The sequence below is a fragment of the Cyclopterus lumpus genome, chromosome 6, assembly GCF_009769545.1.
Source record: "Cyclopterus lumpus isolate fCycLum1 chromosome 6, fCycLum1.pri, whole genome shotgun sequence".
Lineage (NCBI taxonomy): Eukaryota > Metazoa > Chordata > Actinopteri > Perciformes > Cyclopteridae > Cyclopterus > Cyclopterus lumpus.
The window spans coordinates 20,326,950-20,387,936 of NC_046971.1; the positions used below are offsets into that span (position 1 = coordinate 20,326,950).

The following is a 60,987-nucleotide window of genomic DNA, read 5'->3' on the forward strand; positions in this document are numbered from 1 at the left end:
ACAACCACAATCACTCTGAATGTCAGTAAATATGGATTCTGGATGTAAGAAAGATACATTTTGGTCTGAAATATTAAATGTGTGCGCACCATTGTAACTGCCACATATTAATGGGTAGACCTGTTATGTCCAACCATAAATAGGTTAAGCCTCCCTAGACTTCAGTCGGGGTACGTAACACTCTGATATCTGGAAGTTTCAATGGTGCAGATTTCCCTTCTTGTTGCCCCGCCTCCACTATAACTCATATCATGTACCTCAAATGTCTGTTGCACAACCTCTGTTCAATAAAGTTCTGCTTTAAAGGGTGTGACACCACATCAGCTCACTATTTCCCACGCCTGTGCTCCTTTTAAGCGGTGTGTTTACTTGTTTCAGAATACATAGTCTAGTTTGCATGTGAGTCAGCAACGATGCAGCAGAGCAAGGTTCAGCTGCACCTAATCATGAGAAAAATACACAAAGCAGTGATGACGAACGTGGGACAATATGACTTACCCTCGCCAGAGTATAAGGACAACCAGCTATAAACACTCCCTGCAAAATGTGTACACACAAGAAAAATGTGATTTTACAGCTGAGTCCAATAGATCTGCCTACCACCAAAAGTTAAGGAAATGTACTGGTAAGAAAAAGGGCAACAGCGTTCTACCGTTCCCGATAACAACTTAGAACTACATAATAGTAATAATAAGTGCAAAAAACAGGCAGGCTGTTGGCTTCCTGCTGCACCCCTCATTCATTGGGGCACATTATAACTGAATGCATGGTTTTGGTATAGTAGCACATGCACTACCGGATGTAGCAGTGACATTGAAGGATGGTTAGTCACCAAGTCGTCTTGACCAGATAAAGAAATGTCACAAATGAAGCCGGAAGGCTTCTGTTATTTATTCCCTCCAGTGGTGGCATTGCTGGAAAAGAAAGAAAGTAGGTGTTAAATATAGTGGAATTGATGTAGGCCAAACTTCTGACAGCCAAGACATTAAGACTAGAATTTGTGTTATTTTATTTGAGTTGGTCTTCTGTAGGCAGGTTACCAGCAGTGTGAGGGTTGTATTATATATGTTAATTGTTTACAGGGTTATGCTTGGATTTAGTTCAAATTTGCACACATTTTCACTTGAGATCTGCCTTATGGATAATTATGTATTTGCCATAGTTTTTTAATACAAAGTTGTCATCAGCGGACATTTCACACAGACCTTTTTAAAAGAAAGGTATTTCTATTTACATTACAGAAGCCAAATGTGCAGTCATTTACACTCATCACATTTAGCACATTTCTTAATGTCGACCAGCAACCATACCTGCTACAGTTACATATCATATATTGATGGATTCCACACTGATGATAACAAATATCCTACCTTCAGAGACAGAGAACATGTTCTCTCAGTTGCTCTGTATAACGCTCCGTTTCTTCCATCCATTGATGCTGCATACAGGTGTGGGACAAATAAAAGCATCTGCCTTCACATACAACACAACTGACAGTTAAAGTCAATATCCTACAACAATAATATCCTATTATGTTATATTTATAGTTGGTTGTTTGTATTACAGACTCATGGAAACTATATCCTCTTCTCCATTACGGTATAAGTGGCGATTTGCACCAACTAGTTGGCAATGCAAACTAAGAAATTGCAAAGAAGGATAGGAAGCCGGCACTGCATGGACATTGCATATTTTTTATGAATAAATGAATGGCCAAAACTGAAGACCATTCCATCATTCCGATGGAGAGTAAACACAAATCCACTTGAAATTAAATAAAAATAATATTCAGACTTCATGGCCAATTGTATCACCTTACAAAGCGTCTTTGTAAGGTGTTATTTATTTATATATATATATATATTCTAATTATAATATATATATTATATTATATTATTATTATTATATATATATATTATTATTTATATATATTATAAGCGTCTTTGTGTGTTTTGAAAAGCGCTATATAAATTTGATTTATTATTATTATTATTACAAAAAAGAGAATTGTTAACATTGACAGATATGCTGAAAATAGTTGTAATAGTTTTCAAGAAGAGATGCACTCGTCACTTTCCAACTATCTTCTTCTTCTTCTTCTTATCTACTGGAGAGTAGTGGGTGTGACTTTGTTGACAGTTTGAGCTTTACGTAAATGACGCCTGGTCGCGGTGGTCTTCTGTTAACGTGAGACCACCTCTCCAAGTCCACTAGCAGTCGATGTGATATCATATACTCTGCGGTCTCTGAAGCATGAAGGCGCTGAGCTTTGGGCTCAGCCTCATTCGACAGTAAGTGCAGTTGACATTCATATTCAGTGTTTATGATAAATGTCATATGTTTGGCTCAGTGCTACTTGTTGCTCCTATTAATAGACCGGCTCGGTCTGACGTCTCTCCTGCGACCTTTTAACGTCAGCCAAGTTAGTTTTGAGACGGTGATCGTCTATGTATATATTAATATATGTGTGTAACATGTATACAGTATGTGTATATATGTGTATATGTGTATGTGTGTATATATATATATATTTTAAAAAAGGATCTTTTTTATATATATATATATATATATATATATATATATATATATATATATATATATATATATATATATATACTGTATGTATACAAAATCATTTTTTTTCTTCTTCTCTTTGGTTCACAAATAGAAGAATAGAAGAAGTTTCTTCTATATTTATGAAGACTCAATAACTTAACGGCAACACCTTTAAGGACCCATGCCATGTTTGATCATCTGCCCTAACTAAAGGTGCTTATTAGGCAAAACGTTATGCAGGGGAAACATATCCATGTTAATGGACATTCATGACAGTTGAACAGTAGCTTTTATGATCTTCTTTAACTAATCTGTTCATGATGAATCATTTATTTTCTGCAGTGGGGAAACCCAGTACAATAAAGAAGGCCTGCTCCAAGGTATAGTCGGATTGCAGATATGCTATCCTGTGTTTTCTCTGTGTCTTCCTCTCATCTCTCCGTCTTCCTCCATACAGGCCAGGCTATAAATTTAGCCTTGTCTGAGACGGGGTTGCAGCAGGCTGAGGCAGCAGGCTGCTACCTTAAAGATGTTGAGTTCAGCAACGTGTTTGTCAGTGATATGCTGCGGGCCCGGCAGGTACCACGCTTTAGTTTACATTAGGAGCTATGAATCTTGATTAAAAAATAAATGTATTGTACTGTTCAGTTAGCTGTAATAGACGTACGCTGCTATACTGCATTACACCACACGTTCCTGGTTTTATTTTCCCCTCAAATCAAGGATTTCACATCTGGGACAGATAATAGAGGGATAATGGCGGTATGTCAGCGTGCGTTAGTATGTGATGAGATGATGATGATGATGTGCATTATGTCTTCCAGACTGCTGAAACAATAATAAAACATAACCCTAGTTGTTCTGGTCTACAAATGGTGTGTGACCCTTTACTTAAAGAGAAAGTGAGTGGCATTTCCTTTGTGTGATTTTACAAAAAAACGTGTTTTTTGTTACGAAAGCATTTTCCTAAGATATATTTACTTATTAATTAATAAACCTCAGTCATCCAGTCCATGTCGTGTTATTTTGCAGAGCTTTGGGATCGCGGAGGGGCGGCCGGTGCAGGAAGTGAGAGAGATGGCCAAGGCAGCCGGTGAGACATTTCCAGGCTTCACCCCTCCAAGGGGGGAGACTCAGGAGCAGGTGAGGCTGGGGCTGTGTTAGCTGAAGAAGGGTTCATATCTGTTTCTCTGCATTTCACCATGTATACAGGTATTAGTTATGTATCTCTCTCTGTCAGTTGGACAATAAAAAGGTACCGTATTGACTCATCACACATCAGATCACGTTTGTGTCCTGATACTAAATGATGTCCCTTTCAGTAACATTGAATCAAATAGAAAACTGATTTAATGTGGGGTTTATTTACACATACAATCCTCTGGTTTGACAAAGACCACGGACGAATATATTTGATTTCATTTTCCAATGTGTTTTTTTTAATAGTTGTAAATATGTATAAATATATAAATGTATGTCTATATGTATGTATGTCTATATATATATATATATATATATATATATATATATATATATATATATTAGCAGATAATAAAATGAAATAGTTTTCCAAATTTAACTGCAACTATGGATCCCACCTGAATGCCCTGATGTAATGTACACACAAAACCACTAGGTGGGAGGGAACCCTCATCTCCTCAGTCCGATCACTTCCTCCGCATGGATGTAAGGCGTGGTCTCAGGGCCTCTTTGCATCCACCTGATTGTAGCCTATGTCTTTTGTATCTGCCAGAACACCTGTGTGTGTGAGCCAGGAGGATCAAAGTGTACGCACTTCCACTGTCAAACAACTGCAGAGTCACTGCTCCTGATTAAAAAGTCACCACTTAGCTTTGTGTTATTTGTGTTAGAGGCTGCGTGGGAGGACAGCGTGCGTGTGTGTGAGGGGGCGTCGGAAAGAGAGATGTTCTATTAAAAAAAATTCCTCATGCAGGCTTCATCCATTAGATCTTGGCTTGGACGTTAACTGTGGTCCATCCCAGTCCGTGACCAGCACGTCATGATGATGATGCGGATTTGCAAAGATGGATTTGACGTACGCAGCGAGCGCCCCAATCAGTGTCGGCTGCATGCCTCCCGCCCAGTTTTCCCTGACGAGTTACAGGTTGTTGCAGCAGGATGAAACTGAAAAGCTGGCTTGTGTGTTGTTGGCGAGAAAGGTTGTACCTATGTTGTGTTGAATCTAACAACCTTCGACTCTTCCCCCCTCACACTTGCAGGTATAATCACGTTTCTATGACAGGTGATATTTGTGAAGACAGAGAATGCAAGAGAGGCACAGTTCATGACAGATGTTTGCTCCGTTCAGGTGAAAGAGAGGGTCAAAGAATTTTTGGGGAAAATTCTCCAGCAAATTGGGGCCGAACACTGGCATAACAGAGGGGAGGAGGAGGCGTCCCTTTCTGCTGCAATGGAAGCGTCTCCCGTGGAGGGGAAGGCAGACGATGGGGTCAGAGGTGTCCCGGTCCACGCTTTGGTCGTCACCCACGGGGCCTACATGTGCGTGGCTGTGCGCTTCTTTGTGGAAGAGCTGCATTGCTCCTTGCCTCCGGGTTGTGACGAGGCACACATGTTCGCTTTAAGCCCGAACACGGGGCTGTGCCGGTTTTTACTTACCGTGAGGAGAGAGGACGACGGGTTCAAATTGTCAGGGATCCGCTGTGTGTTCGTCCACAGGCGGGACCACGGTAAAAAGTAGGAGCTGAAGGAACGAGGTGTTTGAGAAAGGCGAGAGACAGTGGAGGAGGAAAGGCAGACGTACAGTGTGGACTCACCACTGAGAGATTGAACATGTAATTAAGAAACAATCTCAGGTCAACAGGTCAGGTGCTGTTGATTGTTAGTATGGTCTACCAGAAGCAGTATCTTAAAACCACATTATAGTATACTTTATAGTACAAAGTCACCAATATTTGATACTGTGGCCTAAAACGTAATATGATTTATATATATATGATTTATATATATATACACATATATATACATGTGTGTATATATATATATATATATATATATATATATATATATATAAAACCTTTATTTCAACTCATAGCTGGCTTGTGTTGTAGGGAAATGTCATCACGTGTCTGGCTGTTCATTATTGTAAATGTGGGCAGCTTTGGACTCTAATGAGTCCATGTTTCTAAATGTATTCTCCGGAAGTGCATAGACACAGAGCAGAACTATAACAGTGTTGACTTTTGGGAAATCAGTGACTTTTTCATTGTTGGGAATTAACACCTGGGTCAACATGGGCAAATGCAAGAAGCAGTGCATCCACACTGTGTCGTGTGGCTCCTCTACTTTCCATCAGCTGTCGTCTCTGTGGTCCTGTCATTGAAAACATGACGACTGCTGTCTGACTGAGTATATTTCTTAAATAAGAAGATGTAGCCGTGACACGTTTCTGTATCTGTGGTAACTTGCCAACAGCGATAAAAGATCTTTTCTCAATAAAACATTCAGTCTATGCTGGTTCTCATTTGTTTATCTTTAAGTAAGCATGCTACTTCATTTGCATTATTGTCAACATTTATTCGCATTACTTCTTTTGGACATTATTTGTCCAGGTCGAATATTTGCCATGTTACATAACAATTGGCTGTGTACATAATAACTATGTGATTGTTGTGGCCTTTCCTTAGGAAACAATTGGTCGGTGGGCAAAAGAGGTACATCCTGATTGGCTGGTTACTGTCATCGCCATAACCAGCAACAGAAATGTTGACAGAAAACTTTGGTGAGGCACTTACTGGTAATGGAGAGTAAATAACACAACACCCACATTAATTCCCAGTTCATGTTTTTCCTTCAATATGCAAGGATTTGCTCTGTAGTGAGTTACTCTTGTCAGTTATCCGTTGATCCTGGAAGCGACGACTAAAGACAGTCTTGGACAAATCAGACATACAATCCGTAGAGTACAGTTACCATTTATTTTGTTCACATAAGAAATAACACAACATGAAATGTATAAATAATAAAACAGTATAGGCGAAAGAAGAAAGTAATCTAACACATTTCAATAAATAAATACCTTTTCATTGCTGTGACTATTGGTGTCCGGCACCTAACATTTAATTTAATTTGATTCTGTTCACGACTGTATTATCATAGGAAACGGCAAATTTTCTTCCCCCAAAAAAATATGCTGGTTTATTTTTGTTTAGTTTGTAAACTCCTTGTATGAAGCTTTACTATATCAACAAATTTGTGCATAAATATTCATAATTACTTTCAGATTACACATTTTGATATATGCTAAACAACCACTGGCACATCTAACCCAAGGTTTACAATGTAACTGACGGGACCAAACTTATCCTTCATCTGCTCTTCAAACACAAGATCTGTACAAGCTGCTGTGATGTAACATGGTACATTAGCGCGCATAATAGTACCATTGAAACAAATTCTGAAGATTCAATGTTTTTTATAAAATGCTATCTCTTTTTTCAGAATTTGTCAAATATATAATGCTTTCCTATTTAAGACACCACCCCCCAGTGTCCAGTTTGACTCTCCCAGCCCTTTGCAAGTCATTGTGTGTCTCCCACTGTCCAGCAGAGCATCTCCTCCCACTATCCATGCAGTCCAACATAAAGTGACTTAGTCTTGTTCTGCTCGGTCTGCAATATTAGTCTTGACAGGACTAACCGGCCCGTTGGGCTGTAAGACCCGCAGGGGGTCATCACAGGAGGAGATGGTCTCTTTGGACACAGCACCGGCCTGGTCCTGATCGGGCTGCCTGTGATCTGCATCCTTGTGCTCCTTGGCAGAATGAGAGGGATGTGACTGTGATCTTAATGGATCAGAGGGGTTCACCTCCTCGCTCCTCCTCTGTCTTTTCACCAAGGAACCCAGGAACCTCTGGACCAGGGCGGAGGAGGCTTCAGGGGGCTCCAGCTCAGAGCCCCTCAGCTTGAGCAGCCGGCCCCCACTTATAAAGTAAAACACGTCACGGTGGGTCGCCACATCTGAGCCAATGCACTGGAAGAGACAGTCTGCTGTGTTCTTTTGCCTCTGTTGGGTCGAGAAGAAGCAGACAAATATAACATGTTACTGTTTTCCCTGCAGTCGTTTCCTGACTTCACTCAAATGAAGTGCAACTAAAAAATACTCACAGAGTGGTGCAGCTCTCCCTTTGAGTCCATACAGAGGAACTGCTTTCTTCTCAAATCAAATATTGACACAAAGTTGCTTGTAGCAGTTCTTACTGGCAAAATAACTGTCAGAAAACAAGTTTAAACATCCCATCATTAGTTATAAAGGACACAAATACATTATTATATACTGCATTGTTAAGAATATGTGGAACATTTCTGGCTGCCAGAAGTATTGTTTGTTTGTTTAGATGACATGCAAAATATACGCAATGTACATTACATAATATGTTACAACGCGTATTTTGGATACTGGATTAATCCAGTATCCATGTATTTCCAAACTTTTGTCATGTATAAATAATAACTTTTTACACTCTTGGACTTATATATTTGTATATATATATATATATATATATATATATATATATATATATATATATATATATATATATATACACATATACAAATATATATATAGTATGCTATTGCCCTCTGAGAAAAGAAATGAAGTAGACAAATACATGTTTGCATTTAGTGGTCAAAAGGCATAGAATAACCAAAATAATCTCTAAAGAAACCAATTGTGTTTTTTTATAGATGTCGAGGCAGACTTACCCAAAAGGTTTCTGTGAATGCCTTTTCCCATTGAGCCACTCAGTTCCAAGTAGAAACCACTAGTACCAACGGATGTATCCGTGTGTGCTCCCGCATTGGAGCTGCTCTGCTGACGGTGCAAAAGGGGCTCGGGCTCCCGGGGCCTCGGTGTACAGTCCACCCGTACAGACACATGTACGGCAATCAGGAGGAGTGAGAAGGAAGCCGGTTGCATGATCGATGGGGGTGCCGTGCTCTCTTCGCTCTTAACAGCACAATAGTTCAGGTTGGCGTGTGAGCAGCTACTGGAGGAGGAGAAAGTCCAACAGGTCTATTTAAACAGAGGGTCGATGACCCGGCTAACTCATTTACCAAAATGACCCAAAGCCTACCTTTTTCTGTAGTTACGAGTTGTCCCCAATGCCTGTAGGCTCCAGCTCGTAGAATACTACATTATGTATGTGCAAGAGAACGTTAGTTTACCACTCTAGATGGAAATATCTCTGTGGGAATATTCTGCCATAAGTGGAAGCATATAATCTATTCTTTATTCAAACCTTTAAAAACATCCAACATAAAGACTGAACTTGTAACTGCAGAGGAGAGAGGATGAAGATGTGAAAGGATGATGGAAACTCGTGTCTCTGATCCAGAAAAAGAAGGTAAGAATTACACGCTTCCCAAAGTACTCATATAGTTCTTATGATTTGACTTCAAGTTTGTTTAATTTAGACTTTGAAAATTCTCACCAACATCTCAAGCAATTGGGGTTCTGGCACAGAAAATCCTTTTGCATAAAGATCAACCCAGATAATGACCACTGGCCAAAATCAGGAAATTATACCTTTACAACTTTAGTCTGAATTACTGATGCACCTAATATTGACTATTTGATTCTGTTATTAATTAAATGTATACGTCCACCTTCCTTTCACCAGTGTATATTTCCAAAAGCTTTCTAACCCCATAGTGTTTAAAAACATATTTTTACATTTAATAATATGAAAATGCTGACCTCACGATTGCTTCCTTCACTAAGTTTGGATCAACTATACACTTTCGGCTTTTTGGAAGAATTTGACACCACAGAGAAAAGGTTCAGCTAGGACTCAGGAGGGCAGTGACAATATTAATGAGGAGGAGAATAAACAGTAACGGCAGCATAGAGTATTTTCTTCTATCCAGGTTTGTTAATTATTAATTGTGTCTTGAAACCTTCCTTGAAGGAACTATGTAACTGAGTACTAATAATAGGTGAAATAGAGACGAAGGTCTCAGTTATTTTTAGTTTGCTGTGTTGAGTTGCAAAAACAGTTGTTAACTTTCAGAGAAACTTCCTTGAAAGAACTGCTCCGTTTGAATAGTAAATATTAATTAACCATTCACTCATATTGGAAACTTTATTCATCTGGTTGTTGACTTGTAACAATTTGGACATTGGTGTACATTCAGCTGACCTGCTGAGCACTGACTAAAATACGTTATGTTAATTTAACATTTCATTCAAATCAACATATTGGAAGTCTACCAATTAAACACATATCTGTGTCCTGGAAACATACATGAAACCCCAGGAAATGATACAATTAAAGAAAGAGCACTAATATCTTTTTCAGATTCATTTCATTTTCATACGTTTGCTTTCACACTCCTCTAGATGTGGCCCTTCGCCAGAAGAGGGCGCCACATCCAGGCTCGTGGTAATAAAGCCTTCACAGCTTCTTCACTGAATCACGACAGCTTTTACAAAACGTCTTTTATTATCATCTCAGGAATACAGTTGACTGCTGTGCACAGCACATACGTACAAAAATAAAAGGAAAACCATTTGTAATATAGTATTTTACTTACTCATCATCATCATTATTTTTTGTCAGAAACAAATGATTGGAGAAGTCTGTTGTCTCAAACTAATTTACAATCATTTCAATAATCGGAACTAAGGCAGAAGGTGAGGTATATGTTAAAAAAGAGGAGGGGGACTCAGAAGAAGCACTCTCCCCTCAGTGCAGGAATAGAAAACTGAGAGAGAAACACAAAGGCTGCTGGCACACAGGGACACGCACACACTCAGACACACACATGTACACACTCTGACACACATTAGTCTGATCCCAGATCCTCCCACAGACCTCCAGTTCCCTGTGAACCAACACATTTTATAACCAGCTGAACAGGTATGAGAAGCACAATGACACTGGTTCCTTAAACAAACCTAGTTTATTCTCTATATGCATAATGCAGACTTAAGTGTGAAAGATGGTCTACCAGTAATACACCTTCTCTCAGCTTTATCTATATCGTACAACCTTTTTCTTCCTCTCGAAACAACATCATGCAACGGTTGCATTTTTCTCAAGCTTTGGGAATCTGATGCCAGCTGAGGTGCTTTAGGTCGACACAACGTATCAAAGTTTACTACTTTAGGAGCCAGTGTAACTTTACAATTCCCACTCAACTCATTGCTTGTTGTGCTGACAGTGTCCTCTGAAACATACCATAATAAATCAGAAATGACATCCAGTAATAATCACAATGTTGTCATCAAAATAAGTGGTTGTGATCTTGCATGTGAGCTTGTTTTTATGAAAGCTTAGCAAGGGAAAACAGCATCTAACCATGCTCAGTAAATATTACTCCATAAAAAAAATATTTTGACAAATTACGCCAAAATACCTCTCCAGCCAAATCCACACTGCCACAAAGTCAGTCCAGAAAAAAACAAAAAAACATCTGATGTAATAAATACAGGCGCAATAGTCACAATGAGTAATAAGCTGCTGAAGGAAAAATCAATTATCAAAGGTGTAAATACTCAAAAACATTAAACGTGACATCCTGGGACTCGACAGTTGTTATCTCGGATCACAGGATTTACCGGACAACTCGCTTCACTCAAGTGTCCCTTTCCTGGAAGCGTTTGATTCTTTTGAAGTGGCCTTTTGCTACATGACGACCAGCTCAAACCAGACATCCCTCTGGCCTTGAGGAGAGAGCAGGCCGTCAGACAATGCCCTGTTGATCCTGACTCAAGGTAACTCCATCCGATACCATCTCTACTGTCGCTTTGGCAGAAACACACACACACACATGCTTACAAACAGATACTGCACATTTGTCTCTGCTACTAGACATAAGCTGGAGCTTAAAGGGCACGTAGGCCATAGCTCACAGACATTTTGTCAATGCGTTACAGTAATATTAGATAGGGCATGAGGTAAAATATGATAACTATATATCTATAATAGCCTTGGTACTTTCCTTCAATTATATGCTACTTACAGAATATTGCAGGTCAAGTACCAAAATAGAATAACGTAATCCAAAATCATTTAACATCTAGCTCACACGCACCACATTTCCACATTAAATAGACTCCGCTCAGGAGTACGAGAAAGGGCCAGAGTCATTCATATCCTCATTGCACATTACAAGACAAGCATTCATGTCTTGAACAGGAAACAACAGGTGCAGCGCTTTGTAAAAAAACAAAAAGCCACGGAGATGGACCAGAAAACATGCCTGCATCCGTAACACAAAGGGCAGAAAGCGCATATCGTCAACCTTGGTACAAAAATGGCTCATTGAATGGGACAAGAATCCCAGGGCCCTGTGCTGAGCGTCCAGTCTGACACCAACCGACGAGCTGGTCTGATGCTCAGGTATTTTACCCCACATTACTCACATCCTCGCCAAGTTAAACAAACAACAAGTGCCACATGCTGAGTGCCATCCAAGTCATCTGTGCATCATTGCTATCTTCAACTCTGCGTGCTCTTTGTCCTCCTCACCCCCGTCCGTCTCCACAATGGAAACTCACGGTATCTGAAAGAGGAGCGCGAGCAGTTGTTGGATTCAAGTATGGTATGCTGCATAAACAAAGCCCGGGTGAACATCGCTATTATGACCCTTTGGTTCACTGCTTTTTTTGCACGTTGCTCGTTCTTTTTTTTTCTTTCACAAGAAGCCATCCTGTGATTCAGCGGCCAATCTGAATAATGCATAAGTAGCTTAGAAATCTGGGACCAATGAGCGCAATCCACATCATCTAAATGTCAGACGGACTGAGTTACCTGAAGTATTGTTCACATATCCCAGGATCATGAAGTCTGAAGCGGTTCCAGTTCCCTATAAAGCTAACTAGAGTAGCTACACTATTTCAAATGAATGAAGCAGTACAGTGCATTGACCACTCATTGATATCCACTGTCGCAGCACTAATGTCTTCTAAAACGTTGTACTTTAAGTGCCAAATATCATCAAACCTGTGTGAAAGTCAAACCGCTCCCATCTTCATTTTTCCTATAAAGTCGACAATTTCAAAACTCATTTTCAAAACTCATTTTCAAAACTGAAATCGAATAAACTCGCAAGGCTACAAACCAGATGCGACAGATTCCGATGATGAAACAGAACTCAATTTGAACTGGAGGGAAATATACAGCAGACAGAAATGGAGGACATTTGGCTTCATAGGGTCTATGATATCCTGTTACACAGACTTTGACCTCCAACAATGAGGGGAAAGCCTTTCAAATTGAGAAGCTCTCAAACTGAGCAAGTCCACATATATACTTGAAAAAAAAGCATGCCCACATATTTACTACACAGTCGCACACTCAGTCTGGCCCGATGACCCAGCTACAAAAGGTGTGAAAGTAAAACCTGGGATTGTCAAAGCTCCCTTGGATATGATAGGGGCGGATGAGTGCTGACTGTAAATCAAGCTTTCCATATTAACAAGAGGCTCCATTGGGTGCCTGTGCAGCATAGAGTCTCAATTACTTAATTGATCTAATTATGGAAATAAAATAAAGTGGAGAAACCTCTGGCCCTCTCGGAATTGGGCTAAAGCCTCCCGGTGGTGTCTGAGGGAGTGAAGACTTGCGTCTCGTTCCTATTTCTGACTTGAGCACCATGTTTCTCGTATGCGATGGCAAGGGGGCCGCAAGTGGGAATCCAAAGCCCCGACACCTCATGACGAAGCAACAACAAAAAAACACCGCCATTTTTGCAAGTGTCCTGGTTTCCCTGACGGTGACAGAGACAATTGAAGACAAGCGCTCGAATCCTTGATGGATGACAACGAAAAAACATTTTCAGTAAACAGGCATTCTTCTCTGTAGAAATTGCATGCACACATTTCTCTTTATCTTCTTCCCCTTCTACTTTGCGGGGAAATGGTGCTTTGAGGTAATAACGTATCCATTTCGTTTTCACAAGGATGAGCTGTCATCCACTGGCAGGGCGAGGACTCAGCCAATTCCAGCAAGCGCCCATATAAACTGAGGGGACACATGACACCTCTCCATCCCCGTCATATCACAAAATAATGAAAATCATATAAGCAGCAACGAATGGCATTTCCATAATTTCTAATACAAAGGAAGCTACCCAAATATACATATAAAGTTTGAATAAATACTATCAGATATAGTGGTATTTCTTTCTTTTACAGTCCATGTTGTCTTTTGTGTTTGTACGTACGTATACGCTATTTATGTTACCTGGGAAATAATCCACATGTGCAAAAGAGTTTGTTATTGCCAGATTTTGCTCATCATATTCGGGGTAGGAAGTGCGTTACAGTCATGGCAGTGGTGGCCCTGTTGCCCCTCTTCACGCGGCCATGCTTGCTGAGTGCTATGTAGGAGCCTCTGTAAACCAGAGACTCGTAGGCGTTGTAGTTGTTGGCGAGCAAGCTCTCCTTGAACTGGCACTCGTCATGGAAGACTGTCTGGAGAGGACAAAGAGACAGACAGCGTGCATTTGAATCAACTGCTCAAGAAAGTGTCAGTTTGTAGTTTGAAGGGGGGGAGACATACAAAATCTCTTGAAAAAGACAAATTAATAAAGCTAAAGATTAGATTACACACAGCAATGTTAGAGTTGTCTCCCAGCAGCGCTAACAGCTCTTAAAATGTCTATTAATTGAACTTAATTGAATTAACATAGTGGGCCACATCGACTACTATATGTGCTAACATTCAACATACAAAAGGAAACTCTTTGAAATGATGGAAAAGGAAAACTGCGCTTAAAGAAGTAGATTTACATTTTGAGAGAGTGTTTTGAGAGTTTGATGCACACATTGAATTAACCACTCTCCCATCTGAACGGTACATGAAAAGCGGCAAACAGGAGTTGTGTTTTGTGTCATTGTTTTCAGTCTTTATGCTAAGCTAAGCTAAGGTCTCCTGGCTACACTAAACAGACATACATGTTCGCAGGAAAGTAAATGAACCTATTTTCCAAAATGTCAAACTATTCCTTTAAAAAGAAAACACAAAAAATCGTAAGGAAATATTTAAACAATACAATTAAGCACCGTAATCACCGTAAACTTTGATATCAGTTAAATAAACAATATCAGGAAGATAAAGTACAAGAGTAACGATCACTATATTCTACATGTGTAGCCTCGCTGTATAAGATCCTCTCTAAATCCACATTTCTATCACTGAAGAACAATACGCTGGCCGGCTGCAGCGCTGACAGTGTATGACTTGCACAGTGTGCAGCAGCAGAGCAAAGCCTCCCCATCACAGGTCATGTGGCCTAATTCAATCTCTTATCAGATTGTCAGCCGACTCACAAGCTAACGCGTCATCACTCAGGACCAGATAACCGCCTCACATTGTGTCAGATATGTTGGCCACGGTTGTGCAAAACCAGTGGCCATGTGTCAGCAGGGCTCTGGACACGATGTTTCCTCCCACAGCACACGGCACATTTATACATCCATAGCTGGCAATGCTCCAGAAGCAAACAGACTAGAGTAATTCCCACAATAAATCGTATCTGTGTTGCGAGGATTAAAAAGTTCACGTTTAATTAATTTGAATTACATTTAAATGTCTAACGTGAGAAGGTGGAGGGGAAACACTTTCTTTTTTGGCAAAAAAAACATAAAAACATCAAGATAAAAAAAACATCAGAAAAACCTGCTTATGTTAAGAGATCTGCTGTTGAATTCAATAAAGTGCATATGTGCTAACATAATGTAAACTACCAGCATAATTCAATATTTCAAAACATCCACCACAATCAGCACAGGATCACATTAGGGCCTTAGGAAAGTTAAATTCACATAAAGTATAATGGGAATTTGTGGCACACTTCCTTTTAGTTGTAATCATAGCCCATTAGCACGCCTCTGAAAATGACCACGGTGATTACAAGGTTGCTCAGCCATTAAAACATGAAGAAGAAAAAAAACGGACAAGTCAGTAACAAAGCTCAGAAATATATTAAATCCTCACTGCTCTTATACCAATAAAATACTTTATTTGTCCACATTATTGTTATATACTGCTATAACCAGGATCAGACATAGAAACCATGTTTCAAATCAGGTGTTTTTTTAGAATGAATCAAAGATACATAAAGAATATTAACGCTGCTGTGCATACTTCAAATTTACACACAGCAATATGTTTTGCAGTATTTAGTGTTTCTCGTAACTAACACAACAGTATTTTGATTAGAATATAGCTCACAATCATAAAGCTATGTAATGCTGTCCATGAAACACCACTATGAGGAAATGATGCATACGTTTTTATGTGTCTTTTAAAATGTCTTTCTAATATGCGTCTGCGTTTTTTACATTCGGGGCCCCACAAGAGGCTGCTGTTAGAAGATCTACTTTTCTCTATTTCAGACACAACAATGGCAAACTCAACCTGATGCCCACATGTGTGTGTTTGTTCAACGTGCACTTTCAGATCGTGGGTGGGGCCTGATTTCTATAAGCACCCCATTGGTTGATTGTAACGGTGCAACGGTGTGCTGGTCTTGCTAGCTAGCTATAAAGAGGGACTGATATTGTACTTACGTTAACGTTACAGCAGTAGTGATGATTCGTATGATTTAACTATACTTTAGAACTTTAACCCTGGGGCAAAAATGTTAAATACAATGTTTGGGACCACATCGACCGGATGACTTATTATATCTCAAGAAGAAAAGCATAAACAAGGATAATTTAACCACGAGTGATTCAAAAGGCAAACTTGGTTAACTGCTATCATTAAAAATAGCTTTCTATGTCTTCTTTCGTAGCAGAAACGGTCTGCATAGCAAGTGGCTTTACAGACTAGAGACATCTTTCAGAAAGGCTGCGCATGAGTTAGGCATCGCACGTGGATAACGTCTTCAAGGTCGGCTTACTGGGACCAACGAGCGTTGACTCTCAGCTTGAGCATGCGTACAGACGTGGCGTTGAACAATACAAACGTCAGGCTGAAGAAAACCGAATTATAACCTGTATAAAGCTCTGTGGACAGTGAGTGGACATAACACGTCTGCCTGGCTCGTCAAACCCTGTCCTTTGAAGACTCCAGACTAAGGAACCATTAAGATGCTCAACCCTATTTTAAGGACACTTCACTTATTCAAAACTAAACTAACCTTTGGATTGCATGTACAATGTGTCCAAGGAGGAGGTTGCTCAACAGATGACAAATGCACTTTTTGTTGCTGAGTATGTTGATGTAGTATTTGATGTTGAGAGATCTTTAACATTGTCCTTTGGCAGTCCTGTACTGTATATGTTGGTAATGGTAAACAAAAAACATATATACGAATTGTATAGAATGTTGTCATCACAGCTGTTGGTGATATTGGTCACAGCAATCACAGTGTCTCTCTCCCCTCTCTCTAGTTTATTGGTTGTGAGAGTATGGTTGTATGTGATATCTCTACGTAATGTTTAGATTGCATCATCACATGTTCTTGTCTTGTGTGGCCCCGCCAACATTGTCATACCAAAATCACTGCCACTAATATGAACTAGAAATTAAAATGCCTGTTTCTGAAGTTGTTTTGTCATGTTAGAGGTGAGAAGCTGCTGCTGGGTGAGTTGGGATGTGTGTCATGTGCAAAATAAACGCTCTGCCATAAAAATCGATGTCCAGCTCTGCTGACAGCTTTCATTGCATCAGGGGGTTTTCCCCCTCCTCCTCCTACTCCTCCTCACACATTACAGGCGTGTGGACTGAACCCTGCATCTGTTAACCTCATCATTATTCACCAATAGGGCACCAGTCATAGCACTCTTGCTTTAAATAGAGCTTCATAAATTCCTGATGAAATTAAAATATAGGGATTTCGCAACATATAATAAGCAGCCCCCCTGATGACAGATAGGGAGGCATTCCAAAATATCACTGGCAAAAAAAAAAATGGATCGAGCTGCAAGTGCGTCCTATTTCCAGGATACCATTAACTAACATTTCTGGACAATACATGAAATAGTGTGCATACCTACCGTTCCGTATAACCTCCCACGGCTGTTCATTGCGACAAACAACTCACTCCTCACCCCATATAGGCTCACCACTCCTCTGTCCACCGTGGAGATCTCTATTAGACCTGATATAAGACAAAGAATTATTACATTAGAGTGAAAGTAAAATGAAATACCAACCGATCATCCTGGCTGATTCACTGTTTAATGTAGCAGTGTGCTCTCTCTCTCTCTCTCTCTCTCTCTCTCTCTGCGTCTATGGGTGTAACCTTGCAGATTGCTACGCAGCATGCTGAGCCTTTGTTCTGCATCCTTCACCCCATCTTACAATTGCACCCAGGCGCGTGCCAATTAAGCGCATTCTTGTTATTGCAATAATTGCAGTAATTGCATTGCGCGGCTATTGGTCTCTAGACCGCCCTCACAGGGCTGCGTAAAAATAAGTTGTGTCTAAAAGCGTCCATACATTCATGTCATGGTTGCGCTTGGGGAGGAGGGGGGAGGAAAGGGGGGGGGGGGGGGGGGGGGGGGGGGGGTTCTCAGCACTGATGGATACTTATTTTTGAATAGATTTGTATTTGCCGTGGAAGAAATGATATTCCCCCTCAAGAGTCGGATGACATATGATCATGCAAATTAATAGAGGGATAGACTAGCCTGCTCATCACAGATCCATGCTTATTGACTCTGCCTCTCTTTTATGTATATTGCATTACATTGGTGGAGGTATAACTCACTGTACTGGTTCTCATTATGTACACCGTTTATCCTGCCGCCGGGGAGGACCTGAAGGTGAAACCCGATGCCCACGTTGCAGTAGAGCCTCCGCACTCTTTTGATGCCCACCAGATAGTCAGTCTCCCAGTTCAGCTCCGGTTTCTCCCCGGAGATCCCCAATACAGAGCGGGAGAAGAGGGTCTCCCATCTTTTCTCCAGTAAAGTTGCATTTGTCCTGCTGCTCGGTAAAGGGTACGCTGACACGATCCCCAGCAGAAAGCCCAGGAGAACCACCGCGGTCAGCGTCCAGTGCGGCGTGCCGGCCTCGCAGGACATACTGACGAGGAGCCTTTGCGCAACGGCCATCCGGTTTACCTTCGGGCCACGTGGTCAAAATTAATGACCCTAAAAATACCGCTCTTCTTGTTTTGCTTCCTTCGGCATGCTGGCTGAGGGTTATTTTTGGAGCGCAGATCAGGGCTTTGGGCATGAAACGCAAGCCCCGGTGCAGAGGAGGAGAGGAGACGGGAGAGTGCGCGGCAGAGCTGGAGGTGATGGTGATGGTGATGGCGAGGTTGGTGGTGGTGATTACCATGTTTTGCAGCTCCTCCACGCCTCTCACTCTCTCTCACACACTCCTCTCCTTCTCTCTCTCTTCCCCCCTCAGTCTCCCTCTCGGTAATAGTTCAGAATAAATCCTCTACCTCTCACCAAAAACCCAGTTTCAACCTGGTCGGGGCTACTGTCGCATCCCTAGATGACATCATGCTGACTTCGCCGCTGGGACAATACAAGGGTAGAGAGGGTGCTGACAGCAGGAAAAATACCAAAGTCTGTGGGGAGTTGAGGGGAAAAGCCCACTGACACTGTTGGACTGGAGAGGGGAGGAAGCTCATTGGTGGCGTTCAGCGGCCGTGGGACGCGATGGTGCACACGGGCTGCTTCCAAATTGGGTCGATGGTCATATGTCTGTCAGGCCGCTTCCTTATTTAGAAGGAAGGTGTAAAAACAGGCCCGCTTGTCACCGGAGAGCAATGACAGGGCTCTTGTGATCCCACTTCTTCTGCTGCGCCGTTCAAGACCCCCCCGGTCTGTAAATATGTGTTTTTTCTGCGCACACAATGCTGGACCAGAGAGCCAGTAGCGGTGCCCACCAACCCTCGGCCGCTAAGATCAGGGGTCGAGACCTCTGTGTGGCCCAGCATCAAAGCTGATGACGTGTCCTGACGTGACGTGTCCTTGAGCAAGACACCGACTCCCCCTGCAGCGGTTGGGTAACGGAGGCCCAGACTGGCATTTGTTTTAAAGTACGATATATACTGTGTGTATATGTGTGTGTGTATATATATATATATTTTTCTCAGTGCATCATAACCCGTGCATTTCCCGTGGTGCACTCGTGAGAACTATGAGCAGCAAACTGGAGAGGCCCGTCATGAAATGGCACACATTGTCAGCATGCCATTCCCTGCAACATGAAAGCCTCTCGTCTCTTCCATGTAATAGATAATGCCACCAGCAGCGTGCCCATGCGTCAGCGAGGCCAGTGCAGTTGCGCAGCAGCGGGCTCTCTTGCACTCATCACTTCCCCGACATTTCCAAAGGAGGGCACCATTTCCAAGGTCTTCTTCACCACTCAGCCCTTTGTGGTCCCGAGCTGTTTTGCACATTGTACGCTACAAAACACTCATATGTATGATCAAAGTGCCCTTCAGATTTTATTAATTACAATTGTTAAACAAAGTTGACAGATCTTTTCATATTTTAAGTTTAAATATTGTATGCAATAATTACAAATAATGCATCTGTTTTTTTATATATATAAAAGGAGAATGAGTTTCATAAAAGTACTCAGGCAACACATTAACAATGCAGTTCTTTTGTATAAAATCTAGTTGGTAACTTTACATTTATACACAATCTGATGGATGTATAATGAAAATGAAATACACATTTTTAATATGGTTGACTGCATTTATGATAACACTGAAATCTTGAGACAAAAATGTATTTGAAAGAAACCCTGATCAATCACATCAAAACACAATGACTTCTGGCCTGAACGGACCATTGGCACCTCTTTAGTCTGAAATGAAACAAGACATTTGAGCACAACAGGGACTGAAAACAACTCCACTCGTCCAGTTCAATATATCTGTAGTGCTTAAATGTTACGTTCAACACAAACACGGCTCCCCGATTAAAAGAAATATGTGGTTAAATATGACCCAGAAAAGGCAGTCTTGACAAAATTACAAGGTTTCTGAATTGCACCAGGAAAAACATATAAAAACAAAACGCAAAGCAGTGACAGGAACGTGTTCAGCTGATGCGGGCTGTATGACCACAGAGGGAAATTCAGATAACTTTCAGTATTCTGATCTGCAATACGCTCTGAGATGTTAACACAGTTACAGGAGAAAGCAGGTAATGATATAATAAATTATAGTTTAATGATGCTTCTATACCACATCTATACAAATAATTTATCTTTTTCACAGAAACAGCCTTCGCCCTTGCACCAAATGAAAGAGACGAGGCTAATAGTTTAATAAAAGTATAATAAATAAATACAGATGTACAAAAAAAAGTTCGAAAAAATGTACAGGCACTTGTAAAAACAACCTTTTTCAGACACTTCAGCTCCTGCTAGACAAAACCTGTCTTGTGAATTTCAGGGTGAAAAGGACAACACAGTCGCTTGAGGGTTATGTACTGCAGTGGTGTCGACAGGACAAAACTCCTCCTGAGATCCTCCAGGACCATTTGGATCTGTGGAGACTAATTCATCACCCCTTGTGTGCGATCAGACAACCTGGATATAAAATGCTCAAATTAACTCACTTGGCGGTTGCGAAACCAGCATTGTGTTTAGACCAACCGGCCAATTTTAAAAGCTCATCTGAAGGCCACAATACAACGTAACATACAGCATCTCAGTAACCAAATAAGTTCCATTTACTGCATTACTTTTTTGTTGTTGTTGGTGGTCTTTCAGGAGTGGGTGCTATGAAGTGAGCTTCCCTCAGACATCCCCCTACATGTTTACATACAGCAATATGTAACAAGCCCATCTGGGTGTCCTAGGTTGAATACAGTAGAACATGAAGGTTTAGGCAGCAGGGAAAGTTTGTTTTATTTTCTCTATCAGTGGCTTAAAGGACAGGATAGGACACTAAAACAATGTAGTAACCTGAGATGACTGTCCTGATCGGGAGCATAGTTGGACAAGATGAGAAGTCAACTAGACAAGATTATTCTCGGTTAATCAGAAGACCTTTGATGCAATATTTCCAGTTATAGTAAACAGCTTCATTCTTAATTCACCAAAGTCAATAAACTCCCCTGAACAGGTTGCATAACAACATTCCCATAGGGACATAGTGTACATTTGTATACACAATATTTACAGTTAAACTGTTAATTAATTAATAGATGGCACTAGATGGGAGAAACACACGAGATGGGGCCAAACATCAGAGTACAGCTGAATTTCTATCGGGGTATACATAAAAGGTCAGTTTACTTGTCTACTCCGCATGTGAAGACTGTTGTATGACGTCCTCTGTGACTCTGGAGGAGCTTTAGAAAGTCTGGGAAAACAACCCCAATGTGTGATGTCATCAGGATCATCTTGAGAAAGAGAAACTGCATTTCAAACGGAAACTAAAAAGGTGATCACGCTTTAAAGGGTCACGTGTAGGATTTGGCAGAATCTAGCGGTGTGGTGCAGATTGCATCCACCTGAATACCCCTTCCGCTTTCCAAGACTACAGTAACGTGAGCCGCCCCGTCGTTACCACAGTAACCACGTCAGGAGCAGCGAAAGTCAAGCGTCATTGCACTCGGCAGAACGTGTTCCCAGCAGTTTCTCAAGCATGTTGGAGAACTATAGGGGCCTTCACGCAAAATGCCACCGATTTGCTTGACAATTGTCCATCTGAGACTATTTGGAAACGGCATGCAATTTCCAAAAAATATTTGGCAGGTGATTGGATGAACCATCTGTCAATCAAACTCTCTGTGTAGTTGTGTCTTCCACACACACCTCACAGTGATCGGTACATGAAATGGCTTGCCGGACACCAGTGATCTTGGGACTTCAACATCAGCGCCCATGCAAGGTAACCAAAATGCTACACACTGGCCCATTAACAGGCCGGGGAGGTCTGATTAAAGATTATAGAGTTGGACTATGAAAAGTGTCTGCAATACTAAATCACCACAGTGCCCCTTTAAGTGTGTTTGTTCATCTTGTATGGACACGTCCAATGGTCCCACTTGGAATTCTTTTTTCTGAACAGATAGAAACCATGCTTGAATCTATTTATTCAAGCATTATTTCTTCCGTAGTGAAGAAAGAGAGCCCTGTCTCAATAAAACGAGGACGAGTCTCCAGACTGGCTTAGTGACGCTGCAGATGAGTTTGTACAAACCAACACTGTTTAATATGTTGTTTTGAGTAATAAAAAAAACACTGTACTATTATTAAAAATGTGCAGATAGCTTGGGATAAAATCATTTTAAAAAACCATTAAAAGCCTAGAAGGTGTGTGTTAATGAGTTCTACAGTAAATCTGTTTGTGGTACCTGAGGAAAAAGACTATGGACATAAAAGGTGTCACAAGAAAAAGGTTTCAGACAGATTTCTATAGAATTCAATTGCATTCCGGAGAGTACCACACCTGACCTGAGCGCACAGTTTGGTGTCGACTATTTGGGCAACAATACCGGCCCCATCACTGAAATGGCTTTCTCTCATGACCTGACACGCACTTCCCCAACGCAGAGCTTTCATATGTGCAAACACACGGTACTAGAGCAAGGCATTCTGGAAACAGTAGTGCATCGTTGAGTTCCGCCCGTGGAACCTGAATGATTGATTATTTGTGATTACATCGCTTCCACATCCTCTGCATCCAAGTCTCAGTTTTTGAGGTCCTTTTGGTCAAAGATGATTTGACTGGCCAAGTAGGTGGCGACGGCACCGAAGATGACGGAGCAGGCGATATAGGCAGTGACGGACTGTGTGAAGTGAACGATCATGCCCATGAAGAGGGTGGGGAAAACCTGAGAGAGGAGGAAGGTGCTGTCTAAGATGGCGAAGTCCAAACCCACGCCACGTTTCTCATAGCCCGACTCAATCTCCTCCTGTTCGGTACCACCGGAGCTGTGAGATGAGCCATTCTGGCCGTGTGGCGGGCCGAAGAAGACTTGCCCGTAGGGAGGCACCGTTGTGTGGTTCAATCGGTCCTCCTCTTCCACAGAAGTCAAATACACAGAGTCCTGCTTGGTGGCTATCCCATTTTTATGCACACTTTGGGCTTTCCTTTTTGGCATATAGACCTGAAATGAGACAAGAGTCAATCATCATCAATCATACCGATTTCGTACACACACACACACCATCATTGTGTAAGAGGCATCACCTTGTTACTTACCTCTTTCTCCTTGTGGTACATACAGGTGAGTGTGTAGGGCAGAGTCTGCAGTGTGGCGTACGCATAGCCAGTGAGGGAAGCCATTATAGTGACCAAGACCACACTTTTGGACAGGCAGATGACCAAAGCAGAGATCGTGAAGCTCACCATACTGCTGGTGTAGACCCACCGTGAGCCAAGATGGCGAACCAAACGACTCATCACCAGGGAGAAGAAGGTTGAGGTAGCACATTGCAAGAATAGGCCCATACTGCCCATACGGACACCTGAAAGAAGAAGAAAGAAAGGCATTTGAGCCCGTTAAACTCATAGCTTCTTCCAGACATCCTCTGCAGGTGACATAGCGTTAACGATCACTGCCTTGTTACAAACCATTGTCCCATCTCGTCAGTACCAACATCTGCATTATCGCTGATCATTTCCTTTTATGGACCCATCTAGTGATAGACGCATGCATCGCCAACTTTAAACTGTGATGCATTTACAGCTATTCGGATGAGCTAAAACTTTACCATTCAGCCCATAAACACAAAGACAATCTGTCTTGGGAGACACTCATGGCACAGACAGTTTGGGTTGCCTTGAGGACAGTGAGAGACAGCATTAACCATTAATAAATCGAAGAGGACCGTACACACACACTCTCTCTCTACATTGCAAGTAGTTGTTCGCTGCATTATTAATGCTCTGAATATCAAATTAACCTTGAAGAAAACCATTATGTAAAACAGTCACGGCCACTTGAACTGAATAGAGTAAAAGATCAAATATGTTCTTTAAATAACTCAAATGAATAAACCAAATGTTTGTGTGGTTCTCCAGTGCAGCACAATCATAAAAGCATGTGGATTCTCTATTTGAACTACACTTGAAGTAGCTGCAAAAATGAAAACTTAAACAGTTTCCAGTAATGGCAACATTTAAAAAAAAACATTTTAGTCAACTATGTGATGTTGTTATCTGGAGGAAAATCCTTAGATTTTTAACGATGTTCCCAGTTAAACCACATTTATTTCACCCCTTAATTAAAGTTTTTCGGAGCGACGACATGTCTGGACTCTATCAACCTGATCTCCCAGCTTGCTCTCCGTGAGCAGTCTGGGTCAGAAGTTTAACAGCAGAGCATCTCATCACTTATATGAAAGGAGTATGCGGATCATATTACTCTTGGAAAGCCCACTTTACAAACACCACAGAAGCTAACGAGAACCGAAATTCAAGCCCTCCGAGATATGGATCCGAGCCAGAAAGCTACCGAATCTGTGCACAGGAGAACTGCTGCACGATGGGAGAATTGATGTTTCTGTAGTACAAGCTTTACAGATAACTGCTTGGTTTTGCAACCATTCCCAGTAGGAAAGATGATCACAAAAATATAATGCAACTACAGACAAAGAGGAACATCTGCAGGTTGAGGGATGTGGTTTAATAACATCCGCTGAGTTTCAGATTAAACAAACGCAGGTCAGACAGACCTCAGAATTGTCTACCGCACTTGAATGAACATGTTCTTTCTGTGCCGATTCCTTGACATTAATTATTTGCGAGTGTGACATTCCTCTTGGTCCAGCAAGCACAGGGGAGGAGAGACAGAGGGAAAGTAACAATGTAAACAAAGTGGGGAGGGAGATTGAGTTGGAAGAGGAAGAAGGAGAAAAGAATGTGGATGGAGGGATAAAAATGTCAAACGAGAGAGAAAGAGACTGTTGTGAGAGCGCCGGGTCTAAGTATGAGGATGAGTGGATGAGAAAACAGGTAGACAATAGTAGGAAAAGATTGATAACATGAAAAGGGAAGCAGAAGGTACATAGTTGATTATGGAAAAGCCGAAAGAAGGAAGAGAATTATGGTGTAAGAGGGTCAGTCTGGCTAGACAATAAACAAAAGGAGACTTAAAACACTTAACTCTGACACGACACACTATATTTATACATCTGCAACTTCTCAACATGGACGAGATGGTCTGTCTCACATCTGTTTACCTCAGTGACATTCTTCCCCTTTACTGTTCTTTCTCAAGGATTGTCTGGTAAAATATACCAAAGACAGAAGACCCCCTCTCACACCACTGACACTACACACTTGGTCTGGTCTATCTAAGAGGTTATATTTAGGTAGAACAACACAACCAAGCATCGACATAGAAATAAAATATAGCCATCCAACTGTCAACAGGATTAGTGTCAACTCTGTGATTTACAGAACAGGAAAGGATGAATGCCACTTCGTCTTGCGTCACAGTATATGTGTCCTATACCTTGATAGGAGCCAAAATGAGGGGGAGTGGGAAAGCACGAAGGCATGGAGGAACAATGTGAGTGGATCCTGGCCCGCTGGGACCGAGCAGACAGCGCAGCCAGGATGGACCCGACGGCCGTTTACATGGACAGGGGGCGGAGCTAAAGTCTTGATGACCAAAAGGTAGGAGGTATGTCTCGAGTCTCACTAGCGAAATGGAAGTTTGATTCATGCTATGCTATAAACTGACAAGATTAATGGAGACACAATCTCAGAATAGTTAGTGTGTATACCTCAATAAGCTAATCATGGATACATTTTTTTGAAGACAAATTAAATGCGCTCCCATAACAAGTGACATTATGATATTGAATAAAGACGAAATCTGACCTTCAGTGTATCTTTGCTTGGACACACTTCCTGGTAATGCACTGGGCACGCCCTCATACAGGCCTTCCCCCACAAAGTCTGTGTAGAAAAGCATAAAAGACATGACAGCTATCCAGCTGCATAGCTGAGCCACACACAGCTGCCTCATCACCCGCGGGACATGGCAGTAGCTCCTGTAGATGACCGGGGTCATGGACCAGCATGTTCTCAGCAGGCACAGCAGGGGTCCAGACTTCAGCAGCCTCAGTTTGCACTTCAGCAGGTAGCAGCATGAGCGCGGCACGCCGCACCGGCCGGCCTCTGTCTTACTGGCCCCCGACTCCAGTAAAGAGCCAGACCCCGCCAAGCCAGTGTTGGCACACAAGGGTTCCTCAGACACCTTCATGGTGATGAGCACACTGGAGATGAAGATGAGGATGAGTAGGGAGAACAGGCACTCGGCCTGGCCTCCTAGGTAAGCAGAGAGCAGGCCACGACTCCAGTCCAGTGCTGGGAGCAGATAGCCCACACAGCCCCCCAAGCTGACCATGCAGGAGAACATGGCAAAGGCTTGGTTGTAGTCCTCCTTGTCCAGATAAAGGTCCGACAACAGAGCCTCCAGTGGTGTAAAGCACACTTGTCCGCAAAAGTCGAGGAGCCCAACCCCGAAGATAAGGAAGCCCACCTGTGGCAAATGGTAGAAAACACATTCATTTCTCGTCTTGTTCGCTTTGTAGGTGGAATTCACCAAAATGATGACGATCACAAACAATGAACAGGTATCCTACCTGGAAGGTGCGGCCTCCCCAGGCAAGGCGTGCAGCCAGTATGTCGGCGTGGGGAATGATGAAAAGTGCCAGAAGGACCCCTAAAGACAGCAGCCAGATGAAAGGCCGTCGTCTGCCATAGCTGCTGTGGCATTGGTCACTGGCAGAGCCAATCAGAGGGATGAATAGGAGACCAAGTACTGGACCAATACCTGTGGACAGAGCAGGGTCAGAGAAGACACCAACAGAGTAGAATATGGAGAGGATAAACAGCAAAGTCTCTGGGCATGTGGACAAAGAAGAAAGAAATCACAGAAATCGCACATTGCATATCCACTTATACTTTCTAAAGTCAAGTGTCTTCAGCTTTAGTGGCTTAGAACGGCTTCTATGACTGGTTGACAGGTGTTTGTCATTTTTGAATCATTCCTTCTACCGGTCAAGTCAAGTCCTGCTTGCTGAGCGAACTGCATGTGCCTCTCTGGCATCGTGGTTGACTGCTAGGGAGGTTCCTACAGATGGCCTGCTGCCTGAGGGTTAACCCAACCTCAGCTCATCCTCCACACGTGGTTGGGTCCGGCTAATTAGAACACACCATGCTACATGTGGCGTTCACATACAAACACACATGGAATTTCAAAACGACCCATAAAAAAGAAAAAGAAAAAAAAAGCGACCCTGTGGAGTTTTCATTATAGATGAGCACAATGTAGTTTACAGTCGCTGGTTCTCATTAGGAGGGCCCTCTGTGCACGGGCATTTAGTAAATTCATGTCTGTAACACATGGTTGTAAAACAAAAAACAAACGAGGACATCTTCAGGAAAACATCGCTCTCCAAAACAAAAGAAGCATGAAGCAACTGAAACTCAACCACATTTAGGTTTCTGATGTCTGAAAGGAACTCCATCACCCCTGAAGAAGCAGAGGCACCCCAAGACCGGGTGGGCAAGCAGAGGAACAGACACACACAGACAAAGACACCGGCAGGCAATTAGAGTAAGACGGACAAGTCGACTGCAGCCAGACAAGCACCTCCACCACGTTTTGTTCTAATCCTCACCATCTACAGCTGTAAGACTTACAGTTTAGCACACACTTGTTTCCACACAGCTTGTCCCTACTTTCTGCAATATACTAAACATGACCATGACACATACACACACACACACACACACACAGAGACACACGCACACTTTGTTACTTAAATACAGACCCAAATATGCACCAAAATGCAAGAGTAACGTTCACCTCCATGGTTAAAAGCATGGGGTGACTAGAGAAAGGAAGTAACAACTGGAGGATGAAGCAGCCAACAAATGGCTATTAGATAAAGTAGCAAGAAGCCATCTGTGAACCTGACACTACTGCTCGGGAAATTAGCTTTAACCCTCCTAAGACACAATATCTATCTTCATTCAGACAACACTTAGGCACTCCTTGATCATACAGGGAGAGGGGAACTGGGTTGAGTGCCATTTCCAGACTGGCTTACAGCGCAGGCTGTTTGGGAGGAACTCTACAATTAACTCATTTTTCTTCATATCACGAGCAGCTGCTACAGAAACAGAGGAGTAGAAGTGTATATTGTTCTCCGTACTTGAATAGTCACTTCTGTCATCCACACGGAGCCTTTTGGTGTGGTGGGATTGTATTTATCATCTGCATAGTCACAAGGCAATATCTCAAAGAGGCCCCTTTAGTGAAGACCATGTGAAGACCATTTGGGCTGGGATAATGCAACTATTCACATTGCATGCAAGTAAACTCAGTGACAGTGTACCATACGGGTGATGCTGACACACATGCTACTACTTTGGACTTTTTCAAGAAACAAACGTGTCTGTCTTCAGGTTTTCACTCGTGAGAGTTTTGAAAAAGGTGTAAGAAAGGGAAAGGGTATTGATTGAAAAGTTCAATGCAACTAAAAGCCACAAATACACAACCAGGAAACTGAATTGCATGATAGCCAGACATAATGTAAAAGGACACAGCCTTGACACAAATTCAAAGCCTCAACAAAACTGCTATCTTAAGGATTTTATCATACATATATTTGTGGTGTCTCTGTTGCTTAAATTGTGTCTCTTTCACAGGTGCCTTTAAATTCGGGGGAAAAAGATGATACCAAAAGATGTTCCTTTGGTTCAGCAGCAGTTTGACATAACGGCAGAGTAAAATGTTGAAGTTTAGCGACTGTGAGATGACGCTGCGAAAAATGTCTGTGACCTTGCCATTAAAATCATGTCTCTAAGGCCACAAAATAAGGTGCGCATTCATGATTCAAAACACATGCCGCCTTTGTGATAAATAATATTGTTATGCAATTGAATCATTGTTTACACTCCAGCTGGATTGTCCTCATTTCAAGAGAGATTTTCAGCTGATTGTTCCCTTGCTTGCTTTTTCCGTGGCACGCACGTGCAACCCTATTTTAAGTATCAAAGGTGCAGACTTTTTACCATTTAACACTCTCATCACACACCAATGACTGCCATCACACATACGAACAAAAGACACTTGCAAATTATTCAAACATAGCCTTAAGGAATAGCTTGTTGACAATCAGGTGTGAAGCATTAATGTGCCGTCTGTCCTGCCTGCTTGTTTGGTGTATATGTGCATTTGTCTTGTTCAGTGTTGATGTATGTTATGTGCTTTAGTGTTATGTGCTCATACTTTTTTTTTTGCTCTATGTGAATTACTCTGGTCTGTTTATCGATTACTCTTAGTTGCATTATGTTATTGGACATTTTCTAATTTCAGGCTGCTTTCAAAAAATCTGCCTCTCTGGCTAACTCTGGCTCACTTACAGGGTTACTGTTGATTGGTGTGAATTGTCCCTCCAAAATAAACAAATAAAATAAACACAAGGGTTACAATGCTTGTGACAGTGAAAACTGATTTTGAGTTCAGCATTTGCCTGTCCACAACCAGTCCCAAATATTTCTGCCTGTTCTAGACTAGTCTTGCATAGCCAGACACTACATGAAATAGTGTACAAACGAAAGCTGCAATGCTGGGTAGAGCTAAGCAGAAATCAAGTATATTGGTTACTAACTTGTGTCTTAAAACTTGCATTCTCTCTACTGGCCAGCAGGGGGCGACCCCTCCAGTTGCAAAAAGAAGTCCGATAGGCTTCTATGAGAAAATGACTCTACTTCTCTTGATTTATTCCCTCAGCCCTCAGTAAACACTGTAAACATGAGTTTATGGTCTCAATCTTTAGAGTCAAATAGACCATAAAGCAGAGCATACTTTAGGGCGAGCTTACTGTGATTGACAGGTCACTGAGGCTGCCTCTAAGTCACTCCAAAAACGGTAACTTCAGTTCCAAATCAAGATGGCATCAGCCATATTCCAAAATGGCAGTCCACAAACCAATGGAGGACATCAAGATGACGACATCTACTTCTTATACACAGTCTGTAATTTATGCATCTGCACTATAAAAAGGGAAGAAATTAACATTGCTTTGTTTTTACGAAGATCATGACAACATTTTTGTGATCCAACAAATAAAAAAAGCAGACAAGATGCATTTGGTGAACTCAGATACGCTTCTTTTCTTACAATCTTCACTGACACATGTGTTGCTTATTGCAATTCATGGAATTCGGGGAACCATGGCTCTTCCTCCGGCACTTTGCTCTCCTGCTGCCTTTCAATTAGTGCCGATTGCCACCTCAACAAAACAGACCATATGTCCACTGATTTCTGCAACGTCTCCAATTATGTCTTTATGACGTGAATGGGAAAGAAGATAGGAGCCCTGAGGCACGGTCACGCCCCCAACGTCCACCACACAAACTTGCCTACCACTGGACAAGTTTACATCTTTCTCTTCTCATGGTGTTAACAGAAACTCAAAGAAAAAAGTTAAACGACTTTAATGTAACCACAGACTGATTACAATAAAATGTAATTTCTTTGCAGGCCTATGACAATAGACAAAGTATTGCAAAGTGAATAAATGGCACTTGAGGGTTATGAAATCTATCAATTAGACGAGAAAACAGTCACGCCAGTGGTCAATAAACAAGTAGATGGTGAGTGACAGAGAAGCAAAGAGGCCTGGTAACCAGATCCCACGGCCTTACCTAGCACCATGGTCATGTAGCGCTCCTCCACTCCAGCCTCCAGCAGCAGTGGGGGCACGTATGTGATCCCAGCTGCCAGGCAGATCTCCAGGCCACAGGCCAGCGAGTTTAGCAGGACGAGACGCCACTGAGACCTCCATCCGGGCATATTTACAGTGGCTGGCTTGCCTTTCCTCCCGTCTGGGATGGCCACTACTGGGGGCAGGGGCACGGTGGGGAGGCAGATGGTCTGTCCCTGGTGGGACAAGAGGGCTGTCGGGGAGGGACAGCAGCAAGGACACGTGGATGTCTCAGATGACCTGGGAGACTCATCCTCTTCTCAGCATTCTGGATCTGAAGAGCAGGGGAAGATGAAAGGAGAGCAGTGAGAAATGGAAGAAAACTTTTAGTAACTTTTGAACAGCCGTGAACAAACGGGGTAAAGCCATCCAGCGGGTCAGATAGCCTGACTCGCTGGATGTCAGCGGGTCAGGCTATCTCACGACAGCATCCAAGCAATGCAAATTGTAATTCCAATTTTTTTCTTTTTGCAAGTATTTGATATACAAAGAAATAGCGTTCTCAGAGTTCCTCACCAACAGCTTCCGGACAGCAGGAACAACAACATGCGGACAGAAGAGATCATTCACGTCTGACGTGGCGAACACACCGAACCATTTGCCAAAAAATTACGTTTCCCCTCTGCTGCATTGCTTGCAATTATTTAAATCTCAAAACACGCATGGTAGAGGTTTGAAAGTTAAGTGCAAGTCCTGATTTCCCATCTCCTTCCCTTTCCCCATAATAACTCTAGGATTAGTTTGGAGCTTTTCTTTGGCTGACCCTGTCATTATCTGTATTATTAAGCTCTGCAGTCGTCCCTCCAGATCTCTTTTTGCAGATTACTACCATTGTTCAGCTAAACGTGCACGAGAAAGTCTTTAGCACCTGAAAAGACATGCCACTAGAAAAGAGACAGGAGGTAGAGAAGAACATCTGAGACAATGTTGTGATTCTAGAAAAAGGAACTGTTACAATCAAAGTTTGAGCTGCATCCATCCACACTTGACTCTAAGCTTTGTGTATGAAGACAAACAAAACACCAACAGGAACCACAACAACCGGCGTCCTTTTTTTTCCAGTGAGAAAAGCCGATATTCCCTAAAAGGCCTCATTGTCAAGATACCATATGTTCAACACATCCCTGTTCCTGACCAGTGCTGCATTTCTGAAGAGATTATAGTCTTACATTTTTACTGATATTCATCTGAAAGAATAAGGTGTTACTTTCATAAAGACAAAGAAAACATATCAGACTGCCTGCAATCTAGGGTGCATTTAGGTATCTGTACATGGAAAAGAAAAGACCAAGATTACCACTATCGTCATCATCCACCAATGAGGCGTGCGTTCTTTTGAAGCAGAGGGAAAGAGCTGCAAACACAGAAACAACAAGGTGCTATATTTGCATTTGGTGTGACATTTTTCTGCCAATGCTGCCCATCTGTCCTCTCCGAGCAAACCATCCGAATTATACAGTATTCCCAGGATATGAATCTTGTGTGGTTTGTTTCCAGTAGTTATCAACTAGTCCTTAAATGTCTATATTTTAGCAACACTTGCACACGTCGCTGGCATCAGGCATCCCAGCAATGCCCCTCCAAGTCCTCCAGTGCCTTTCACAACGTTATCACCAAAGATGTTAACTGAATGTCATCAATGATGCCTCCAGAGTTCCTACAGCACTCGTACAATCCCAGCTCAGTCATTATTGTGTCCTTTGATACACAGGCTCTTTGAGAATCTCAAGGACAAAGCGACAGTGTTAGCCGCCTGGACCTAGCAGGGGCCTGGGTCACAGAGAGAGAGGGGACCATTTCACACCCGTCAGATCCCATTCCCACCCAGCCTGGGCACGCTGAAAGACACCCATCAGGGGACCAGCCTTTGCCCCAGCGGCCTGTCTGGCCACAACAACCCCCTACCAACATATTCGGTGTGTGTGTGTGTGTGTGTGTGTGTGTGTGTGTGTGTGTGTGTGTGTGTGTGTGTGTGTACATTCCCCCTCCCTCTCCTCTGCATTTCATCCTTATCCTTCATCAACCCCTGAGGTCAGCTTCGTCTGACCTGCATTCTAACAGCACCCCTTTTGACATATCTGCCCACGACTGGTTCTGAATCTCAGTGTGAATGCTTTCAGCCGCAGCTGACTGAGACGTTCTCACTGAAAACAGAAGGGCCCGGTGGCAAGTATAGAGAAATCTGATTTGTCTACCCAAGTGTCTGCAGCTTGTCTGGATGCCTGCCCAAAAAGCAAGTCAGATTCCAGGTTGTTTTTTTAATTAATTGAATGGTTGCCTTAGTCCTGACCTCAGTGGCGCTGGAAGAGTCAGAGTTAGGACAGGGGTGAGGGAGGAGGACGGAAGGACTGAAAGATGGTGGCAGGGATAGAACAAACAGTAGTAGTCAAACATACAAATAAAATCCACTTGTTTGTTTTTAATATGGTGCTCTTAAGCCAATTCAATGTGTGTGATTTTGCACTGACTAAGTAGACCATAATATAATGTTTTGAAATAATTAAATTGCAAGTAATATTGTTATTGCAACATTCAAACCTTTTTCTAACATTGCATATTTTACTCATATCGTGCAGCCCTGATCTCCTCGTCACCATACGTGTTTAAACAGTACAATCTGAGGGAGGCTGGTGAGGAGGGGGTGGGGGGTGGGCAGCTTTTGTCAGCTCTGCCACTGCTCTATTACTCTGCCCCATTCAAAATGGGTCCTAATGACTGAACGGTATTCTTACAATACAAAACAGCCTTTGTATACATTGTGCCAGGCAGAGTAATTTAATATAGTGAGGTATCAAGTCCTCTTCCAAGTCTTTTATTAACGCAGTGTTCATATAGATAGTAGGATATAGAAAGGGTGCGCGTGTGTGTGTGTGTGTCTGAGGAGTTGGGTGAACAAGGATGGGGGGTCTCAGCGGGGGTTTGGAAAAGAAGAGGGGAAGGAATTGCTCTGAGATGACATCAGAGCCGCAAGCACATCGAGGCTGTGGCTGCAGAAACTGCAGTTGGAGGCTCTGGTTGAGAGTTTGGCTCGAGCTGAATGGCTGCAGCACTGTGGCCGTCCTCCCTTCCGAGTTCCTGCACACTAATGTGCACCGTGTTCGGCCCCTCTCAGCACCTCAAATGTTGCGTCCTTCGGACAACATCTGCTCGTTTAAATGCCTATATTTAATTTCACATTTTGACCTGGTTTGGACAGGTCTTCTGACTCTTTAACCTTAAATTATTCACATCTGTCCTGCCGGTCAGGGGAATGTTCTGATGACCTTGCGGTCGCAAACCTCTGCCACCATTTTTCCCGAAAACATTGTCTCCCCCAGATAATCACAACTGGTTAATAACGCAGAGCTTGTTTAACTTACTTCAATGAAAGAAGTTTAGTGTTTGATTTTTGTTCTGCCTCTGCTCACTTGAAAGGCAGCCTTGACAGTGCTGACCCTACCCCCTAGCCTGTAATCTTAAGACCACATCCGTCACTGTGACCCCTGACTCTGCCTTTCACCACAAATCATGTGACCAAAGTAACCAGCAGAAGGATATGGGGTCAGATCAGTCTCAATAATTGCAAATGCACACAGAAGGATTTACAAATTAATTAGACTCACAAATGCAGGCAGAACGATCAACAAATACCTTTCCAATGCACACATAAATAAATTAAGATTGATATAAATGTAAAAGAAAAACCACAAATACATTTCTGCATTTCTATGTGGATTATTCTATTTGTTTGTGCATTTGTATGTATTTATTTGTCAATCGCACTGCATTTGTTTGTGGATTGCTTCACATGTGTGTGGATTTATGAGACTCCCCTGCCGTGGCTAGACTTGCAAATGCGTTTTTTTTTTTTTAAACAGACCTATCTGTAGCCAATCAGATGGCAGGAGAGTCTCATAAATCCACACACACATGTGAAGCAATCCACAAACAAATGCAGTGCAATTGACAAAAAAATAAACAGACACGTTCTGCGTGCATTTGTGAGTAATTTATTTGTAAATTGTTCTGTGCGCATTTGTAAATCTTTGTGTTTGCATTTGCAAGTCTCTCTGTGCGCATTTGCAATTATTAAGACTGATCTGACCCCATAGAAGGACGGCTGTCTGCTGATAATATTCTCCTCCTGCACTGTGCTGCCTAGTAGTTAAATGAAAAGTCAACCTGCCGCCAATTATTTCTGAAGTGGTGCTTCTGGGAGACGATACGATGAAAGGATATACATCTTATGATGGAGCAGGAAACACAACCATGTCTTACTTCTCGAGGGTATAGTGACAGTCTTTGCAGAGCCAAAATGTCAAGTGCTCTTTCTATATCTGCACCTAATTAGGCCAATGACTCAAAATAAGTCCCATTTAGTTTCAAGCACGACAAAGATGACAAGAAACTAATAGTCCACGGGTCCTGAGAGAGCAATGCTATATCAGTGTCTTCACAAAGAATATTTTTGTAAGAGGATGTCATTTATCTGTAAAAATATATCAAAGCAATCATTCAAATTCAGTAATTCATTCACAACACAGGAATTTCCCAAAACAGGATAGCATCTCGACACCAATGGACTCCAACAGTGGCGAACGTCAGCGCTTATCTGAAGGACACTGCAGCGGATCCACACGGAAGGACTTAACACACACGCCAATTACACACTTATCAGGTGAACATGTGAGGAATGCAGTCTAGGATGGGCTGTGTGTGTGTGTGTGTGTGTGTGTGTGTGTGTGTGTGTGGCCTCTTGTGAGTCAATGTGGCTGATAACACGCCTCCCCCGCGGGCCGTGGCTCTCCAGTCACCGAGAAACCTATTGTGTCAAGGTGAAAGGAAGATTAAGTGTAAACCGCTAATAAGTTTTCTTTCAACCACGATCAGGTGCGTTTACATTTAGTTAATGGAGCAGTCACAACCCTAATTAGGTTTAATCAACAAGCAGTTAATTGCTGAAAGATGGTATTTGTAATCAACACTATGTTGTGACACGCAGGAATGAAGTGTACTGAAGATGCAGCAAAAATGTTTCAGAATCAAACTAACTTAGGTTACTGTCAGCAGCTGTGTATTAATTAAAGTAAAATCATTACTATAACCATGTTATAACACGTCATGTAACATGCATCTGGTTGTTGAATCAGTCTGTTGGAAATGATTTTTCAATCAATAATAAGAAAGTCAGTTCTTTTTAGGTAAAAACATGTCTTAAATTAGACTATAAGAAAAGAGGCTCAAACTGGCTTTCACAACACAGGAGGTACAGCTTCATTACAAGCGTCTTTGCCATCACAAAGACATCTATTAATTCAGTTTATTCTCATTTGTACATTTACTATTTGCACATCTGGTCTTTTGCACATTGAGGGAAGACAATGTGAGAAAAGCCAAACAACACGATGAGCCCCAAAGGGGTAGAGTTATTTGGCAAAAGGATACTCACCAGCCAAAGAAGTGAAGCTCTAAAAAGGTCCATCCACAGTCCCGCCTTGCTGAAAATTTAGTATTTTATCTATTTTAAAAGGCTGCTCATACTTTTTATCCAATCAACACGCTCCACTCGCAGAGCATATCTGCACTGACTCTTTTGACCACCTGCTTCAACTCTACGCTCCAAGAGTCTGACTCTTTTTTTTAACCCTACTTCTTTTTGTGTCCCCTGCTCCCTCCTCTCTCATTTAGCCCACCTCTTTTGCATCCCTCCCATTATTCTCGCTCCCTCACTCCCTCACTCCCTCCCTTCTGTGCCTCAGCCTGGAAGGTGGGAACCGGGAAAATCGCAAAGCACTGGAGGAATCCGATCACTTTCTGTCTGTCAGTCAGTATTGGTCTCAAAAAAGGTGTTACGACATTCAGACCAAAGCTAAAACCTTGACCTGGGATATAGTACCGAGACACACGTTGTGTGGTAGGAGCACAACAGAATGAATTGATATCTTCCAACAACACTACAATGGCACCACTCCCACATCCCTTCTTTCTCACTATCTATAAAAATTCCCTAACGGTTCTGTATTGTACCCCCTGACCCAGTATCATGTTCAGGCCAGGGGAAGCCCTCCCACCCTCTCTCATTACCTCCCCTCCTTCAGCCCAGTCTGAATTAAGCTCACACTACTGCATGACCGCTTGTCCATGGACCGCTTTGACCCTTTTCCTGGTTCACCAGCTCAGCCAGCAATACGCCTATTTGAGTACACACACACACACACACACACACACACACACGCACACGCCTGGAGGCCAAGACCAACCCTCTATAGAAAAGCTTTTAATTAGATAACAGTAGAAAAAAGAAAAGTGGAGCGAAGGGAGCTCTAAAATGGGAAGGGTGGTTAGTGGTGGGGGGTGTGTTGAGTAATGTCATTAGACTACGGCTAGCTTAAAGGAATCCCCATTTCTGGAGCCCAGAGGCCGATCAATATGAAGACAGAGTGCAGAGAATGGCTGCTGGCAGCGCTTCCCTCTCTGCAACAGGAGCGGCTTGTCTGGAATTAAGAGAATTCACTTACCGAATATGTCGCCCTGACAAATCCTCTGTTTGGATAAATCTGGACAAGCTCACACTATTCTGATTTTGCCCCGCCTTTAAAACAGTTGGCAAATTAATATTATCTTGATGGTGTGCAATTTCCCGCCCGAAGAACAAACATGCATATCTCCAACAAACTCCCTCCTGTAGCCTAATAATTAACTTCCATACAGTTGTTCCAGGACAACTGTATGGAAGTTAGAATAATTAAGTATACAGTGAACAAAAAGAACAAACAAACACTTTCCATACCAGACGCTTACTTTTCCCAAACGCCTGACGGCTCTTTCTACAAATGTCTCTGTTGCCACATGAAATGATACTGCACCAAAACCTCACACAACTTCAACTTTCCGTGCTGCAAAGTTTCTATTGTCAACACGGTGCATGTGCTTGACGACACATGAGCACTCTGGGCAGGCAGAGATGGTTTTAATTCCATGGTAGCCTTTTTTTCCACAGACCTGGCTTCCCCAGTGCTGGCCAAACCCGATGTGGCCATAATAAGCTACAACACACTGCTCTCTGCTTTGATGAACCAGGGAACCCAAAACGGTGAGTCAGAAATAGAATCCAAAGGCCACTACTCTTGACATGGCAACAGGGACCCTAAATGTCAACCACATTATAGACAGCACGAAGGATGGGATGGGAACGATCAATCACTCATTGTCTGCTTCCATAGCAAATTAACCTTTAAGTAAATACGTGACGCTGATGCTTAAACACATTAAACACAGAGCTTCCATACATACCCAATAGTTTTTAACATGTAGCGCCTTCAGGATTAGCGCTACAATGAGAGAACCAGACGGTTAACATTCTCCAGGAGTTATCTGTACTAGGACATAAGATAGTCCAAGACTCTTCTACACGGTCCCTTAAGGATGAAGAATCCCATCAGAGGTTTTCTTACCCAGGGCCATCTGTTGCACGCTGTCACATAACTGTCACATAACTGTCACAGCATGCCTTGTAACATAAATAATGAAAATTAAATTAGGAAATGTTGAATCCATCCATAAGGCTGAGCCACGAGGCCCACATGATGTTAGATCCCCTTTAGTTAGCAAAAGACTGCTTTACACGTGTTTGCCTCATAAGAGAAGAAGATGAACTCAAAGCAACAAAGTTAACTCGAGTTCGGATGGGTTTTCCAACATACCAAATTTCTGGACCAACACATTTTGAAAGTCCTTCATGAAGATTTGACATTGTTGAGAAATGCAGGGTTTTCCCCTGAGAATGCAGTTTCCATTGTGATATGGCTGCACCACTATCTAAGATCCTCACATGCTTGGTTAATATTGGATTAAAGAAAAGAAGAAAATGTCCACAACAGAGGTGCCAAAAACATCTGCTCCGTTAAATAGTTACTGAAACAATTCCCCCTCGAATTTACTATATTCACCAAATGGTAATGCATGCAACATTATATTGATCATGCAAATGTTCTTTTACCAGAATAAATATAATATTCCTCTTTTACTGCTCTTGTGATCTTATGTTTTACACAGAACCAAGATGAAGAACCACCAGATTTGAATCAAATAAAGGCATACAGATAAATGGGAACACACCATTTACACCACTTTTCTTAGCGAGTTGTGTAATGATCATTTTATATATTGAAAAGGAGCCTCACTGCAGGACCTGTTTTCTTGTGAGAAGAAGTGACCTTACAAGAACAAGCATGGGCTGTGAACACTTGGAGTTCAGACAGAGATGCCTGGAAACGTCCATCTTAGACAGCACCTTCCTCCTCTCTCAGGTTTTCCCCACCCTCGTCATGGGCATGATCGTTCACTTCGCACAGTCCGTCACTGCCTATATCGCCTGCTCCGTCATCTTCGGTGCCGTCGCCACCTACTTGGCCAGTCAAATCATCTTTGACCAAAAGGACCTCAAAAACTGAGACTTGGATGCAGAGGATGTTTCCCATTAACTCCTAAACTCAAAGCAGACCTGCCTTACACTTAATCTATCTATTCTTTCAGGGACGAAGCACACTTATCAACGTCACTGTAAATGTGCCAGTGTTAGGAAAATGGCTAATTTGTCATAATGTTACATTATGCAATGCCAACCTAAGAAAAACACATCCGTGAGGTTAGCAGATGGATAATCTTTAAGAGAAAAAAGCAGCAATACCATGTTCTTAAAAAGACATAACCTTATTTATAATAATAATAATAAAAAAATCTATTTGTATTGCACTTTATATATAGCAATCTCAAAGTGCTACAGAGCAGAAAGTTAAAACAAGAACATTTTAAGATAAATTTAAAATAAATTTAAAAGCAGAGCCTATAGAGGATATTTTAGCAGTAAGCTTTCTTAAAAAGGTGAGTTTTCAGGTCACGTTTAAAAGCCTCTGTTAGGTCCAGGAGGATGAGTAGAGATGGGTAAGACTGTACACCTCTTGCATATTGTGCTCACTAGATCAAAAATACATGTGTCCTATTGGATGACTAGTGTAATTGAGATGAAGTGTCAGAGTTTGTTGTGTAGCCTTATGTTGTAGCGTCAGACGGACTAGATTTATTTATGTATATAAATATTTATCCATTTATTTATAATGGCCAATCTCAAAGAAAAACTGTACGATTTTTTTCATATAGTCTGCCATGATAGGCTTAAGTATCCGTAGTACACGGTATAAACTGCAATGTGACCATTGAATACACACATTGCAATTTATATGCAGAAACAATAGATTACTTAACCCATAAGGCCACGTAACCAGGTCTGATATACACTGCGAGGTTAGTTCTGGGAGGCCTTATAGGAAAATGTGCCACCTTCTATGTGGATGTCCAATGAGTGTGGATGGTAAATGTAGTTGAGTTTTCACAAGACATAATAACCCCGGCAAAGCACAGGGGGACGCAAAGGCCTTTACAGTGTTGCAGTTCCTCAAACTAAAGACAAGTCAGCAAACTTAAAATATTTGGGAAGAAAATAGTAGTATTGAGGTACCGGGTGACTTATAGGACGTTGAGGGGCTGAGAGAAATTTCAGATCGAGGAAATGGAGCCAGGGAGGCCCTTCCAGCTGTTTTCAAGAAATTAGAAACACCAAGGTCATGAACCCTCCAGCTGCATGGATACAGTTAACACAGCAGTGAATCAAGGACTGACAGAGATAAGGACAGATGGACATCAACAGGTCCATCTCCTTTTTTTCCAGCTGTTGTCAAAGCAGTAATGGCCCAAAGGCACAATGATTAACGCAAGATGATTCAGTCAAATGCTACACAAACCAGATGGTAGAGAAGGAAGAGAAGGGCAAAGTCCACTCTTCCTCTCCAACCAGTAGCATAGACTGGAAGGCATGATGCCACGCACTTAGACACACGCTGAGCCTTGTGCCCACACAACATTTAAATACATTTTTAGTAAACATCCTGCCCACAGTCATGTAGTGCTCTGCAGTGGCATTGTAATTTAATGCGGCCTTTCCTTCAAAAACATTTTTAAAAAAAGAAGAGCAGCATTAAAGACACCAATACACAATAGGAAAGCCTTTTACAACGTTACAATCTTTGTGTGCCCCACACATAAATGCAGAAGGCTACCCTGGGCGTTTTAGGGGAAATAAGAAATGTCAATCATCAACTCTACAAGACGATAAGCCTGAAAACAAAAGAAACATGTAATCTAAGACAAATATTTGCTTTCCTTCTCTCAATCACAGCCTCTTGGACAGGACACTCGATATCAAAGGGACAGCGTTTACTGTCAACTAGGGTGGAAAAGCAATTCCATTAGATATGGCTGCATGCATCTGTGTGTGTGTGTGTGTGTGTGTGTGTGTGTGTGTGTGCGTGTGTGTGTGTGTGAGACTGTACACACGTGTGCATGAGCAGCATGCACCTTTTTACACTCACGAGAGCTGTGGGGACCGTCATGGCCGATCCCCTAAGCCTGATGTACAAAACATTTCTGACAAAACATTGCACTGGCAGAAGCAGGCATCAAAGCGCTCGCACACATACAGACTCAAATCATAAGCTTGATCCCTTCACAAGGCACAGAGCATCTCAAATATCAAAGGTCTCCCTCAAACACTCAATAGCATCCCTTTCAGCATGCAACATGAAAGAGAACACTGTGGTGTCTTATAATATGCCGTTTCCCCATTCACAGCCAACAAACTTCAAAGAGTGCCAATTCAAGTTGGAAATCGTTCTCCGTTCCCTTAGCTTGGTGTTTTCTGAAAGTTTTCAGAACGAACTTACCAGGAGGTGGCAGGCTCATTCATAATTTGGTGCACTGAACGCCTTACCAGATTTGCCCTCTCTAGATCCGCCACATTACACACTCTCTAGGGCTTCTCCGACTTCAGTCGAGGAGAGTGTGAATATGTATTGCAAACATCTGGCCAAGTCCTTATTGCCATGGGAAAATGTCTCAGGACAAGCCTGTGTTATCCCCCCCCCCCGGGGCTCGTCTCATCCGGACTTCAACTGTGGTTTAGCAGCCATGTCAAACTCCCATGTAGTGCTTCTCATTGGTGGGGAATTACGGACAAGAAATAGGCTTGTTTTGCTCTCTGTTCCCCCACCTTTCGTGAGAGCCGGACCGGAGGCCGCTTTGCCTTCAATGCCGCGCAGGCCCCTCCACACAAAGTCACTCAATTGAATTAGGTTAGCAGAGGAGCTGTGAGCGAAACAACGCAGAGAGAGAGACTGTTGGCTCTGTTGTTTTCCAACCACATACAGTTTGGTCAGCTGTTTAGGGGTGTTATGTTGGTCGCTGCTCAGCTAAGATATGCTCTTATCATGAGGCTTTTTTGACAATTAATGAATGTATGGAATAGAGAGAGGAAAGAGAGACAGGGGCAGGGAGACAGAAAGGGCTGCAGTTCCTGGCGAGTCCCTAGATCAGTCAGAGGCTCTTTGGAGCAAAGAAAACAGACTGCGAATGCACTCCAGCGGTCAAATTTGCGTAAATAAAAGGGAGACAAAAATTTGTTCCAGAGTCTGTCTGGAAATACCTCCAGACTTCTAAACCATAATGACGGAGCTTTGGTTACCGATGGTGACAGGACAGTTGCAGCGATCCGTGTAATGGCGCACTATGATGGAGCGCACAAAAGAACACAGTGTCCTTTCCGTCATTTATTCTCGTGTTGCACAGACAACAGTTATAAACAGTTACTTTTGTCGGTCATACCCAAAGTGATTCCGTTTTTAGAAACTGCTGCGCCTTTGGCATATTTCACCCATTGTGTTACAGCGCAGTCACGTTTTAATGACAAAAATACACAACAACAAATTAGGGCTAAAGAGAATAGCAGTTGGCCAAGCGAGCCACTAGAGAACTGAACCGGCGCCAACGCACCCACACACTTTGGCACGGAGCGACTCAAGCTATCTACTCTTTAAATCAGACCAGATATTAAAATGACAGATCACCTAAACTTGAATATGGCTTCATTCACCCTCTCTCTCTCAATTAAAGTTAGCCACGTTCCCAAAAGTTGTCCCAAAGGGACTCAGACCCTGACGGAGGTTTGGCCATGAACACACCACACGGTCGGAGGACCTTCATGATGCAGCGAGATGGATGTTAACACGTTATATTTAAATGATATCCAAAAACAAATGCTGGTGAACTCGAGGTGGAACAAACAGCTTCACTGAAGTTCCAGAATTATATTCTGTATTATTGTGATAACACAAAAAGAAAAACTGGCGGGTAAAATTCGCAGCAACAACTGTGAGAAAGACGCTTTACGTTGAAAAAAACAATAGAAACATGGAAATATAACAATGTCAGAGGTGACATTCCTGGGTGGTAGGGTGGCTGTCGTCTCTTCTTTTAGCTTCGGCCCATTAGGGCAGCCTCGAAGCAGTCTCCCTCGAACCTAGCCGACTGCAAAGCAGCACGATTACAGGGAAACTGAGAACAATTCCTCTGCTTCCCGTCAATGAGCGATCCAGGAACCAGGCAGGCTGCTTAATATTCAGCCCGTTCTCCTGCTGTTATCGAGTTATGGCGGTCGAAAGATGCAATATTTAGAGCAGGTGTTTTGTTGATTTTGATTGATAGTTGTTGTCCTTTAGGGGGAGACTAATTTAATCCCCCCCCCCCACCACCATCAACTCTTTTACCATTACATTTCTCCTCCCGTTTCAACAAATGAGCTCACTGTTGTTACAACGATTAGCGCTTGAGGGACACATTCAGGGCCCAAGTGGTTTGAGTGTTTGCCTCAAGATAACAACCAAATACAACATGGAGATCAGAAAAATGCACTCAATCTGAGGTTACAGAGAAAACAGATTCAGCATGGCTTCTGTCAATATGAAGTTTAAACACAAAACCTCAAATCAATTGGTCTGAATTTAGTGCAAACGTGGTTTTGTTTAGGCTCATTTCCTGCAGACAGAAAATCAAAAAGGTTATAAAACCCATAACATTGAGGCACAGCAACCACTAGGATAAACCATTGAAGCACCGCAATTTGATTAATCTGACTAAACTAGGACACGGAAGTTAAAACCTGAAAGCAATGTACATAAACCGTCTCGTCACGGGAGCCACGAAGCAGGCCTTTCCCACTGAAGTGAGTGTCTCCTGCACTTCTGACGTGAGAGACAACCATTGTACAGATATTGCATACCTGTGATTGTTCATGGCTGCACATGAAACCGGAGCAACGGCAGCACACAAAGCTTTGAAGAGGACACAGAGCGGGAGAAAAAAATAAGAAAAAAATACAACGCTTTCAGCAAAAGCTCTTCAGGCCCTCCACATTAGGACGAGGTAAGGAAAGAAAAAGAAAAGAAAAACAATAAATCACACCCACCACAATAATCCACCACCTGTCTTCAAATAAAAACATGTGCAAGCGCTGATTGTAATTCATTGAGAGTCCAGGTACGTATTGGGAAGCACAGAGAGCCCGCCGAGCTGGACGTAAACAGCCAACGACTGATTAAAACTGCAAAGCCCTCAGTCAGCCTAAGTAGCTTGGTGTCCTCGCGGCGGGTGATTATCCTGCGCTTGGCTTGGGGGTATATTAGACTGTCAGAAAGCAGTCAGAGAACGGCCAGCTGGTCAAGCCACAGCATCTTGGGTTAAGGGAGCCTCTCTGTAACTGTGACGCATACGAGCGGCGCAAACTCCTCAAAAGAATGTGGCTGCTTTGAGATCATCCTCTCGGATCTCAGTGACTTATAGTCACTGATCGTTAGCAGTCGTGTTTTTGGGATTGTTTTCCGTCTACCCAGGGGTGTTTGTAGGATTCAAAGAAAGGGGGGGCTAAGCCCCAAGGGGTGCTTAACATTTGTGAATGTGTGCAGCAAAAAATGTTTGGGCCCCCGTATTTCCATTGTTTCCGAAAGTTCATAGATTGGTTCAATCAGAAAGAGTGTGATTTTGCTCTGTAGTTTTGCTTCATTCAGTATATGAGAACACAAGAGACAGACTATATTGATATTTTATGCTCACTTGGACACCATCACTGAGATTAAGAACTAGTTCAGTGTCAAATATACCATTCAATGGGAAAATATAATAATATATATTAATGCAAAGAATAGAGAGATATCGATAGTTATTTATTGTAATTTAAATTCACTCGTTCACATTATCGAGACAGTTTCTAACTTCCCTTTTATTTGCCTCAGGTAAACCTGAATGTAAGCAGGTAACACTCGTTAACAACTACCAACAGCCACATGCTGTAACTACCTGGACTTACAGGTCACTCCGTGCATCATTTATTTTGAGGTAAATTCCTGTCTGTCGTTGACGAGAGACGTTACTTGGCAGAGTGGGAGAGTCAGCGCAGCAGCATCCCCAAGGTCCTAGTGCCCGGGGGTTACATCGTAAAGTATGATGATGGGCTATTGGATTGTAATTTGAAGGGGGAGAAAACATACAAATCTGAACGCACGCACATATGTAGCTTGTTAGAGTTATAAATAACGTGTCCATGTCGGAAAAAATAATTTCATTTAATGACATAACAAACTAAAAAAACAAAAACAATTTTTTTTTAAAGCCAATAATGCCAAATTATTTGGGGGGGCTGAAGAACATTTTGGGGGGGCTAAAGCCACCCTAACATAGGCCCAACGACGCCCCTGCGTCTACCCCCCAGTGATAGACATAAAAGCAGGAAACACTATTACATTTTGACTCAGTTTAAAAAGGGGGAAAGAAAGCTGAAGAAAGTCGGAGTCTAAATAGAGTCGAGAGAAGAAGAAAATAAGAGGAGAAGAGCTTCAGGGGCCAACGGGGCTAAAGAGAAGAGTCTATTTTCTAGGGTAGAATGAATAACACACTTCAGTGGTTCGTGGAGGGGGGAAAGAGGTCTTTGTGTAACGGCAGAGTCACGGTCATGGTGACAATACAAGTCCCCCTGTCATGGGTTAGAGCTGTTTAACCTTTTGATCCTCTTCCCCCTAATGTGGGGCTGTAGTACAACCACATTCTCACACACACTAAAAAAACAAAAAAAAAACACATGGAAACTTTTAGCTCTTAACTGCAGCTTGCTGGAGAAGGAACAAGTTAAGGCTACTTGTAAATGCATTTTAAATTCCTGAGATTGTATTCTGTCAATAAAGACATTTAAATTAGAAAGGCTGTAAAGAGAGACACAAAAGTAAGCAAATAAATATGTCAACGTGTGTCCACAACAGGGCGAACACACCGTGGAGACTTTCCTTTGATTTCAGACTAGATTGTAACATGTGGGACTCTTCTGCCACCAAACAGCCGGTAAGGAGCACATTTCTGGTTTTTCTGGAGAGAAGAGCGAGTGAGTGAAAGTTTCTGACAAGAGTCGGAAAACTGTGCTATGGATTCATTCATCATCAACAACTCAGTGCATGCATGTCCTAGTGGGAGTTGAACATTCAAACCAAGAGATTAGAAAATGTGAAGGCTTAAGAATTTTTTTTTAAACTTTTCTTAAATTCAGTACAATACAAATAATGCCACATATGTTGTGTTCGCTGCTGCGTATATCTGCGCTCATCTGGCTCTCAGACTACTGCAACAACACTTCACTGCCACAATGTTTTTGTATGGAAAACAACACGATTTTAAACTGCCAGTTAGAAGACTTTGGGGTCAACTCCCCCCTAACGCACACCCATGTGTCACAACAGCACGTTAGACGTGCAGGCTTTCGCGTGGACGGAGACGGTCCGTGATCCTGTAAAGTTATTGCCACCATGGCACTTGGCACTACGTCGGTGTGTGCGCGTGCGTGTGTGTGTGTGCGTGTGTGTGCATGGAGCCTGGCAGTAGAGCTGCAGTCAGCTACGCACAGTGGAAAAACTTCCAGAAAGCCCCACGCCGCCGCCGCCGCTTGGACCCTGGCTCACCAGTCTACACCTCTTCAGCCCCGCTGGCTCGGACCAAATCAACACCACCACACGCGTCCATTTTCAGCTCGACTAAATCACGGTTTCTGGCGTCGCGTGACTTCAGCACGCCGGCGTTTGGGTGGAAATTTAGGACCCCGTTGTGCGCGGGGTTTTAGACGCGGTCAACGGCAGCCACATACAATGAATAAGTTTCAACCCACGCAGCGAGCGTTCAGGTCCAACGCGCCGCGTCAGATGCGCGTCTGGTAAACACCGCGAGACAGGCGCGGTATCGGTCAACACTATCACTTCATTGAAGGACCCTCTTAAATGCAACTTCACCTCAAGTTAAGCGCAGCTCCGGGAGATCCGTTCGGCAACTTGCTCGCTCTCGACGCTGTTGCTCAACTTGCAGAGAGCCAGATACCCAGCTGTGACAAGCAGCCATCAAGCTAGCGGCAACTACACTACAACTTCCGGTCAGCATTTTCCAAAATAAATGGACCGAAAGTGCTCGCAACTGGCCCTTTTTTGCTAAATGACACCCTAATAACTCCGTATGATACAAAAACAAGCACAAATATGCGTGCACACTCAACTAACCTAAGACACGTACTTTAATGTTCATAATGTACTTTTCAAAGTACCTCATAATGGTCACACAATGTCTTATTTTCTTGAAGCAAAACATTGCTAATTCCGGTCGCATTACCCATGACGTGGATACGTGAGAGGAAAAAAAAGCCGTAAACCAACAATTGAGTGAAGAAAAGAGATTGATGTGTTTTTATTGAGTTGTGCTTTAAAACGATTCTTCTATTATTGCTCATTGACTGCCATTAAAATGAACTATTATTCCATTGTTCTACCGTGTCCTTCCCATTGTTCTGCACGTGTACACATACACCTACATCCTGTCTACGCACTTATTTTCTTTACAGAAAGCAAACGCACTTTCTTACATCAGTTCAGTTTGCTCATTTAAATATCATGGCTTTGGTTTATTCCATGAAGCAGAAACTACCGGGCATCCACTGACCATTATCATACCCGACCAGCCTATAATCTCTAAAGATGGTTATTGAATGTATATATATATATATATATATATATATATATATATATATATATATATATATATATATATATATATAGCTACACTTTGCAATGTGGGTTGTTGAAACCTACACCTGTGGATAAAAAATGGTTTATATTAATGATTCGTTTTGTGACTGTATCATCCACGAGTAACCAATTAAAAGAAAATAAATCAAAACACATAAATCATCTCTTTCAAACTTTCCTTTAATACTTGTGTGTCACCAAATTGTTAACCAGGCAAGAAATCCATTATCACTGAAAAATTATGCTACGTGGGGGTAAAACCTGCACTGACACAGAACACATTTCTGCTTCCCAAGTGAGTCACTAATAATGATGACTGTTTCCCAGTCATGTGTCTGTGCCAGGTACTTGACTTTAGTCAGCGGAGCTTTAGGTTTCATATCCAGTTTGTGAATGTTGCTCGGATGATTTGTACAGAACAGAGAGGAGGAAGAGTTGGACCTGCATTCTCCTCCCAAGGAAACCCAACACCCCAGGCCACTGAGACCAATCCCAAGAATGCCAAACACTCAGCAATACATATTCTTTTGGTGGGTTCTCAGCATGGCAGCGTGGCATAAACAGTTGCAGGTTTCAACATGACGCTGTTCAATCTCATAATACTCTCGTGGGCAGTGGAGAGTTATGAGATTGAATAGCGTCATGTTGAAACCTGCAACCGTTTACACCACGCTGCCATGCTTCTTATGTCTGGAAGGAAGAGAAGAATGGTTTGGTTGCTCCACTCTCGACTCTTCCCAATATCACCGCTGAGCGTGTTTGTGGCAACTTTTCTGTCAAAGCGAACTGATTTCAGTCTGTCTGAAATGGTTTATTGGCCACCATTATGATGTAGGGGGAATACTTTCAATGAATGACGTGGAGTCTTAACTTCAGAGAGATTATGTGCCTGTGGATAACCCATCAACACTGAATAAAGTGGATCACTGTTGGCAGAGGGGGAGAAAAGAATCAGCAGCAGCCAAAATGTGGAAGTCTGTCATGAGCTTATGATGGCTTTCATGAATAATTTACATTTTATGTGGTGAGCGTTTATTTTTTATTCAAACATAAAAAATTAAAAAATATACAGTGAATAAACAGAATACATATCTGATTAGGTTCAAGTGTTCAACAGAATTCACTCATTTAAACACAAGACCCCTGATTCCCCCCCACAGGGCTCATCAGGACCAACATGAAATTCACTTTCTTGTACTAATAGACTATAAGTGCCTGTGTGGTCACCGTTGTCACATCTGTGTCTGTAGGAACAGTGCCATCTGCTGTTACAGGGGCAGAAGGGAGGAACCACACAAAAAAAACACACAAATTAAGTGTGATCTCACTACAACTTACTGCAATGCAGCATTAAAAAAACACCGGCGCGTTGCTCATCTCAGCAGCAACGGCATTCATCTTTTGGGACTAGGAGTCAAAGTTCATGTCACTTCCCTCTGGACAAATCAGCTCCCAAATACCAGCTACTTCCCCGTCAGTTTAGAGTGTTCAATCTCATATGATGGCTAAACTGTGTGGTCATACATCTAAAAAATGGATTTAAAGAGGAGATCGGTCTTTAAAATGATTATTTTTGTATAATCAACATACTGTTATTCCATCCATCCGTGTCATAATGTGTGGTTAAAACACTACAAAAGTTACATTTAGTGCGGTTGCTAATACAGTTAGGTCACGCCTGTCCAATCCAGGTTCATGGCTTCAGTAAACACTTTGTTTTCTTTCTGCTCCGTTGATGGCAGTACCAGCCGGTTAAAACAACTCCACCGACAGAGCATTCTCCATTATGCTGCAGCTCCAACGTGCGGGAAGCTACAGACCGCAGCTTTAAAGGAAAAACTGGTACACTTGCATCACCGGCGGCTGATGTCATGATGTCATAAAACGCTGTCACCAGAACCGCACTCCGGACTCTTGAAATGATAACTGCAGCAGCTGCGCTGGAGCCACTGAATCCAGTAAGAAGTATTTACAGCGCGTTTAGCTTTGGAAGGCGCAAAACAACCAAGGGCCTCTTGTCTCATTAAAAAACCTTTTCTGCACATCTTCTGAAAGTGCTTTAATGCAACCATATTATGTTGACCCCTATTTCAATGAATGCACCCCCCCATGTGCTACTTCACCACAAAGTCAACAGTTCCACAACATGTCTGTATAACTGTTCGATTAAGTCAGTCTCTGTTAGTCGGAATGCCGTGAGGTGAGGTTGTGGTGCATCAGTGCTTTGAGGTGAGGGTTAGGGTGGAGGAGACGCGGAAGATCTGAGGCAGCATGTTGCTCAACTGGTAGAACATCTCCTCTGAGATACTCTGTGAACACAAGAAGAGACACACAAAGACACAGCCAGGATTAGTGATGTTTGCAGCAGCAACGGGGGGAAAACAACACCTCTTGCACACATGCTCAGTCCACACACTTTTGGCAGTGGAAGGGAACCCATGTCACCTTTTTTTCCGACGAAATTATGCCCAGGTCAACCAAAAAAAAACACATCCGGTGCCGTTCAGTTCAACATCACAGGGTCTTTTTCTTCCAGAGGAAACTGTAGTCAAGATGCTGAAATGATGTGAGCTGCGGCAGCTATGGCTTTAACACAGGGGGACATGCCACGTTAGCATCACCACCCGCCAAATAAGAATGTTAAGTATTAATCTTTCATCCACACGCAAACACAGAGCGTGTGTGTATATATATATATATATATATATATATATATATATATATATATATATATATATATATATATATATATATATATAGCAGCCGCGTCTCTTTGAGGCACAGAAAACAATGTTGTTTCAGAGCTGCTATTTTGAATGGTGTCTGACAATGTAGCCGACGGGAGGCCAATACAGTCGGGAGTCCTTTGATGGCGCTGGTTTTATCATCCTAACCTGTCAACACGAGATTGCGGTATAAGCTGCGCTGCCTTCCTGACAAACCACAAAAGCTATGGGTATACAACATCCAGTAAAGCCCAGAATAAAGTAACAGTTAGGCTTCACCCGGCACTGGAGTCACAACTACCTGAACACAGATAGAACACCTCGCTGCGCAGCTGATCCTGGATGTTTGTTTCCCTTTTACTTTGACATAAGGTTCGACCTGGATATCCAAGTGAGTTCCTCAGCGGTGGAAAGCCAAGTGTTAATCCCGTTGCTTATCGCACAATTACATGGAGGATCTCTCTCTCAGCTTTCATTTAAGACGGCAGTGTAAACATTGGTCAAGAGAACATAAAGCTCTCTAGTCTGTGATTTATGGCACGCTCTTCAAACAGTCTCCCTTCTGAGCTTTGTTCAGCCGGGCCAGGTGTGCCTTTTGTGTGGAGTCGTGTACATGCGAGTCCTCGAGTACACATTTCTGTGGAATTGACAGAGATTTGCTGGCGAGGAACTACTCAAAAGGATGATTGTGAGAGTTGCGAGACCAAAAACATAGGTATTACGTTCTGCTCTCACCTTTGGCACCAGAAACTGGACTGTGCGCGATATTCCTCCATCCCACGAGGCCATCTCCATCATGAAGCCTGCACAGGAAAAACAGATTGAAAGGAATTCACAGGTCTGTAACCTGTAATGTTCAGTGTATTCCAGGCACTATTTTCGAATGCAGTTTTGTAATTACATTATTTTTTTGCTCTTTGGCTTTGAGGGAATGAAAGCCTCTCGTCTTAAAAAGCTGTAGACTTGGGTCTATATCTCTGCTATGTTGCTCTACCAATACACAGCAGAAAGGGTCCAATACGAGGTGCAATGTCACCTGCTGTTTTAAGTGTTGATGTGCAGAAGGAGCATAAAAGCGCAAGAAAACGATTCCTGAACTGAAAGATGTTGTTAAATATTCATCTTACCTTTGACACATTTGAATACCAGCTCTGCTCTCTTTAGACACCACGGTATGGTCATCTCCTGCAGAGAGAGGAGAGCGGAAAATGAGAACGAAAGTAGCGCTTAAAAACAACCAAAAAGTCCACACACACACACACACATACACACGCACACACACACACACACGCACACACGCACACACGTGAATGCCATCACCCACTAGACGGTTTGCCCTCCAGATAAACCGCACAGGCTGAGCAATGCGTATCTGACAATGTGTGAACAATAAGATAGTTTATCCGTATGACTGACGCCGGTGTTCGTGATGAGCCGGCTGGTGCGGTCTTTGCCAAAGCAATTGAGGCAAGTAAATGCATTTCTTACAACCACAAAATTGATTGACAGAAATTTTAATTTACTCTCTGCAAACTTTTAAACATGTATTACAGGGTAACTACGCAAGAGCTTCAATATTCCTTCTGCCTCAAAGTCTGTTTTATTATTGCTAAAGTTCTTCTAGACAAACTACGGTGTCTTCAAAGGCAAAACTCAAGAGCAGGCTTGTACAAACTGGCAAAGCATCTCCACTAAATGACAAACAAGACTGAAAGGAAGATGACAGGTCGAGAGTTTTGATGTGGAACCAGAAGCTTTTAATTAAAGTTCCTCTGGTTCCCGGGAGCTCAAAAGTTTGACGCCCTTGGTTACGTAAACAAAGACTCTCTATTAGAAATGAGAAGGAAAGAAATTCAATGTGGTAGCAGGAGTGCAATCCTTGAGGCTACGAGATTCTCAGTTCATTCTATATTCAAATCTTTATTCAGTTGAGGAACTCTCAAGGATATGCTCTTCCATTCATTTTCAGCAGATTTTTTTTTTCCGACCCCGAACCCGACCCCTGAGCTCTTGCGAGTACACCAAACGTCTCTTTCTTTTCTTCCTTCAGAACCCCCCAGTGTGTACCCCTGGTTGTAAATCACTGCACTAAGTAAGCAGGTAATCAGGATTAGGGCAGAGTGATGCTGAAAATGCTAATATGTTTGAATGATATTGCAAAGGACTTTCCATACTAGAGTGAATCATAATTTGTCCTTATTATTTTATTACTTTTTAAATAATGAATTAATAATTATTAAATAATGAATAGTGAATAATTATTTTAATAAGTGTGTAAAAAAAGAACACATTAAAATGATTATGGTGTTATTTTTGGTAGCCAAACACTTGCAGTTGTGCAGTTTGGAAGAAACGACTCACAGTACGTTTGTTTGTCCTACAAACTTACTACATTATTATCATCCTTATGAAGAGTGCGAGTGTGTGTGGAGGAAGAACATCATCCACATCATCTCGGCTGCTCTTACCTCCGACATGTCGTGGACCAGCAGCAGCGGGACCGTGATGGTGGTGACGTCGTGTGTGCAGCAGACCTTCAGGATGTTTCTCAAGCCCATAATGGCCGGGTCCCGGGCCGTGATGTTCCCAGAGCGCACGTTGTCGTCCACGCACAGGTGGAAGACCACGTGGACCTCCGACAGGTTGGAGTGCCGCGAGATGTAGAACTCACCTTGAGGGAGACGCGACAGTGTGCGACATTGAGAAGACGGTATGCAGAACTTGTGTGGTCGAAAAAATAATACTGACAAATAATGTGGAACAAAATACATCGATATCCAGTACCTGGTAGGATGTTAGATGGGTTTCTGTCAACATTTTTGCTCTTATCGTCACCCCCGTTCCTTGGAATCTCTGGAAGGATATACGTGGTAAAAATACAAAAAAAATCAGTACATAAAATAATTGATCTCATAAGGACACTTGATGGCAATGCACAGCTTGTAACCTAGAAAGAATGCTTCTATATACGGCTCTGCTCCCTGAACCACTCAACGAATGCTGCAATACGGATCTGGACACCGTTTTCTGTCAGTGCAGTAGCAGCACTGGAAAGTGTCCTTGACTTCTGACTATTTAATCCCCCACTCACACTGCTGGCATGTCGCTGACACCAACAACTCTGGGAGGTGCTGTAGTGCAACACTCTTACAGAGATACTCCCCTTCCGAAGACAGCTTCAATTCTAGAGATGAAGGTGCTTTTCTTGTCTTGCTAAACATCAAACCAGGTAATTTAGAGATTAACTTCAACTTCTGTCTGTTGAGAGGAAAGCCAAACAAACTCTTGAGAGTGTGTGATTTATTTGTGTGTCTGTGGCCCTGCTAAGCAAGGCCATGATCAACGGTAATAGTTAAGCCTTGTGTATACCCATAGCTGGGTATAAAAAAGAAAGAATGATCAACCGTCTTCACCAGCCTTGCATTACTCTTTCTAATCCTCTTTAAATGTCCTGTCTGAATCATAGCTGTTGTGGAGCAACCAAAAGTCTGACCAGGCTGTTCTTTGTGCTTGCTGCTCCGCTGGGCTCTGGCATAGAGCAACACCTGCTGCACCTCGTCCAGCTGCGCCTCCAGAAAGGGAAAGTGGAAGTCTGTGCACTCCTTCGCGACAGTTGCAAAGTCTGGGGGGGGTCAACACAACAGAACAGGCCCGGGATGAAATGATGCATGAAGTTAAAGCTATTATCTCTGTTATTATGCCTCTATAATGTACTCCCAACTCTAAAAACTAATTAGAGCAAACTCCTTTACAGTGTTATTCTCACGGTAAGAGTGAGAAAGCAGAATCCCCTGACCTCTCTTGATGCCACTGTAGGAGTTGACCCTGTTGTCGACCAACAACACCAGACCGCAGAGTGAGGAGGAGTAGAGCGAGAGGGCCGTCTGCAGGCGCCTCAGCTTCGCCCCGCCGCTGCTGTGCCGCCGGTGCTTGCAGAAGTCCAGCACATCCGAGCGGACCAGCCGCAGGTTGTGCATCGTCTTCAGTTGTGCTCCTGATCAGAAGAGGATTAGGCACCGTGCTGTAGCTCACATCAACACTGCTTTCCATACATCTTTACTAACGGACGCTACGCAAAACTAAATGCGATACAAGTGTTTTAGGAACAGTGTTAATGAGACTTCAAGTCAAGCACCTAAATGTATGGTGAAGCTCTCCTCCAGCTGAGGCTGCTCCTCGAACATCCTGGCTCCAGAATCCGCCAGCTCCGACAGCTGGCTGGGCTGCACCTTAATCTCCTCACTGGAAATCAGTGGTACAGAAAAATGTATTGATTAAGATATTTATTTAAAAAATATAGATATCACATTTAAATGTGTTTATTTGTATTCTGGCAAGAAAAAGACATTATGCAACAGATAAGGCACTTTTCCTTTGTGGCTATTTAAAAAACAAGAGATAATTCAAACAATTTGCTTATGCATGGCTCAGTTATAAGGATTCAACATTAGATTTCAGCACTTCATTTACAAACATTAAGAAACAATATAAAAGGAATCAACGTTGAAACCAGAATATCTTTACAGACTGATGACGAAGTTTGAAGTTCCACCAACACATAACAAGATAATGATATTAATCATGTAGAAAAAACTGATTCAGGGTCAGCACGTTGTCCGAGCAGCTCTTAGCATTCAGTTCCTGGTGATATCTGTGTTTTGATGGAATATCCAATGTATGCAGAGTAGTGTAGGACCTGGATGCAAACCACCACTCACATTATTGTTACCCACTTTAGGACTTCTTATCCCACGATGCCAGTCATAACTGATTTTGTAAAGCTGAGCATCAGTCAAACTTAGATGAGTTTTTGACCTCTTGTAATCACTTCCATTTCTATGTAAATGAGGTCTTCATAAGGGCCAGCAGACGTGTCGTGTTTTGGATTATGTAGTGCAGCGGTTAAGATCCTGTTAGTTCAGTGTTTGACCTCTAGTCAAGATTTAGTGAAACTTTTAAAGTAGCACATTCGTATTCAAACCATATTATTTTAATAATAACCGTATTTTATTGTCATATTATATATACATATTACATATATGAAATGTGTCCTCTGCATTTAACCCATCCTTAATTATTAAGGAGCAATGGGCTGCTGTGTTTTGTCAGTTTCATGCAGTTTTAACAATTTAGATCCCTCTTTTAGTCACCATATTTCATCAATGTAAGTTTTTATATGTAAGTATCCATATAAACATAAAGTGAACTCAAACCCACCGATGACACACTGTCAGTGAACAAAGTGCATGAAGTGCTGTTCTTTAGCTGCCTTTTGACAATGCTACTCCAAGATGTCACATCTGCACATTGTAGACATCTGCCTGCACTGCAGATTTTTTTAAACAAGAGTAAGGAACTCGAGCGTTTATCATCTTGGATCAACTATTGCTTTACCCCAAGATTTGAAGGAACACGATTAGAGCTGAATGTGCCTGTCAAGCTACATAGAAGTGTAAAGTAGGCCGACCAATATCAGCTGTCCACACACAAACGCATTTTATGCTTCAGTTCTCACACAAATCCAGCATGTTAACAGAGGCTGTCGTCCGAGTACACAAACAGACACACTCACGTGATTTGGCTGCTGTTGGATTTCTGCAGGTCCTGGTGCAGACTGATGACCCACTCCTGATACTCGTGCTTTTGAATGCCAGTAACTTGCTTCAGCTCACTGGCCCACTTGTTCTCCAACACCTGCTCAAAGGACACAAAGTCAAACACTAAGGAACTTAAATATACAGTAACAACAACATATATATATATATATATATATATATATATATATATATATATATATATATATATATATATATATATATATATCTACTGAGCGGGCAAATCTGAATTTGAAAAATGAAAAATTCACAAACTGAGTCCCTTGAAATGTCTGTGGTAAAATGAGAACTTAGTACTGGGATTAAGGTGCACCTGGTTAACACTGCTTGCAGAGCACCTTGACTTATTTTGTACCTGCTGTGCATCAAAGTGTTGAGAGGCAACTGCATTTACATCATGGTCACTCAAAGTATTTCCCAGCTCATGCATCACTTTGTCCATTTCAGCGGCTTGCCTGTCAGACAGAAACAAATATTCCTTGATTGTATGAGAAGAAATACATCATCATCGACAGAGCCTTTAATCTGGATTTTATGTAATGGGCCTACACAAATGAACTAAACTAGCAAAAGCACGCTAAGAACACAGAAGGTGAGTCGAGTTTTAGCCATAAGCGGGAGAATTTACAAAGAAAAATACCAACCTCTCTTGCAGCTTCTTAATCTCCATGTCTCTCTCACTGATGAGCTCGGAGATGCTCACAAAGTAGTTGTGCTCCAGGTTGAGAAGGGTATCTGAGGCAGGGGAGTGGATCAGCTCATGGTAAACGTCAGCAAAGTCCTCGTCCCAGCTGGGCTCTTCGGGTCGAGCGTGCTCCAGCGTAGTCTGAAGCAGTGAGAGGGAAAAGAAAATGACCATTTAGAAATGGTTACTGCAAGTGGAAAGGCAACCTAACCACGCCATGCATTCCATGTTGCATAGTCGCACCCCTATATGAAGGTAAATCTTCAGTCATTGTGGGCAATGATCTGCTGCACAAGAGTAGAACTCAGAGCGGCCAGTGAGATGCTGATATTCAGTAGGAAGTGTTAAAAAAAACAACTACATTTTCTGTGGGCAGGGGCCAAATGAAATGTGAACACATTATGAATGATCAGCACAACAAACAAGGCAGTTACATGCCCAATCCACAATTAGTAAAGCAACAGAACAGAATTAGAACCTGAACCTCCTCTATTTATATAAGCTCAGACCACAAACATGACGGACACTGGAAAACATCTGTGTGTATTTCCGTGTGACTGCAGAAAAATGTAAATGGGGAGCCAGTCCTAAATGTCAGTAGGCCAGAAGGTCTTCACAACACGCACCAAGGCCACCCTTGTCTTTATTTATAAATACCTGAGACTTACGAAATAAGAGACTTTGACTATCTCAGAAATGTGTAGGCAAGAAGACCATTCTTAACATATTTATAAAAGCACAAAGTCCCCTTCTGCATGTCGCCGGATTGTTTGTTATTGATCAATAATATAAAGCAATAAACCTTTTCTCAAATATGTGCAACTAGCCGCGAAACAATCGATTTCTGGGAAGACGCGTATCAAAGTTGAACCAAGTGCAATGGGGAGACTTTAAATGCAGCTTGCAGGCTAATGTAATGAGATTTCTTTTTTTTCCTCAGGAATAATCAATGTGCAGATGCACTGCACTACTGCTGTTTAAATTACTTTAATAATCCCTCACTGACCCAACGGTAGGGTTAAGGGGCATTCGAGGACACTTCCGAAAACACTGCTGTGGTACTACAAAAACATGAAGTAGTGTATATACGATCAGGGTGTGCCGAGCAGCCAGTGCCTGAAATAAACACCTGCCCAGAATAAAACACGCTGTTCACATTAATAATAGACATTATTTCACAGAAATACCTTCCTAAAGTTCTTTCGCAATTTGTGTATTGAATCAAACATAATCGTGACGTAAACAGCATTCATGAGTGTAGATGAAGCTGAAATTATGTAAGTAAAGTCAAAATGAATCCAAACACACAACCTGACAGTAAGTCTGTCAACAGCTGCAGTAGATACTCATATTAGAGCCTGCGGTATAAGATTCTAATGTCTTTTAGTTCTTGGGCACAATAACATACTGAAATGTGTCGTCACCTCCACATAAGACCTGGTCCATGCGTTGGTGAGCTGGTTCACGTCTACATCTCCCACTGTGAGTCTTTGCAGGGCCAGCTCTGCCTCTCTGTCGTAATCCAGGATGGTCTCACTCTCAATGAAGTTGGAAAGGGATGTTTTGAGCTCTACAGGAAGAAGTGAAAAGCAAAGCCAAACATGTAATTTAATTTCTGTGCAAGCCGAATATTACGTTGCAAAACCAGTGGGCTTGCTCCATTCCATCCGTTTAGGTTTCAATCTCACAGCACACATTCTGATACTGACAATACCACTTTATTCCCATGAATAGGGAGATATTATTGGAATAGATTCATCTAAAATAAACAGAATATGATGTTTCTTGTCCAAGTGTGTAGATTTGCTTGACATAACTCAAATAAACATGTTTGAAATACCATTTTAGCAGCCACTAACTCTCTAATTCAGTTATGTTCACCGCTAGTGTGTTTTGTAGGACTATATTGTGACAAATATTGTCACCTGAAAATGAGAATACAGAGATGTTTTAATGACGTGTTGATTTCCTTTGAAAGACCATGTGAAAAGGGGGCTTAACATCATCAACAGTGCCTGGGACAGAGAGCTTCCTGTGAGACCACAAACACATTCTTGTGTTTAGGCTTCAGAAACGCAGAAGGTAAAGAAACATTGGAATTTCCATTGACGAAGTCGACTCCACCTGGGAGTAGGATAACACCACAAATACAAAAGGTTGTGTAACCGCGCTGCAGTCTCACCATCCTCTATGTGGCAGGGTATTTTATGGAGCAGCACCAGGCGCCCGTGAAGGTCACAGATGTTCTCTTGAGCAGGAAACTGCAGAGGCACTTTGAGGACACAATTGTGTTCCCCCGCCCTGAACTCAAACACAAACTCCTTCTCGGCAGTGCTGTTCGTTTTGCTTTTGTTCTTCTTCATGGTTGGGTCTGAAAAAAGAAAAAAGAAGAAGAAGGAAAAAAAGAATGACAGTGATAAATGAATGAAGGTGATATACTTTAAGTGTGAGGGTCACGTGGGGTATTATTAAGCAAAGTGAACCACCTGACACAGCAAAGAAAACAGCGTTCCCCTCCAGCACAAGCAACACACTGGGTTCAGGAGTTCTTCATTGACACCTCGTTAAACTGTAACTAGCAAAAGAGGTGCGTTTCGTGGTTTCTCGTTCAGATAGATAATCACGGTTAAAAGTCGGCTGACGTTACCATGTTATTGTTGCTCCATGCTAGCTAGCAGTGTAGCTAAAGCTAAAGACAATACTAAATACATAAAAAAGGCGGCCTGACGTGGGCACGTGTAGCTGAGCATCGCTGCTTGCTTTACTTTGGTAAACATATAAATGCGACAGGTGGAGAATGTACCTGAGAATGAATGAATGTGGTGTTTCCTGCTGCAGAGACTGCAGGGCGCTGCTGTCAGGTTCAGTCAGCTGACTGCTCGGAGTGGCTCGTTCGCGGTTTGACAGCAAAAGCACTTTCGCGAGATGATGTTCAATTTGTTTTCAGTTTTTCATCAGAACTGCTATGATATGTGTCTGACAGCTTAATAGTTTGGCAAATGGTATACATTTAATGTGGGTAGATATGCTTCCCGTACAAAGCAGATTTACAGAAACACGAATCTAATGATCCCGAAACTTAATTTACGAGAGCTTTTATTTTTTTCTTATACACTGTCGCCCCCTGCTGGCTGGCTCAGAAATGTAATAATAATAATACCCAGCAATTAATAATGACAGAATCAATAATATGTTGCGACCTCGTAAAAATGAGGTTGCATAGCTTTACTCCATAATCTCTGTTGTTTCCTAATTAGCTCATTAAGGCCCATTGAAGACAGAATAAACGATTGTAAAATATACCTTTAATTCTAAGAAATCCCCCTGGATCCAAGTTTGCCAAATCACTTCCTTTATTTAAAGAAAGGTTTTAAGGTTAGTCCTCACCTATTTTAATTAGTTAAAATGTTGTACGTATTAGTTTGTTTGTTTAATTTGATATCGTATATAATAACTCTCCAAGCAACAACTAAGCTACTGAAGTAAGGTAACACGTGGCTGTGCACTGTTTTCGTGATAAGTCACGGACTCTCACTGACCACTACACAATCCATTTAAATTTGAACATGCAAACTGAGAAAAAAGAGACATCTCCAAACCTTTGCCAGGACGTTTGCCAAAGTATTCATACATATATAGCCGAGTATAAATTCTGTGTTTTAAAAGTGACATTTGAATTCAGTCAAAATGATGTGCAAGTATATGCAGTTTAGTGCAAAGACTTCAAAGCGTTTTTCAATCGTTTTTATTGGATATGTCTGGAGTGTGTTAT

The 60,987-nt window shown here is 42.2% G+C and overlaps 5 protein-coding genes across 5 annotated transcripts; 1 reads left to right on the forward strand and 4 right to left on the reverse strand.

Annotated features, from left to right (window-relative positions):
• Positions 1 to 1,992: 1,992 nt before the first annotated feature.
• On the forward strand, positions 1,993 to 6,046 carry tigara (TP53 induced glycolysis regulatory phosphatase a). Its single transcript, XM_034535153.1, has 6 exons — positions 1,993 to 2,291; positions 2,899 to 2,936; positions 3,014 to 3,135; positions 3,381 to 3,458; positions 3,589 to 3,699; positions 4,886 to 6,046. Exons 1-6 carry the CDS (start codon positions 2,254 to 2,256, stop codon positions 5,273 to 5,275), a joined length of 777 nt encoding a protein of 258 aa, XP_034391044.1. The 5' UTR covers positions 1,993 to 2,253; the 3' UTR covers positions 5,276 to 6,046.
• A 1,139-nt stretch (positions 6,047 to 7,185) lies between these two features.
• Positions 7,186 to 8,554, reverse strand: LOC117732755 (fibroblast growth factor 23-like). The gene is made up of 3 exons (XM_034535913.1): positions 8,298 to 8,554; positions 7,701 to 7,804; positions 7,186 to 7,599 (listed from the first exon to the last, which is right to left on the reverse strand). Exons 1-3 carry the CDS (start codon positions 8,509 to 8,511, stop codon positions 7,186 to 7,188), a joined length of 732 nt encoding a protein of 243 aa, XP_034391804.1. The 5' UTR covers positions 8,512 to 8,554.
• A 1,467-nt stretch (positions 8,555 to 10,021) lies between these two features.
• LOC117732547 (fibroblast growth factor 6-like) lies at positions 10,022 to 18,779 on the reverse strand. Its single transcript, XM_034535560.1, has 3 exons — positions 18,264 to 18,779; positions 17,548 to 17,651; positions 10,022 to 14,013 (listed from the first exon to the last, which is right to left on the reverse strand). The coding sequence occupies exons 1-3, from the start codon at positions 18,607 to 18,609 to the stop codon at positions 13,837 to 13,839; spliced, it is 627 nt and encodes a 208-aa protein (XP_034391451.1). The 5' UTR covers positions 18,610 to 18,779; the 3' UTR covers positions 10,022 to 13,836.
• Positions 18,780 to 20,671: 1,892 nt separating this feature from the next.
• On the reverse strand, positions 20,672 to 47,521 carry slc45a3 (solute carrier family 45 member 3). Its single transcript, XM_034535326.1, has 6 exons — positions 47,407 to 47,521; positions 31,158 to 31,490; positions 27,080 to 27,270; positions 26,313 to 26,976; positions 23,685 to 23,950; positions 20,672 to 23,589 (listed from the first exon to the last, which is right to left on the reverse strand). Exons 2-6 carry the CDS (start codon positions 31,303 to 31,305, stop codon positions 23,170 to 23,172), a joined length of 1,689 nt encoding a protein of 562 aa, XP_034391217.1. The 5' UTR covers positions 31,306 to 31,490; positions 47,407 to 47,521; the 3' UTR covers positions 20,672 to 23,169.
• Positions 47,522 to 49,209: 1,688 nt separating this feature from the next.
• Positions 49,210 to 60,117, reverse strand: c6h12orf4 (chromosome 6 C12orf4 homolog). The gene is made up of 14 exons (XM_034536025.1): positions 60,019 to 60,117; positions 59,398 to 59,586; positions 58,640 to 58,785; positions 57,175 to 57,356; positions 56,886 to 56,985; positions 56,488 to 56,609; positions 55,051 to 55,157; positions 54,712 to 54,909; positions 54,409 to 54,537; positions 53,700 to 53,768; positions 53,384 to 53,586; positions 52,043 to 52,100; positions 51,651 to 51,718; positions 49,210 to 50,498 (listed from the first exon to the last, which is right to left on the reverse strand). The coding sequence occupies exons 2-14, from the start codon at positions 59,576 to 59,578 to the stop codon at positions 50,406 to 50,408; spliced, it is 1,656 nt and encodes a 551-aa protein (XP_034391916.1). The 5' UTR covers positions 59,579 to 59,586; positions 60,019 to 60,117; the 3' UTR covers positions 49,210 to 50,405.
• Between the last annotated feature and the right edge of the window lie 870 nt (positions 60,118 to 60,987).

What these genes read in the sequence shown, in the direction of transcription:
- tigara (XM_034535153.1), top strand. Translation starts at nt 2,254, where the DNA reads ATGAAGGCGCTGAGCTTTGGGCTCAGCCTCATTCGACA. An exon ending in GGGCTCAGCCTCATTCGACA is followed by an intron (nt 2,292 to 2,898) that starts GTAAGTGCAGTT and finishes TATTTTCTGCAG; the next exon opens with TGGGGAAACCCAGTACAATA. An exon ending in GGGGGGAGACTCAGGAGCAG is followed by an intron (nt 3,700 to 4,885) that starts GTGAGGCTGGGG and finishes TGCTCCGTTCAG; the next exon opens with GTGAAAGAGAGGGTCAAAGA.
- LOC117732755 (XM_034535913.1), bottom strand. Translation starts at nt 8,511, where the DNA reads ATGCAACCGGCTTCCTTCTCACTCCTCCTGATTGCCGTACATGTGTCT. An exon ending in CATTCACAGAAACCTTTTGG is followed by an intron (nt 7,805 to 8,297) that starts GTAAGTCTGCCT and finishes GTTTTCTGACAG; the next exon opens with TTATTTTGCCAGTAAGAACT. An exon ending in AGGGAGAGCTGCACCACTCT is followed by an intron (nt 7,600 to 7,700) that starts GTGAGTATTTTT and finishes TCGACCCAACAG; the next exon opens with AGGCAAAAGAACACAGCAGA.
- LOC117732547 (XM_034535560.1), bottom strand. Translation starts at nt 18,609, where the DNA reads ATGGCCGTTGCGCAAAGGCTCCTCGTCAGTATGTCCTGCGAGGCCGGC. An exon ending in ACATAATGAGAACCAGTACA is followed by an intron (nt 17,652 to 18,263) that starts GTGAGTTATACC and finishes GTCTTATATCAG; the next exon opens with GTCTAATAGAGATCTCCACG. An exon ending in GTGGGAGGTTATACGGAACG is followed by an intron (nt 14,014 to 17,547) that starts GTAGGTATGCAC and finishes TGTCCTCTCCAG; the next exon opens with ACAGTCTTCCATGACGAGTG.
- slc45a3 (XM_034535326.1), bottom strand. Translation starts at nt 31,305, where the DNA reads ATGCCCGGATGGAGGTCTCAGTGGCGTCTCGTCCTGCTAAACTCGCTG. An exon ending in CTACATGACCATGGTGCTAG is followed by an intron (nt 27,271 to 31,157) that starts GTAAGGCCGTGG and finishes CTCTGTCCACAG; the next exon opens with GTATTGGTCCAGTACTTGGT. An exon ending in CAAGCAAAGATACACTGAAG is followed by an intron (nt 23,951 to 26,312) that starts GTCAGATTTCGT and finishes TTCTTCTTTCAG; the next exon opens with GTGTCCGTATGGGCAGTATG.
- c6h12orf4 (XM_034536025.1), bottom strand. Translation starts at nt 59,578, where the DNA reads ATGAAGAAGAACAAAAGCAAAACGAACAGCACTGCCGAGAAGGAGTTT. An exon ending in GGACCAGGTCTTATGTGGAG is followed by an intron (nt 57,357 to 58,639) that starts GTGACGACACAT and finishes TCACTGCTTCAG; the next exon opens with ACTACGCTGGAGCACGCTCG. An exon ending in TGGTCCACGACATGTCGGAG is followed by an intron (nt 52,101 to 53,383) that starts GTAAGAGCAGCC and finishes CTCTCTCTGCAG; the next exon opens with GAGATGACCATACCGTGGTG.